General features: G+C 45.5%; 2 protein-coding genes, 1 long non-coding RNA gene and 1 pseudogene across 11 annotated transcripts in view; 1 reads left to right on the plus strand and 3 right to left on the minus strand.

Annotated features, from left to right (window-relative positions):
- Nucleotides 1-7109, minus strand: part of LOC114785923 (uncharacterized) — a 13162-nt gene extending 6053 nt beyond the window's left edge. Inside the window, exons 1-2 of the long non-coding RNA XR_003749124.1 lie at nucleotides 6602-7109; nucleotides 1474-1781 (exon numbers count right to left, since the gene is read on the minus strand). This is a non-coding gene — a long non-coding RNA (uncharacterized LOC114785923). The remainder of the gene's footprint in view (nucleotides 1-1473; nucleotides 1782-6601) is intronic.
- LOC114785606 (NACHT, LRR and PYD domains-containing protein 12-like) overlaps nucleotides 1-25707 on the minus strand; it is a 438381-nt gene extending 412674 nt beyond the window's left edge. For 4 of the 9 annotated variants that reach the window (XR_003749083.1, XM_028972003.1, XM_028972010.1 and 1 more), the window contains exons 1-2: nucleotides 22807-24580; nucleotides 22385-22498 (exon numbers count right to left, since the gene is read on the minus strand). Coding sequence is in view for 8 of the 9 variants with exons in the window: in XM_028972003.1 (XP_028827836.1) it covers nucleotides 22385-22498; nucleotides 22807-22868 (176 nt within the window). In the remaining variant the exon portion in view is untranslated. Of the gene's footprint in view, nucleotides 1-12853; nucleotides 13786-14469; nucleotides 14517-16332; nucleotides 16507-16778; nucleotides 16953-17047; nucleotides 17222-17367; nucleotides 19172-21940; nucleotides 22168-22384; nucleotides 22499-22806; nucleotides 24581-24824; nucleotides 24902-25347; nucleotides 25429-25648 lie in introns of those variants that run through there. The other 5 variants (XM_028972011.1, XM_028972006.1, XM_028972007.1 and 2 more) reach the window with 5 other exon arrangements.
- On the plus strand, nucleotides 8794-10925 carry junba (JunB proto-oncogene, AP-1 transcription factor subunit a). The gene has a single exon (XM_028972471.1). The coding sequence runs from the start codon at nucleotides 8929-8931 to the stop codon at nucleotides 9736-9738; it is 810 nt and encodes a 269-aa protein (XP_028828304.1). The 5' UTR covers nucleotides 8794-8928; the 3' UTR covers nucleotides 9739-10925.
- A 5820-nt stretch (nucleotides 25708-31527) lies between the features above and the next one.
- On the minus strand, nucleotides 31528-56713 carry LOC114785620 (NACHT, LRR and PYD domains-containing protein 12-like; annotated as a pseudogene).
- Nucleotides 56714-62171: the final 5458 nt, after the last annotated feature.

The following is a 62171-nucleotide window of genomic DNA, read 5'->3' on the forward strand; positions in this document are numbered from 1 at the left end:
CACACAGACAGACACACAGAACACGACCACACACACACACAACACACACACACACATCAACACTACACACACACACACATACACACATCAACACTACACACACACACGTACACACACACACATACACACATCAACACTACACACACACCTACACACATACACACTACACACACATCAACACTACACACACATACACACATCAACACTACATACACACACACACATACACACATCAACACTACACACACACACACACACATAAACACATCAACACTACACACACACTCATACACACATCAACACTACACACACACACACACATACACACTACACACACACTTACACACACACACACGCATACATACATACACACATACACAAATACACACGCACACACATACACACACATACACACATGCACACATAAACACTAGTATGCACACACTTCAACGCTTCAGGAGTGAAATGGCCGAGGTTGCATGTGTACACACACACACACACACACACACAGAGGAAATTCAGTGTGTTTACAAGGGAAATGCAGATTTGTGCAGGAAACGGTAAGTGTGCGATCTGTACATGCAAAACACACCAAAACACGAGAGGTGCAGCCCACAAACAGCTTTATGAAACAAACTGTACTGTTTGTGTGTGTGTGTGTGTGTGTGTGTGTGTGCGTGTGTGTGTGGTCAAGCACACACACACAGATGTGGACGTTGTGTGCATGACCAGCACACACCCAAAACCTCCAACCCTTCTTCACTTCTGCTAAACGGTCGCCAAAAGAGGAAACGCGCCCCGAAATAACACCCTGCCCGGAGCCCCGCCCACCGCGGCGAGGACCCGCGTCCTGCAGAACTCAGCAAAACGAAATAAACCGTCCAGAGAACGTGCACCCCACGTCAAATAAAGGGGACACAGTGTCTGTAGAGCCTGCAGATCGATATGGGGACCCCGTCTACGACACTGCTGGTGGGTGTTCCATCCTTCGCCAGGAATTCTGTTGACCCCTGAGCATGACCCCTGACCTTGCTCAACGCCATAAAATCCTGAATCCGTGGTTGGTGGTACATGCGGTGTGTGTGTGTGTGTGTCCCCCCATACGGAGTCCGTGTCCCCCGGAGGAACCTTCATCGGGGCGGCGGCCTTTTCGTGCCGCTCATCGGTCGCCGCGGTAACGCCTTGTGTTAAAGGTCTGCGGTGGCTCGGAGGTTCGTTTCAGCGTCGTTAGCGCAGCGATTAGGGGGCCGTGCTCATTAAAGCGATTACCCCGCCTCCAAGACGAGCCCGCCCCTCCCTCGCCATGCGGTGGAGCTGGAGGGCGAGTGGAGAAGATGACAGAAGTCAGTAAATGTCACTAACACACAGAAGACAGAATATGAAATGGTGTTCACGTCCTCGTGTGTGTGTGTGTGCGCGTGTGTGTGTGTCTGTGTGTGTGTGTGTGTGTGTGTGTGTGTTCGTGACGGTTACCTGACTCACTGCACCTACAGGGCCACTTTCGGTTCAGTGGACATCTCCTGAGACCTTGCCGGATGAGAGGACCTTGCTGGATTGTCCTCGCCGTGTTTGGCGGAGCTGCCCAACGTTAAGTGGCGGTTGGGGGCGTCGCCCGCAGAGGAGGACGGATGGACGTATGGACGGACGGACCGGGGGATGAGTGTACGGTTTGGGGGAAGCTGGCCAGATGCCTGCCAGGTCTGTCCTTGAGTTCAGAAGGTCCTCACTGGAATAACGAGGGACGTTCCCCCGATGAAGCCGATTTTATCTCATCGGCCGAGCTGAAACACAAGAACAGGTGACACAGGTGAAGTGAAGTGATTGTCACATGTGATACACAGCAGCACAGCACACGGTGCACACAGTGAAATTTGTCCTCTGCATTTAACCATCACCCTGAGTGAGCAGTGGGCGGCCATGACAGGCGCCCGGGGACCAGTGTGTGGGGACGGTGCTTTGCTCCGGCAACCTTCTGATTTCGGGGGCCGGTTCCTTAACCGCTAGGCCACCACCGGCCAGGAGACAGTTGTCCAACAGAGCGGAAAGACAGAAGCGAGATTCGGGGGTCTGATTATGACTACGTGTATGTGGAGGCGACGGTTCCGTTATTTTACGCCCGTTTTGTGGGAAGACGGATGAGAGGAGTCGGAAAGCGGAATGAGCAGCGACGGGCGGCGGGGGGGTCAGGCCGGGGGTCCTGCCAGCGGCCCCGTGTTCAGCGGCATGACTGATGACCCCGGCGGCCCTCGACCCCGCCCCCGGCCCTGCACCCGCTTTCTTACTCTTTTCGCCATATTTCTTCTGTCAGACCTGATCACCGTTTTACTAAAGTCCCCCTCAGGCGAAATACGGACAAAAAACACACGAACACCAGAATTCTACACAGAGTCAGGCAGAGGTGACAAACGTAGAGAACGTAGAAACGTAGAGGACGTAGAAACACAGAAAACGGCGGCGTGGAGCAGAACTTCCTGCAGGTTCCAGCACCAGATATCAGAGACTTATTCTCCCATCAGGACACGTTTACTGCTCCATCCCACACACACACACACACACACACACACTTAAACACACAGTTTGGTTTTGTGTGTCCTGGGTTATTGTCAGGATCAGCGTGACGCGACATGACGACAGCGACACCTTCGCACGACTTTGTGGGTTTTACTCGTGTAATAATGTGTATTAGAGGACAAGCTGCTGGTACATACAAACATATGAGTTGCCGTAGACACGGTGGGGTATCCTTCATACACACACGTCAGGGGTACACAACCAGGAAATCAAGATCACGAAATTAACATTAAGAGGACACTGAATCCTGAGTGTCTCCAGGGGGGGGGACTGTCCCTGTATCAGACAGACTGCGAGGAGCTCAACGCTTTACTACAATACGGCACCAAATAGAACCGCGTCCAGTCCAGCTCGGCCCAGGTCCTGTCACAGAATGTCCTCACCCAGGGACGAAAAAGTCACAGGTTCCACCACTTTATCATTGAGGCTAAGTTTAGGTTTCGGATAAAGCGTGACAGAACGTTTGTGTTTACACGTCCCTACTTTTAAAAGTGAGTCCCACCAAGAGTCAGAACCGTGACACTTATACGTTACGTATGCATTGCTGAACGTTGAGGACACTTTAATCAGGGCTCGGCCTTTCTGGTTACTTCTGCTTTCTTGTGATCTTCTCGGAACACCACAGTCAGAAGGGGTATGTCTGTGAAAGTTTCTTATCAGATGTAAAGCGGTCCGGTTCCTGTAAACCACTTGCTGGGTGGACGGCAAGACAACAGATGAACTCTGACTCACTCGCTCAACTTTCTTTGTTTAAGTCGAACAGAGTTAGGTTGATGTGAACGTCCCCGCGTGTCCTTCAGGCGGGTCAGCGGACGACTAGCTGGTTAGTCACGGTGGGAAAATGTGCTGAGCAAGTGAAATTATGGCCACCGCTCATCAACAGAGCTGTCATCTACTACTACACTCCTATTCCAACACCGATCATCAGCAGAGCCGTCATACAGCAGCGCTCCCTCATACCTCACATCTCATCTACATCACACTACTCCAACACTACTCCAACACACCTACAATATTACAACAACACTACTACTACACTCCTATTCCAACACCGCTCATCAACAGAGCTGTCATCTACTACTACACTCCTATTCCAACACCGATCATCAGCAGAGCCGTCATACAGCAGCGCTCCCTCATAACTCACATCTCATCTACATCACACTACTCCAACACTACTCCAACACACCTACAATATTACAACACTACTACAACACTCCTGTTCCAACACCGATCATCAGCAGAGCCGTCATACAGCAGCGCTCCCTCATACCTCACATCTCATCTACATCACACTACTCCAACACTACTCCAACACACCTACAATATTACAACAACACTACTACTACACTCCTATTCCAACACCGCTCATCAACAGAGCTGTCATCTACTACTACACTCCTATTCCAACACCGATCATCAGCAGAGCCGTCATACAGCAGAGCTCCCTCATAACTCACATCTCATCTACATCACACTACTCCAACACTACTCCAACACACCTACAATATTACAACAACACTACTACTACACTCCTATTCCAACACCGATCATCAGCAGAGCCGTCATACAGCAGCGCTCCCTCATAACTCACATCTCATCTACATCACACTACTCCAACACTACTCCAACACACCTACAATATTACAACAACACTACTACTACACTCCTATTCCAACACCGCTCATCAACAGAGCTGTCATCTACTACTACACTCCTATTCCAACACCGATCATCAGCAGAGCCGTCATACAGCAGAGCTCCCTCATACCTCACATCTCATCTACATCACACTACTCCAACACTACTCCAACACACCTACAATATTACAACAACACTACTACAACACTCCTGTTCCAACACCGATCATCAGCAGAGCCGTCATACAGCAGCGCTCCCTCATAACTCACATCTCATCTACATCACACTACTCCAACACTACTCCAACACACCTACAATATTACAACAACACTACTACAACACTCCTGTTCCAACACCGATCATCAGCAGAGCCGTCATACAGCAGCGCTCCCTCATAACTCACATCTCATCTACATCACACTACTCCAACACTACTCCAACACACCTACAATATTACAACAACACTACTACAACACTCCTGTTCCAACACCGATCATCAGCAGAGCCGTCATACAGCAGCGCTCCCTCATAACTCACATCTCATCTACATCACACTACTCCAACACTACTCCAACACACCTACAATATTACAACAACACTACTACAACACTCCTGTTCCAACACCGATCATCAGCAGAGCCGTCATACAGCAGCGCTCCCTCATAACTCACATCTCATCTACATCACACTACTCCAACACTACTCCAACACACCTACAATATTACAACAACACTACTACTACACTCCTATTCCAACACCGCTCATCAACAGAGCTGTCATCTACTACTACACTCCTATTCCAACACCGATCATCAGCAGAGCCGTCATACAGCAGAGCTCCCTCATACCTCACATCTCATCTACATCACACTACTCCAACACTACTCCAACACACCTACAATATTACAACAACACTACTACAACACTCCTGTTCCAACACCGATCATCAGCAGAGCCGTCATACAGCAGCGCTCCCTCATAACTCACATCTCATCTACATCACACTACTCCAACACTACTCCAACACACCTACAATATTACAACAACACTACTACAACACTCCTGTTCCAACACCGATCATCAGCAGAGCCGTCATACAGCAGCGCTCCCTCATAACTCACATCTCATCTACATCACACTACTCCAACACTACTCCAACACACCTACAATATTACAACAACACTACTACAACACTCCTGTTCCAACACCGATCATCAGCAGAGCCGTCATACAGCAGCGCTCCCTCATAACTCACATCTCATCTACATCACACTACTCCAACACTACTCCAACACACCTACAATATTACAACAACACTACTACAACACTCCTGTTCCAACACCGATCATCAGCAGAGCCGTCATACAGCAGCGCTCCCTCATACCTCACATCTCATCTACATCACACTACTCCAACACTACTCCAACACACCTACAATATTACAACAACACTACTACAACACTCCTGTTCCAACACCGATCATCAGCAGAGCCGTCATACAGCAGCGCTCCCTCATAACTCACATCTCATCTACATCACACTACTCCAACACTACTCCAACACACCTACAATATTACAACAACACTCCTACAACACTCCTGTTCCAACACCGATCATCAGCAGAGCCGTCATACAGCAGCGCTCCCTCATAACTCACATCTCATCTACATCACACTACTCCAACACTACTCCAACACACCTACAATATTACAACAACACTACTACAACACTCCTGTTCCAACACCGATCATCAGCAGAGCCGTCATACAGCAGCGCTCCCTCATAACTCACATCTCATCTACTTCACACTACTCCAACACTACTACAATTCTATAACCTCTCATCAGCAGGTGAGTAATATTGGAGTAATGCTGGCAAGACTTGACATGTTACTCAAGAAGAAGATGTACAAGACTTGAAGAATTGACGTGTTTACAATTATTTTGCTCTGACTTCCTGGTATCCAGATATCATGTGTATTCAAGTTATTATTCACTCGACTCCTTTACTGCAACTACACTGAAGCACATTGTTTGTTCTTTTCTTCTACACCTTTTACACCTTACTACAGCAATGTATTCCCACCACTATATAGAACTCTGAGTAAAGCTGTTTTGATGTAAGGCGGTAGTAGATCTGCACACTCTCAGTTTTACTCCAACCCACTTTTACTCAAGCAACATGCAACACAGGGCCAGACCTGTGCAGATCCATCCAATTACAGAAAAATGCTCTAAATCCGGCCCCCATCCACAGAAACATCTGCATCAGCAGATCAGAGTTTGAGGACACGACTGTGGTCACCAGTTCCTGTCGAGTAGGTCAGACAGGAATGCGGAATGGCAGGTAGATTAGACAGCACACAAGCCTGCGTGCAGGTTCCACACACCTGAAGAAGTGAGCGAGAGGTCGGCTTGATCTCTCCTGTGGGCCGCGTGGGCGTCGCTCTGTGGGTGTGTTGGCCCGGCTGACTCAGGCAGAATTAGCATATTCCGGAGACACTGCTGTCTTTCTTCCCCGCGGCAGGGAACAGGTGTTCACCGACCAAACCTGAGCGCAGTCTGAAATACGCCTGAAGCACCGCGATCCTTGGAAGGAGGCCATGCTGGAGTAGAATTCCCGGCCGCCCCTCCCATCCAGCGCTGGCATTCCCATAAACCGGTGACTCACCGCACTTTCACCACGATCCTGGATCGATACTCGACCAAAGCTCCACAGAAGGGGTCATTCTTCCATAATTCATCTTGTACAGAATAAAGCCAGGGATGAATGTAACATTTGAAAAGTGGCCCTGTTGACCTGATATGAGGCAGAAACAGAGGAGGCAACAAACATCAGCTTCCATGTGCAGAAATATTCTTTTAAAAAGTGACAGGGAGGAAATTCAACCACCACAATGCTCCTACTACTACTACTAACAACAACAATATTACTACTAATAACATCAACAGCCACAATAATACTACTAATAACAACCACAATCCTACTACTAACAACAACAATACTACTACTAATAACATCAACAGCCACAATAATACTACTAATAACAACCACAATCCTCCTACTACTACTAATAACAACAACAACAATACTACTAATAACAACCACAATCCTACTGCTACTACTAACAACAACAATACTACTACTAATAACATCAACAGCCACAATAATACTACTAATAACAACCACAATCCTCCTACTACTACTAACAACAACAACACTACTACTACTAATAACATCAACAGCCACAATAATACTACTAATAACAACCACAATCCTACTGCTAACAACAACAACAACAATACTACTACTAATAACATCAACAGCCACAATAATACTACTAATAACAACCACAATCCTACTGCTACTACTAACAACAACAATACTACTACTAATAACATCAACAGCCACAATAATACTACTAATAACAACCACAATCCTCCTACTACTACTAACAACAACAACACTACTACTACTAATAACATCAACAGCCACAATAATACTACTAATAACAACCACAATCCTACTGCTAACAACAACAATACTACTACTAATAACATCAACAGCCACAATAATACTACTAATAACAACCACAATCCTACTACTACTATCAACAACATCAACAACAATACTACTACTAATAACATCAACAGCCACAATAATACTACTAATAACAACCACAATCCTACTGCTACTACTAACAACAACAACAACAACAATACTACTACTAATAACATCAACAGCCACAATAATACTACTAATAACAACCACAATCCTACTACTAACAACAACAATATTACTACTAATAACATCAACAGCCACAATAATACTACTAATAACAACCACAATCCTACTACTAACAACAACAATATTACTACTAATAACATCAACAGCCACAATAATACTACTAATAACAACCACAATCCTACTGCTACTACTAACAACAACAATAATATTACTACTAATAACATCAACAGCCACAATAATACTACTAATAACAACCACAATTCTACTGCTACTAAAAAACAACAACAATACTACTACTACTAACAATAACAACAACACTACTAATAATAGTTGTACTAACAACCACAATAATAACAAAAACACAATAATTCTACTAATAACAACAACAATAAAAGCAAGAACAACAACAATAATATTACTAATAATAATAATAACAAGAACAACAACCACACTACAACAATCACTACTACTAATAATAACAGTAACAAAAACCCCAACCACAATAATACTACTAATAACAACAACAATAACAAAAAAAACAATAATTCTACTAATAACAAAAATAATAACAACAACCACAATAATAATAATAATAATAAGAAATAGAAGTAGAATAATAATGAAAGTGAAGCGTGCTTCTGACGTTCGTACGTCAGGCCTGTTTTGTTCCACGTACAGAATATATTTGTGGGCGCCGCTCCAGGCGCGTTTCGGTCTCGGCGTTTACCGGCATCCACGTCAGGCCGAGGGTTACAGGGGCGTGTGAAGTGGGCGGGGCGATGCGGGGCGGGGCGGGGCGGGGCGGGGCGAGGCGGCCGGGTATAAAGCGGCGCGTCCCCGGCGCGGCGGGCCACAGCGTTACGCCGAGGTCGGCCGGAGTGCGGAGGAGCGCAGCGGACCGTCGGCGCGGTACAGTAGCGTTCCCCTCTTTTACCGCGTAACGCTGGACGCGCCCGTACGTCCGCCAGCATGGAGCAGCCGTTTTATCATGACGACTCGTTTCTCTCTGCTTATGGCCACTCAGACCTCAAGCTCCTGAAGCAGAACATGAGCGTGGGCTTCGCCGAGCCCTACCGGACCTACAAGAGCCAGCTGCGCGGCGCCGAGCCGGACTTCTACCCGGAGGGCGCGTCGCTGAAGCTCGCCTCGCCGGAGCTGGAGCGGCTGATCATCCAGGGCGGCGGCGGGGTCCTCACGTCACCCGCGCCGGGACACTTCCTGCCCTACGGGCGGCCCATCACGGAGGAGCAGGAGGGCTTCGCGGACGGCTTCGTCAAGGCGCTGGACGAGCTGCACAAGATGAACCAGGTGCCGCCGCCCAACGTGTCCCTCGGACCCGGCGCCGGAGCCGACGGCCCGGTCTACACCACGCTCGGCCCCTGCGCGCCCAACACTACCGGCTACCCCAGCGCCACCATCAGCTACCTGCCGCACCCGCACTACCAGCAGCCCTTCCCGCCGCTCAAGGAGGAGCCGCAGACGGTGCCCGACCTCCAGAGCAGCGACGGCTCCCCGCCCGCGTCCCCCGTGGACATGGAGAACCAGGAGCGCATGAAGGCGGAGCGCAAGCGCCTGCGCAACCGCCTGGCGGCCACCAAGTGCCGCAAGCGCAAGCTGGAGCGCATCTCGCGTCTGGAGGACAAGGTGAAGGCGCTGAAGACGGACAACGCGGGCCTGAGCGGCGCGGCGGCGCGGCTGCGGGAGCAGGTGGCGCAGCTGCAGCAGAAGGTGCTGCGCCATGTGGGCAGCGGCTGCCAGCTGCACGTCAAGTCCTGCTGACGTCGGCGTCAGGTAGAAGAAAAGGAGAAGAAAAGAAGAAGAAAAAAACAAAAAAAAAGTTGCCCGGCGGGGTTGTCCATATAAGGGCAAGTTTGGGCCCGTGACGTCACGGCTGCCGGGAATCCCCGCCCACCTTACCGGCCACGTGGGTTCTGCGATCGTGGGAGGGCGGCGCGGGATTTTCCCCCACGACGCGCCGCTTTCGTACTTCCCAAAACAGACATAAAAGGAGCACTTTCCAGGGAGGCATGAAAACAGGGCCCACGCCTTTCCACTCGATGATGATGATGGTGATGATGATGGTGATTTCCACACGAGCAACTCGCATCATGATCTGTACATAACGTTTAATAAATATAAATATATATATATATACGCAAAAGGCCTTTTTATTTCAAGTATTTCCTAGGAAGGAGGCTTTTATCTGGTGTTTGAAGGTGGGCCTTCCTGGTGGAGCAGGTGATGGAGTGACGAGGGGGAGGATCTGAGGGGAACGTGGAGTGACACGCGTCCTCTGTATTTAACCATCGCCCTTGGGGTGGCACCTCGGCGGATTCGAACCCACAACCTTCCGGTTACGACTCCACTTACTCGCCCGCTAGGCCACCGTTGCCCCAAAAATGTCACCAAAACTGAAACTGAGCTGATGGATTCTGCCGTATTTCTCCACGGTCCTGACTCAGCAGATACCACACCGTTACCCGGGGTAACGATGCCTCTGTAGGGGATGGGACATTGGACATGGCAGAGCGGTAAAAGTGTCCTCCGTTTCCCAGACCGGGGTCGCTGTTAGAATTACAATATCCTTACGGTCATTGTACAATTTACGTCAAAATTAGAAGACCCGGGTTCAAACCCCACTTACTACCATGGTGTCCCTGGGTGTCTCCAGGGGGGGACTGTCCCTGTCACTACTGATTGTAAGTCGCTCTGTATAAATGCTGTAAATGGAATCTGCTGAATCTGTATTTTTGATGCCTGTAACTGTATGTGAATAAGGGCGGTCGGTGTAAGTGGGCGTGTTCGGATTCATCATTAACATATAAATATGATGGCAGTGACGCCATCTGGTGGTGGAGCATGGAACAGAGCATGAAAAACCTGGAACGTAACAAGTTAGATTTACTCGCGTCATTGTAATTACTGAGTAGCTTTTTAGAAATAGGTTTTAAACTATTTAAACTGTACTTGAGTGTCTTTTTCATGCCGATTCTGTTTAAATGACATTTAAAATAAATAACAGCCTAACAGAGGAGCTGCAGTGGAAGACGGGCCGGAGAGACACGAATGGGACAAGAATAAAGGGACCAACACCACAGGGCACGAATCCCGGGCGAACTCTGCTGAAGTTGCGCCCGTTTACATGACAGCAGCTGCAGGTATAAAACCCGGGTGGCCCAGCGGGTAAAGAAACAGACCCGCAATCAGCAGGTTGGTGGTTCGAAGGTGACACTCAGGTGCCACTGAGTCAAGTCCCCCCGGTGTCAAGCACCATCTTTATTATCAAAGGTGGGAAAAGCACTGAAAAAAAGGAATTAAACAAAATTATCTTTACTTCTACTCAATTCTACTCATATAAAAAAAATGTCTTGTTTACTTCAAGTACTTGAATCCAATTAAACACTAGTGGTTTTTATTCAAGTTTTAGTTAGAATTATGTACAAACTATGTTTAGAACACCCATATAAAACATGTTGTAGTTGTATGGTCCAACTCAAACATTACAATAAAAAAAAGAGAAGATAAAGTATCCAGAAATGTGAAAAAGTTCAACAATTTCAACATTCTGCGCTTTTTATTCTTTCTATAACAGAACATAAATATATCAGTCGTCTTTACTGAAAAAAAAAAAAAATAATGCGTCCTATCCCACAGAATACTACAGTATTGGAGTGCACTTGTGGCTAAAACAGCTGATTGGACCTGATTTGGAAAGACATCCTGCTCCAGAGCGCTCTTCAACTCAGACTGGGGCGATGGACCATCTTTCAGCAGGACAACAACCCAAAGCACACAGCCAACATACCAAAGGAGTGGCTTCAGGACAACTCTGTGAATGTCCTTGAGTAGCCCAGCCAGAGCACAGATTTGAATCTGGTGAGGTCTTAAAATGTCTGTGGACCAAAGCTTCCCATCCAACATGATGGAGCTTGAGAGGTGCTGCAAAGATGAATAAGTGAAACTGGTCAAGGATACGTGTACCAAGCTTGTGGCATCATATTCAAAAAGACTTGAGGCTGTAATTGTGCCAAAGGTGAATCAACAAAGTATTGAGCAAAATTTGAGAAAACTAATATACATGCAATTCCTCAGTTTCTGTAGAATTGTGACGAAAAAATGCATTTAATCAATTTTGGAATAAGGCTGTAACATAACAAAATGTGTAAAAACTGATGCACTATGAATAGTTTCTGGGTGCACTGTACAGGATATTCTACTTACTACCACATGCTTTCAAGCTGAAGGCTGTAAAAGTTCAGGCTGCAAAAACTGATGCTAATTTCTGTAACAGCAGTCAAGTTGTCATTTTTGTCGAACTACTTGTGAATTTGTTAAAACAAATACTCGGAGCATCATAGTTTTCATCACAAGTAGCAGAATAACGTGAAGAATTCCACGATACCTTTTCATTGGTGGTTGGATTTTTCCTGCATTTAATTTTAATCAGCAATGAGGGGGTTTCCAATGTAGCCAAGAAAAATACAGGGTGGCCCATTTAAATGGAGACACCTTAATAAAATGGGAATGGTTGGTGACATTGAACACATTTTATAAGTGGTCAGAACTCATGAAAGAATAAAGTTATGTTAAAACCAATTGTTTTGCACACCATTGTTTTTCTTGTGAAATTACCAATAAATTTGATGTGTCACATGACCCTCTTCCTATTGAAAAAAACAAAAGTTGGATCCAAGATGACCGACTTCCACTATGGTCACCACCCGTCTTGAAAAGTTTGCCCCCTCACATATACTAATGTGCCACAAACAGGACGTTAATATCACCAACCATTCCCATTTTATTAAGGTGGATCCATATAAATGGCCCAGCCTGTACTTGGGTGAAAATGTACTTGAATAAAAAATTAATTACTCCAAAAACAACTCAATTACAGTAACGTGATTAAATGTAATTTATTATTTTCCATCTCTGTTTAGTATCGATATTGAGTCTGAAATTTCAGTATCTTGACGAGCCTACATTGTGCCACCAGGCGGTTAAAGAATTTTAACTCCCGAGATATTCCAACATGTACAAGGCATCTCCTTCTACCCTCATTTATCTACCAATGGTTACATGTTACATTCCTGAGTCTAGTGAAGGTTTATTTCTCATGTCTGCTGCAGGAGACTCCAGTGAACATGAAGGAAACATCAAGAGAATCAGAAACACAGTAGAACATTGACCAGGTTCCTCTCTGTTACAGCTGTTTTCAAGGTAACAGTGTGTGTGTGTTGGAGGTGGTGATCAGTGTGACTGCTGAAGATGATCCTGCAGGTACAGGACGTTATTATATCTCACACAGGGTCACTGAGGAGCTATATCTTAAAACCCCAAACCCTGGGTAGAGGGGTTCAGTGAATGTGGAGTGGAACGTGTGCAGGTGGGTCAGTTTATCAGAGGAGATGCTGTAGAAGGTCAGATACCCGGCCGACCAGTCCAGATACACACCTACTCTGTTGGAGCTGGAGGGCGTGGCAGGTATTTTAGTGCTGATACTATTGTGTCTGACAGAGTAACTGTTTTTATAGCAGATCAGAATCCAGGACTTGTTATTGTCTCCAAGACGACAGGCACTCCTGAGTCCTGTCCTGCTGATTCCTTTATACGTCACTCCTATATTAACACGGTCTCCACTCCTCTCCACCTCCCAGTAACAGCGTCCAGACACGCCCTCTCTACACAGAACCTGCAGCCAGACATCAAATCTCTCTGGATGATCAGGATACGGCTGCTTCTCTTTCAGACTCGTCACCTTCCTGTTCCCCTCAGACAGGAGAAGTTCTCTGTTTGCTGTGTTGGGGTCCAGTGTGAACTTACAGGCATCTGCAGATAAGAACAGAACATTAACATCAGAACAAGCTGTGTGTGTGTGTGTGTGTGTTTCCTGTTTCTAGTTGATATCTTGACACTTTCACTCTGGAGTGACCTCATCATTTACACAACCAGTAGGTTGGAGGAGGAGGAGGAGAATCTTCATCTGTCTGCTACTGGACCATCTGGATTTTTGACCTGTGACCTTTGACCTCCATGCTGCAGTGATGCTGCTGCTCCTTCACTTCTTAACTACAGAGTCAGTAAACCTTCATCAGGAGAAGTCAGTAGGTGGGTGATGGTGATCAGGAGCTTTTATTCATTTCCCATGATGGGAACGCTGGATCCAGTCTGTGCTGTGGACTAAGGTGGGTAACGTCTGTATATTTTTATCTGCTGTAATAAAGATCAGGACGATTGAGGAGAATCAGGAGCGTCTCCAGCTGAAGAGTTCAGATCATGTCTTCATGTTGGTTCTGGTCATGAACATGTGACTTTTCTCCAGTATCTCCAGTCCAGCAGCGTCACCTCTCAACCAATCACACTTCTTACAACTACCAGCTACAGAGACACACACATCACCTCTCATGCTGCTGAGCTGAAGAACATTTCAATCATCAGAACCAGAAAAGTAGTTCTGACACAAACACATCTTCAAAATCCACTGTGACTTTACCAGAAGACAGAAGAACTTACATTTCTGAAGACCAGACTTCAACCAGCATTCATCATCATGGTCAACACTTACTAAATAAACTCAGACATGCAGCAGAACCAGTCAGATCCATTCTAGCAGAGCTGAAGAACCCCATCAGCAGCTGTTCAGCTCCTGCAGGATGTGACTGTAGTGAGTGTAGAGCTGCTAATAATGACTGTAGATTGTATGCTGATCCCCCAGAAACTCGGCTAATATGATTCTAACTTGGTCTTTTCTTGCTTGAAGGCCATTTTCTCTGCACTTTGTGAACATCCATCTATAACCAGGCATTTTCCCCGGACCTTGTAACTGGTCCTGGATGAAGTCTGTGTCGTCCTTCCGTCAGAAGATGAGTCCGGCTGATTAGAATCCCGTGTCTATGTGCAAGAGCAGCAATAATTTCACTGTATTACATTCCAAAATGAAAATTAAACTTGATTAGCTGAGTCCTCTCTGACTCCATCTTGAAGTGCATCTTGAGATTTTACAGATTAAAATGAATTTAGAATAAATTATTTTAATTAACAGCGCAGTTCATGGTATTTAGGGTCTCTGTACTCTACCCTTTATTAAGTAACTAACTGTAGATCAGTGAACCAGCACCGTCTTACTAATGTTAATTTGACTAATTTGTTAGAAGAAAAGGGATGATTACATATCCATATTCATATCTTACTGGAGACCTCTGTACCTGGAATAAGAGACTTAATATGAACATGTTCCTGGTACATCCCATCTCTTTCAGACAAGGTCTGATAAAATGGTTCAGGAGATGATTGCTGAGAATATTATTTTCCATCAGGCCTTGTAACTATGACAAATCTGGGACATTTTAAACAAGAGACACATGGACAATATCATTAAAAAGATGAATTTGATTGAACGAGTAAAGATACTTTACAGCAGCGCCTTTCTTCTCTAATGTTGATGTGAGTAATGTGATGTGGATTCTAACCCTAGTCTGTTATCTCCACCAGCCTTGGTCTTGGTCTTGGTCAGGGACGGAATTGGACTCATTTTCAGCCCTGGAATTAAATGTCTCAGACCGGCCCACTTTACATCACGACCTGTTATTAATAAAATCATGTAATTATAACTATATATGTTACGTCTACAATAGCGCCCTGTTTTGTAAAACCGTGTAATTCAGTGTTTTTTTATAAAATATTTCATGTTCAGTGCAAGTAAGGGTCACTTCACCATGTAACTATTTCAACGTGAGATACATCTCCAACATAATTCTATTCAACAATATCAGAATATTTATTCTGTTCAAATAAGTATTCACAGATATCCAACTTAATAAATAAAAATAGGAAATAAAAATGTAATTAATAAAAAGTGCACCTCTGCTAGGAAACAGTTCCATCACAACTCAGAATTCACAAATATGAGAAGATGAGTTAAAGGGCAAATCTCCACCAACCTCTTTACAATATCAGAACGTATCAAGTAGCAAGAAAATTAGTGTTAGAATTGTAAAAAATTGCTCTGTTCTTTGCAGGTTTGTTATTGACAGTATAACATAACTTTCTCATAACTTTCCATCGTCCTCGCCCCTAAAACATGAATAACCGCCTGAGCAGCGCACTGGTCTCTGCGACTTGGTTTATTACAGGATCATTGTCCAAAGACATGAGACTTTCTGTCTCAGTGCACAGTACAAGACAACATATGTGGCGTCGCATCATACTATTGTTTAAATGATAGAACGTTGTTATATGCCACACGCCACACGATTCACCCACTTGATAATGAACTAACACACACACACACACACTCACACACACACACACACATACATACACACACATTCACACACACACACAAACACACACACACACACACACACACACTCTTACTTGAGCTTCTCCAGCTTGCAGTGTGGATCCTGCAGTCTGGCTGTAAGCAGCTTCACTCCTGCTTCTCCTGGATGGTTGTAGCTCAGATCCAGCTCTCTCAGGTAGGAGGGGTTTGAACTCAGAGCAGAAGACAGAAACCCACAGCCACGTTCAGAGATGCAGCAGCCTGACAAGCTGGAGGATAATAAACTCACACAATCATGCATTGTTCATGTAAAGAAGTCTTATATTTGCATGTTTGTGTCTAGTGTTGTTTGTGGTGAAGGGAGGAACAGAGCTGAGTTACTCCACTTCTCCAGTAAAGATTCACTAAAGCAAAGTTTTACTTGTAAATGAGGGTAGAAAGATTATCAAGAAGGTCCAGAAGGTGCAACACGTCCTAACATGACACAGTCTGCTCTGGTGAGAGTTTACTGGTCCATATGACTGACTGTCCCATAACTGACCCCAATATCTCCAGTTTACAGTGTGGACTCCCCACTCCAGTAGAAAGTGTCTCCACTCCTGAATCCTGCAGGTCGCTCTCACTCAGGTCCAGGTGTCTCAGGTGGGAGGAGCCTGAGCTCAGAACTGAGGCCAGAACTTCACAGTGTTGGACTGTGAGAAAGCAGAACCTCATCCTGTAAAGAAAGACCTGAAGTCAGAACTAGAAAATAAAATGTTCAGATTATTATTCAGATCTTCATCAGCATGAAGTAACTGCAGTGAAATTTACCTCAGTGTCTCCAGTTTACAGTGAGGACTCTTCAGTCCAGATAAGATCAACTTCACTCCTGACTCCTGCAGGTCACTGTTACTCAGGTCCAGATCTATCAGGGTGGAGTTTACTGACTGGAGGACTGAAGCTACAACTTCACAGGACGAATCTGTGAGTTTACAGCCAGAGAGTCTGAAAAGCAAACAGAAGGTTTCATTTTAAAGAAGCTTCTTATTAATCAACCAGCCAATAATCAATTAATAATGAATATTGATATAATCTATAAATGATGTTCCTGAATATGAAACATCCAGGATATTCAGCTGATTCTCACTCACACAGCCTTTCTGCAGCACCTCACAGCTGGGATCAGCCTCCTCCGACCCTCATCTGATGTTCTGTAGCTCTTCAGGTCCAACACATCCAGCACCTGTCCTGATATCTGCAGCATGTAGGCCAGAGCTGAGCAGTGTACAGGAGAGAGATGTTCCTTCTGTCTCTCACCCTGATCTTTCTTCAGGAAAGCCTGGATGTAATCCTGAACTGAGCTGTCCTTCATTTCTATCAGGCAGTGGATCAAGTTGATGCATCTATCAGGTGAGATGTTCTTCGTCTGCATCACTTTAAGATTTTGGATGGTTCTCTTGATGCTCTCTGAGCTGCTCTCGGTGTGGCTCAGCAGGCCTTGCAGGAGTTTCTGGTTGGACTCCAGTGAGATGCCATGGAGGAAGCGGACAAAAAGGTCTAAGTGTCCATTTCTACTCTGCAGGGCTTCATTCACTGCAGCCTTCAGCAGGTCAGTCAGAGATAAAGCTGCAGGTTCTGATCTGCCCTTTCTTCTGAGGAACAGTTTCAGTACCTTCATGTTCTTCATCATAAATGAGTAAAAGATAAAGAAGGCAGCGAGAAACTCTTGGATGCTCAGATGCACAAAGCAGTAGACCTTCTTCTGAGAAAACAAAGCCTCTTCCTTAAAGATCTCAGTGCACATGCCAGAGTAGACAGAAGCTTCATCCAGATCAATGCCGCACTCTTTCAGGTCCTCCTCATAGAACAGGAGGTTGCCCTTCTGCAGGTGTTCATATGCCAGTGCAGATAATTTGATGATCACATCTTTATGTGACTCCAGGAGTCTCCTTCTGTCCATCTCACTCCTCTCATCATACTTCTGGTTCTTCATGTTGGTCTGGATGATCAGGAAGTGGATGAACATCTCAGTCAGCGTTCTGGGGATTTCTTGACTCTCGTCCTGGAGCAAAAGATCCTGAAGAACAGTGGCTGAGATCCAGCAGAAGACGGGGATGTGACACATGATGTAGAGGCTCCTTGATGTCTTGATGTGGGAGATGATTCTGTCGGCTTGAGTCTCATCACTGATCCTCTTCCTGAAGTACTCCTCCTTCTGAGGGTCATTAAAGCCTCGTACTTCTGTTATCTGGCTGACATACTGAGCAGGGATCTGATGGGCTGCTGCTGGGCGTGAGGTGATCCATATGAGAGCAGAGGGGAGGAGATTCCCCTCAATCAGGTTTGTTAGCAGAGAGTCCAGTGATGCTGTCTGTGTGACGAGGCTCAACTTCTCATTCTTCTGGAAATTCAGAGGAAGTCGACTTTCATCCAAGCCATCAAAGATGAACACCACCTTCCAGGAAACGTACTCCCTTTTCTCCACGCCTTTCAGCTCAGGGTGGAAGTCCAGCAGAAGATGATCAAGACTGTACTGGGAGTCTAGAAGTAAATTCAGCTCTCGGAACGGAAGAACAAACATGAAATCTACGTCCTGGTTGGCATTTCCCTCTGTCCAGTCAAGAAGGAACTTCTGCACAGAGACGGTTTTTCCCATGCCAGCGATGCCCTTGGTCAGCACACTTCTGATGGGTCTCTCTCTCCCAGGTAAAGCTTTGAAGATGTTGTTGCAGTTGATGGCCGTGTCTTCTGCTGTTGGGGTCCTGGACATCGTCTCTATCTGCCAAACCTCATGTTCACTGTTCACCCCTTCACTCTCTCCCTCTGTGAGGTAGAGCTCTGTGTAGATCCTGTTCAGGAGGGTCTGGGCTCCTGGCTTCACGATGCCCTCACATATGCACTCCACCTTCTTCTTCAGACTGGCTTTATGACCCAGGAGAACATGGTGCAGGACAGCTGCAGGTTCAGAGAAAGAGTTTAAATAGTTAAAATAAAGCTACATGACGTCTTTTAGTACAGGTCTTGTTTCAGTTCTTAATATCACTCTATATATCACTCTCATATCATATCTATATCGCTTCTATATATCACTTTATCTCTCTCACTCTCTATATGTTACACATTTTATGTTATATGTTTGCAATATTTGCACATTAGTTCCACTTGAATACTTGCAATATTTGCAATATTAAGGTCTATAGTCTATTGTCGCAAAAGCATTTCACTGCATATAATATTGTGTATGACTGTGTATGTGACAAATAAAAGCACTCTCAGGCGTCGCTGGCTCCACCCCGCCCCTCCATGTTAAACATGAGGCCACCCCGTCCTCAAAACCGGGGATTCAAGTGTGACTTCAGGTCACGGGGAGGGTAGCTGAGACCCAAACTCAAAACCTGGCCACCAGCTTCAGACAGGGGACAAAGCAGTCATAAAAAGCACTGCCCGGCTCCCCCTTCATGCAAAGCACTGCGTGTTTTTATTCTCGCTCCATCCTATTCTGGACCTCAGACGGTTCAGATTCAGAAGGCTCACTCACAAGGGCCTTTTTTGCTCGGTCCGTCCCCTGCGACTGGTTCACTACAGTGGACCTGCAGGATGTGTAATTTCACAGGAATCTATCCTGACCATGACAGGCGCCCGGGGAGCAGTGTGTGGGGACGGTGCTTTGCTCAGTGGCACCTCAGTGGTACCTCGGGATTCGAACCGGCAACCTTCTGATAATGGGGCCGCTTCCTTAACCGCTAGGCCACCACTGCTTAAAGGCACCGCCTCCCTGTGCCTGCTGGGACTCATGGCCTCTACTATAGCGGTGGTTCCGCTGGGTCTGTTAAACATGAGGGATGTTCAGTGCTGGGTCTTGTCCCTGCCGGCACCTCGTCCGTTCTGTCACGGTCTCGCTGGTGGCGGAGGGCGGGCAATTATTTGTTGCAGCGCTGAAGCAGCACGACTGATCTTCAACCTTCCCAAGTTCTCCACACCGCCCCTCTGCTACGTTCCTCCACTGGCTCCCAGTAGCTGCACGCATCAGGTTCAAAATACTGATGCTGGCCTACAAAGCCAAACATGGAGTAGCACCATCCTACCTCACAGCCCTTATTACACCTCGCACTGCACCTCGTATACTCCGAGCCTCCAGTACTGCTCGCCTGGTCCCTCCATCTCTGAAGGTAAAAGGAAGACGCTCATCTAGACTCTTCTCCGTCTTGGCCCCTCGGTGGTGGAATGAACTTCCAGCTCAGTCACTGAGCACCTTCACACGGCAGCTCAAGACCTTCCTCTTTAGAGAAGATTTAGATGAACTTGTAACCTTCTTCTCGTCTGACTTCTGTATAGAAACTAGAACAGAGTGAATAAAAAGATTGTATTCATAGTTGGGGGTCCTAGTGAACCAGAACTGACCACTTCATCCATGGTGACATGGAAGAACGTTCTGGATAAGGGCGTCCAAATGGCACAAATGTAAAAGTAAGTGCAAGAAACGGCTGCCATGCCGAGGTGTAAAGAAGAGGATGACGCTCGCTGAGGCACATGATGTCTGTTCCTGACAGGTTGTTCCGGGTGGTTTTCTGCATGCCAAAAATACCTCCCTTTATTAAACTACAAACATCATGAATCTATAGAACCAAAGTCACTAGTAGAGCTAGACAGCTAGTTATATCTGTCTATCATCTACACAGTTATTACACGGCACATTATTCTCTTTAAAATGTGACCCAGAGGGAACGTATACAGATTAAAGAAGGCGGGTCCCAGAATGGATCCAGTGTTGCTGATCACCCTTCACATGCGGGGAAATCAGCGGGTTGGATGGAAATAGGGGAATGTTGCATGTTGGGATGTGTTACATGGGGGTTAAACATAGTTTAGTGTAGGAGGATGATTAGGTACTGACTCCATCAGTCAGTCAGAGTAAATTAAAAAGTGGGCGTGTTGTACTGTTGACTCCGCCTACCATCGTGTACAAATAGAGATTCCGAGATTGACTGCCGAGTCTTTCTTATTCCCAGTTCACTGAAGGCTCACCACATTATTCAAATGTGCACACACACGCAGCTTTTCTACCTTCTACTTCGCGCGAAGATCTTCAGCTCTATCTGCAGCTAATGTGCCACCTGGTGGGACAACCAGACATTACAGGATGAAGGGCAAATGAAAGCAAATGAAATTTGGGAACTTCTGTACCAAACGTCAGCGAGCTGGATTAAAAAGACCAACGGGCCAGAAGTGGTCTGCAGGCCGTAGTTTTCCCACCGCTGAGCTAAACCAACTCAGCACCATTCCTGAGAGCCCAACCCAATTTTCTAGCCTACTAACCATGGCAAAAATGTCCCTGTTTACAATATTAGAGAAATACGCTTTTCTCACTGAGCCTAATCTGATGTTATAACGGTGAAGACACTCTTTGAAAACGTCGTATTCAACCTGAATCTTAGTTTTCCACCAACGGCGCTCAGCTTTCCCGCATTCTCTCTTCTGATTGGCTTCCGCTCAGGCATTTCTCCACTTCTGATTACTGGTAACAGCCTCATTTATTAAGGCTTTCATCTACATTTGGAGACCTGGAGACGGCCTCCATAAACACAGAACTTTATTTTCATTCATGTAAATAGTATAAAATATACAATAGAAATCTACATTTTATTTGATTACTTTAATCTCCATTAACCAGTATGGCTGAAATGTGTCCTGTGGTCCTGAAAGAACATAAAATCTACATCTTACCATCTTCTGCTCTACTGTCTGGAGGACATGAGGCTGTGGTTGGGTGTGGAACCAGTTCTGTTCTGCATCTCTTTCCACACTGGGGACACCCATAATCTCCTGGTGTTCCAGACTGGTCCCAGTTACTGCTGATACATGGTCTACAGAACCTGTGTCCACAGCTGATAGAGACTGGGTCCCTCAGTACCTCCTCACACAGTCCACACCTGGACTGGTCCTGGGTCAGGCTGTACAGAGACAGGAATCCAGATCAACCAGGTCAGACAAGAAAAGCAGCTACAGATCTACAGTCATCATATTTATACTAGAAATGAAGTACAAATTACTCCTCAGATCTGGACTCACTGGATCAAAACATCCTGACTTCAGATCATTTTAGAACAGATTTATCTCAACCTGAGACACTTTACATTTAAATCTTACTTCTAAATAAATTCAGCTCACCTGGGGTCAAAGTTCTCTGGTTCCATGCTAAAAACAGGAGGGATAACCATGGAGTTGTTGCTCTTCGTGGACACACAGCTGAACGGTGGAGATGGTGATCTGTGTCTCTGTAGACTGGAAACATGAAAAGAGACGTAAAGATCTGATCATCTCAGTACAGCAGCAGGTCTACAGGTCTGCAGCACGACTCTAGTAAAATCTAAACTGGTGCACTGTTCACATGTATAATTAATGACATGATCAGCTTCTACTGGATCTATTCATGCTTCATCTTCTTCTATAATTCACCACAATTACAAGTGAGAGAATCACACAAGAAAATCTGACAGTGACAAAAACCATATTATAAACTTGTGGGTAAACTTTTCAGCTTTAAAAGTCTTTTAAGCAGCAAATCTGAGGTCTTCTGGGAACCTCCTGACCTGGGCTGCAGTGACCCATCACTGATATCAGCCTGGTGGCTGCTGGAGCCAGATCTCTTCATGGTCCCACAGCTGGGGACCTGTGTCTGTTGAGGCCCTTTTCATTTACATTTACATTTACAGTAGCTACCAGACGTCCTTATCCAGAGCTTACAATCAGTAGTTACAAGGACAGTCCCAACCTGGAGACACTCAGGTTTAAGTGTCTTGCTCAGGGACACGCTGGTAGTAAGTGGGGTTTGAACCTGGGTCTTCTGGCTCATAAAGGGTAGTGATGGGCAGTTGGTTACTTTCACCATCCACAGACGTGCCAACAAGATGGTGTGTTATGGGGTGGGTGGCGCTCCTCCAGTTTTGGGAGAGGCTTCTGCTAGGTTGGGTGGTGTGTTTATTTCAGTTATTTATTCTCCTTTTTTGCTTTATTATGTTTTTTTATTTTATTTTTCACTGAGTTTACTTCACTTCCCAATTTATTGCAGAGTTATAGATGACTTTCCTCTTTTTTAAATTTATGACCAGGGCTAATTCTGTACTGATGCCAGGTGGGGCCAACATTTTATTTACTAGTCTCAATTTTAGGGGCTTAACAATCCTATAAAACGTAGTAAGATTTTTCATTATCTTCATCATGTAGGTGCCCATGTAATATTTTTACAAGAAACACATCTCAAACCCTCAGACCATATCAGACTTAAGAAGGGCTGGATCAATCAAACCTACCACTCTTCATTCTCAGGGAAAGCAAGAGGAGTAGCCATACTACTGCATAAATCTGTCCCTTTTGTACATACAAGTGTAGTATCTAACCCTAATGGGAGATTCGTGATTGTTACGGGCCAAATTCATAATACTTCTGTGGCTCTAATTAATATATATGCCCCCAATTACAATGATGAGGGTTTCTTCAAACGTCTCTTTTCATTGATTCCTGATTTGTCTATACATTATCTAATATTAGGGGGTGACTTCAATTGCTGGCTTAATCCCCACTTGGACCGCTCTTCTTCTGCAGTTTGTGCTCCTTCTAGGTCGGCTAAGGTTATTTTATCTTTTATGAAGAATTTGGTATTTTTGATGTCTGGTGCTTCTTTAATCCTACTAAATGGAAATACTCCTTTTATTCTCAAGTTCACCGTACTTTTACATGTATTGATCTTTTCTTGGTGGATAATAGATTACTCGCATCTATATCAGACTGTAAATATGATGCCTTTGCATCAATCTCAATTAATATATTTTTCAAGAAATTTTGAACGAAGAGATTAGAAAGTTCATTACTCGACAGATAGACATTTGTTAGCTTGAATAAAACCCCAGATATATCAGTGTTTCAGTTGCGGGAAACCTTGAAGGCTTTATATAAGGGGGGGGGATTATCTCTTACTTAGGCTATGAATAGAAACGTAGAAAACACAAAAAGACTGAGTGTAAGTGGTGGTAATCACAAAGACAACTAGTGAGGAGATGAAGGGAAGAAATGTAAAGTATGGAGTACAAAGAAGAAACAATCATTAAATAAAATGTTTGTTGGGTTGAATTGATGGTACAGTGTATGATGTTGGATGATCTTTATTTGAGGAATAAGAGATGGAATGATGTGATGTTCATGTGTTCTACCACTAGATGGAGGGATGATGTTAGATTAGAACAAGTTAGACAACCAACTCTCCTTCTCAACTCACATCAGCAATCTTTCCCGCTCATGTAGATTCCTTCTCTACAATATCAGACGAATCCGCCCTTATCTGTCAACACAGGCCACCCAACTACTGGTTCAGTCCTTAGCAACCTCACGACTGGACTACTGCAACTACCTTCTAGCTGGTCTACCACTATGTACCATCCAACCTCTACAACTCATACAAAATGCAGCAGCACGACTGATCTTCAACCTTCCCAGGTTCTCCCACACCGCCCCTCTGCTACGTTCCCTCCACCGGCTCCCAGTAGCTGCACGCATCAGGTTCTAAATACTGATGCTGGCCTACAAAGCCAAACATGGAGTAGCACCATCCTACCTCACAGCCCTTATTACACCTCGCACTGCACCTCGTATACTCCGAGCCTCCAGTACTGCTCGCCTGGTCCCTCCATCTCTGAAGGTAAAAGGAAGACGCTCATCTAGACTCTTCTCCATCTTGGCCCCTCGGTGGTGGAATGAACTTCCAGCTCAGTCACTGAGCACCTTCACACGGCAGCTCAAGACCTTCCTCTTTAGAGAAGATTTAGATTAAATTGTAATTTTCTTGTTGTCGAACTTTGTGTACAGAATCTACAACAGAGTGAATAAAATAGATGTATTCATAGTTGGGGTCCTAGTGAACCGGAATTGATCTCTTCATCGATGGTAACTTGAAAGCACGTTGTAAGTCGCTCTGGATAAGGGCGTCTGCCAAATGCCATAAATGTAAATGTAAACAAGTTGTAGCAGGATGAAGGAGGTAAAAAAAAAGCACAACGTTAAAGCGGAATGTTGTCAATAGTCTTTAGTTTCAGGCATTAAAGTACAGTTTCTGGGATCCAGAACCCAGTCCATCTTACTTTTGTGGACCTTGATGTCCATAAAATGTCTCCCAATGGAAAGAAACAGGAAGTGAGAAGACCGGTTTCTTTTCTTCTCTTCTGTTTAAATATGATCGTAACAAAATTTATGTATAAATCAAACGTTTAAAAAATGTACAAAAAAAAATTAAAACCCGCGACACAAGGACATTATTTTCCACTCATAATCCGTGCTGTACATTTATTAATTAGTTTATTATAATTCACTTTACTCGACTGTACACTGTAGTGTGTAATAAATGTGAAGTAAACTGTATTTAAACAGTAAAAATGAACTTACTTTGTCCAGTTTTGTCCTCCTGGTCCTGCGCAGCTCTTTACTTTCACTTTTGATGACCGATCTGAGATCAGTTCCTGGACTTCCTGGTCTTGTTATTTTCAGGCTGAGGGGTGGAGCAGCAGAGCTGGAGTTCCACCAAGATCCTTATTAGAATGGTCCATTTCTCCTTAAATGCTGCAATACTCGTATTACGCCTGTAAATAGTCGAAATCTCTTTCATAAATTAACGTAAATCTGTATATGGTTATGATCCATCTATCCACTCAAAATTCTGAACTATTAGAAATACAGGATTCTTACACCTTTTCCAACCTCAAATTCCAACACTTTCCAAGCACTTTCAAGGTGCATTTTATTTCAAATATTACCACTACGTGACTGGGCCAACATCGTTTTTACTGTACAATATGTACATATGGTTAAGTATTCATATGTACATTATTGTCCAGGTGACTAGTTTGCAAGACCCCCTTCCCGATGGTGTTATATTAGTAAGGTCGTCCATAAAAACTACACAGCTGAGATTTCAGTGGCCCAAAGCTGATAAATCTCAGTATTCCTGCCAAGACGTGAACATTCATAATAAACCGGTGTGCTTATAAGCAAAGTTTAAAGGTGAATTGTACAGTAAAAACAGTGATGTGCTGGACAGGTAACACTTCATACTATTTGTACATGTCCTGTTTTACCCTGAACAGGTGAGTTTTCATTGGGCCAAACCTTTTAAATCTTATTTATCTCATCTGGAAATGCCCATATTCCTCATAAACCTACATGCATATGAGCAAAGTTCCCAGGTGAATTCTACAGTAAAAACGATGTCAGATAATGAGTAGTACTATTTCGAATAGTTCCAAATTTTGAGTGGATACATGGATCATCACCATAAACAGATTTTCTGACTTTATTTCTCGCAATTTAAGGTGGAACAGACAATTAGCAGCTGAGAATAACCGGGTAACTTCAGCGTCGGAGATGCATTCATGTCAATTAAATTATGCACATTAAGAAATTGTACTTAAATCTCACAACGACACGGATATGTTACGAAACTCAAATCTACAGATTCACAATCGTGTCTGTCGTATCTTTTCCCATCTCAAACGAGAGAAACTTTCCACCAGATGCCTACAAGCACGTCTTCTGCAACGATGGACAACTGTTGCTCAGACTGCACAGGAAGCTGTAACGGTGGGCAGCAATGGACGAATAAAACTTTATTTTATACAACAGGTCATGTTGAAGGTACCATTTCCCAGCACTTGTGACCATGTAGGCGGTGTGACCGTTGCTGTTTAAGGCTGAAGACCGTGAGGATGATTTACACAGGACCGTACACAGGACTGTAAAACCTGGACACTTTACATTTTATCACAGTGTCACATCTTCAGTTTCACCCCAAGGAAAAATACAATAAAATACTCACCAAAACGTGAACAGTGTACTCACTTTTTGAGGCCCATACATTTTCCCCTCCACACTTCCCCCCTTTTGATCATTATCATGATCACCACAATAGGGACAAAAATGTATATGACCCAAATGTAAGGTGAAGAGTACATAGTTACATAATAACAAAAATAACAAGAATAATAATGATAATCATAAGGCAAAATAATGAAAACAATTAAAAACAAAGCAATCAAGATATAGAATTATATGTTTGCATTGTTCTCATCTGAGGAGAAGTCAGATTCAAAGCAGGATGGATCAGTATATATTTCCCAAACATATTTTAGTGTTCTTTCAATGTAGTACTGAGAGTTCTGAGGTCATGATCAAATTCCACTTTTCTCTGGTAATAACATATCAACAGCGATGCAGTTCTGGAAGGCCTGAAGTTAGGTGACTTCAAGTTGTTCATGTACAGCTTTCTGTTCTGCATCTCTTTCCACACTGGGGACACCCATAATCTCCTGGAGTTCCAGACTGGTCCCAGTTACTGCTGATACATGATCTACAGAACCTGTGTCCACAGCTGATAGAGACTGGGTCCCTCAGTACCTCCTCACACAGTCCACACCTGGACTGGTCCTGGGTCAGGCTGTACAGAGACAGGAATCCAGATCAACCAGGTCAGTGTATTAACAAGAATTTCTGTGATCAAATCAAAATAGTTGTCAGCGTTTAGGCTAGAGACAACACTAACACCAAGGGAGACATATGTGGGGCTCTGAGTGGGCTTGCTAGTGACATTCACAGGTTCCTGGCATAAAATAATAGAAAACAGGACATCAGTACAGCAAAAATAAGTCAATTAGTAAAACAACCAACATTCATTGTGAAGGGCGTCAGTTGATGGGACATATCGGACGGGAACAGGAAGTGTGCAGTTGATCGTTAGTCGTGTACCAAGGGTAGCCTGCAAAGTCAAATGGTGGATAAAGAGTTCATGGGAAAACACACTTGTATGAGAGACCTGTAAGCATGATTAATATGGCATCAGGAAGCACTAGTTGGCACTTCGGAAGTTCTCTTCCTTCGTGAGAGGACGGGAAACAGAAGAGGTTATAGAGCTTGAGGAGGGGGTAGAGTTGGTGGGGACAGAGGTGGGGGTTGTACTGGCTGTCGACTGGTTGAAGTGTTCATGCCACGGAAGGATGGGGAGTATAATGATGATGCTGATGAGGAGCCTCTCAGGAACCAGCCATATATATGCGAAAAGGGTACCAGGGGCGAGGTTGATCCATGATGAGCTGGGTTGGTAGCTTGGCACGCTACGTGTTGCAGTAAGGACACAAGTTTCCTTACTGATCTTGCTTGGGTTTGCTATCTGCTCGGGTTGGAGGGCTTTCTGGTGCCACTGGAATCCTCTTACTGTGGGACGTGTGGATCCACGTGGCTCAGTCTGAGATCTTGACTGCTGTGTGGGCTGTCAGAAGGATCTGGAAGAGTCCCATTCAGCGTTTATGGTTGGGGCGAAGTCTCCTGGCTGGAAGTGATGGAGTTGGATCTCAGATTGTGGTGGAAGGCCAGCCACAACCTGGGAATGAATATCTGACACAATATCACACAATAATATGACACAATATCACACAATAATTTAACATGTTATTTTCACACAGGGCAGAGCACAACGAGGAAGTCCTTCTGGAGGGAGAGAGACCTGTGTTAGGTGGCATTGCAAACAAGATTTCATATGGACTCGAGCCAATACCGCTGCTTTTTCTCATTCTTATGTACATCAGGACAAGTGGTAGATCTTTAACACAATTTAGACCCGTATCTGCGCTACATTTAGCCAGTTTATTTTTAGTGTTCCATTTTCACTCAGCAGGGCTCGTGCCACTGCAAGGTGTCAACTTTAGATGTGGGGAATGCCTCCAACCACTATGGCCACATATGGAAGGAAAATTTAGTAGGCCTGGACACTCCACGTGTTTGGTCATGGAACAGCCAGAAGACAACTGTGAATCTTAGGTCTGACCTTGTTGATGCAAAAGCTTGACGCAAAAGCTGGACATAATCTGATAAAGGAAATGTTCTGTGACGCTGATGGATGCCACTGTCCAAAGTGGTGCGAGCTTGCTTTTCGACCTTGTATACCCCAGATGTATAAAGGCTTGTGAACTGTAATCAAGCGGGGGGAAGTTCTCTTGTGGGTTCCCCCGTGCGCTGTAAAATAAACTTGGATAATCAATTCAATTGACTTCCTAATGATCCTAGCAGCTATGTTGTCTGGGGCTCCCTGGTAGGGTCTCCCATGACAAATTGATCTTAGGCAAAGGTCGAGACAAAGAAAGGTTCAGAAGACCTTTTATAGAAAAATCAATAAAGAGTCGGTGAACCAGGCCTGGAGGATTACTGAGGTCCCACCCTGGAGCCAGGCCTGGGGTTGGGGCCCGTGAGCTTTCCCCCATGGGGCCCGGCCAGGCCCAGCCCGAACTGGATACATGGACTTATCCAACTGTGGACCCACCACCCACAGGAGGAACATGAAGGGTTCAGTGCAACATGAATCGGGTGGCAGCCGAGGCAGGAGTCTTGGTGGTCCGATCCCCGGACAAGGAAACTGGCTATTGGGACATGGAAAGTCACCTCTCTGGATGGGGAAGGAGCTGGAGCTTATAGAAGACGTTTAGCGGTACCAGCTAGATATAGTCGGACTCACCTCGACACATAGCATTGGCTCTGGAACCCAAGTCCTTGAGAGAGGTTGGACACTCTTTGCAGGAGTTGCTCTGGGTGAGAGGCGGAGGGCTGGGGTTGGCTTTTGTTGGCCCCAAGACTCTAAGCCTCTTTGTTGGGGTTTACCGCGGGGGAAGAGAGGGTAGGTTCCCGGTAGCTTCGGGTGGGGGAATGGGTCCTGACTGTTGTTTGCGCTTATGCGCCGAATACTCAGCTCAGACTACCCACCCTTTTTGGAGTCCCTGGGACGAGTGCTAGATAGTAATCCGACTGGGGGCTCCATTGTCCTGCTAGGACAATGACAGCATGACCTGGAGGGGCGTGACTAGTAGGAACGTTATTGGACTTTTGTGCAAGCCACAGTTTGGCCATAACGAACACCATGTTCGAACATAAGGATGCCCATCAGTACACTTGGTACCAGGGCAGCGTAGGTAGCAGGTCGATGATTGACTTTGTAGTCATATTTTCTGCGCACAGAAGTGGCACAAATTTACCTCCATATATACCTTTTTTGGGTGGCGCAGAGTGATGCCAGGGGTGGGGGCGCGTGTGACTCCCTACTCCCTATGCAGAGAACAAGAGCACTGGTGGGAAAAAACAGTAAAGGAGCGTCCTCTCGGGAGACACAATCTAAAATGCGGCAACACCTCAGTGACAATTTGAACTGCTACACCACAGACTGGCCGACCCTTTCGTATGGAAGGTTCCTGCCGCACGTCTACCTGCTGGTTATGTTCCATCAGACCACAACCTTGTTAATGTCTGTATGTGCAGGTTGACCAGGTTCAATGGTAGTTAACATAAGCATGTCCTGATCAAACACAAGCAGCAAGTCTGTACAAATCGCCGCAGAGGTGCTGCCATGTTTTAGATCATGTCTCAAGTGGACACTCGTTTACACCAGTTGCTGCGTAACACCAGCTGGCACGTGCATTTCCTGCAGGAAGTTTATATTGAGGAGCAGCTACAGGTCTCGTCGCTACGCCGAAACTGCGGTAATGGGCCAGAGCAGATTACTTTATCAGACATCGTTTTAGCCAGTTCAAGCATCTCTATAAAATTATCTTTAGTTATTTCCAACTGGCGTAGCCGGACATGAATGACTTATTTCAAAAACAACTTTAAAAATGACAAATTACTCCAAAAACGACTCAATTACAGTAATGTGAGTAAATGTAATTTATTATTTTCCATCTCTGTTTAGTATCGGTATTGAGTATCATTGTGCCACCAGGCGGTTAAAGCATTTTAACTCCCGATATATTCCAACCTGTACAAGGCTTCTCCTTCTACCCTCATTTATCTACCAATATGGTTAAATGTCACATTCCTGAGTCTAGTGAAGGTTTATTTCTCACGTCTGGTGCAGGAGACTCCAGTGAACATGAAGGAAACATCAAGAGAATCAGGAAACAATGAGAATCCAGAACCACAGTAGAACATTGACCAGGTTCTTCTCTGTTACAGCTGTTTTCATGGTAACAGTGTGTGTGTGTGTGTGTGTTGGAGCTCATTTTGCACATTCCTGCACATCTTGCACATGTTTGTCTTGTCTTGTGTGTCCTGTTTGAAATATCCAACATATCCACTTACAAGCGTCCTACATGATGCTGTCCAATTATGTCCTGTTCAATGTACAGAAAATGTTTACTTTCTCTTATAGAGATAACCTGCATGGTATTTAAGTTCTAGTTTTAGTTAGTATAGTTTAGTTTAGTGTGTATATACATATAGATTTTTCTTTTATGATTGTACTATGGGGGGGGGGGGGGGGGGGGGGTCTATGTGAAACATTATTTCAATACACGGTATACTGTGTGTACTGTAGTACTGACAATAAACCAAACTTGAATCTTGAAGTGGTGATCAGTGTGACTGCTGAAGATGATCCTGCAGGACGTTATTTTATCTCACACAGGGTCAATGAGGACTTATATTTAAGCCTAAACCCTGGGTAGAGGGGTTCAGTGAATGTGGAGTGGAACGTGTGCAGGTGGGTCAGTTTATCTGAGGAGATGCTGTAGAAGGTCAGAGTCCCAGCCGACCAGTCCAGATACACACCTACTCTTTTGGGACTGGAGGGCCGGGCAGGTATGGCAGTGTTGATTTTATTGTGTCTGACAGAGTAACTGTTTTTATAGCAGGTCAGAACCCAGGACTTGTTATTGTCTCCAAGACGACAGTCACTAACCAATCCTCTCCTGCTGATTCCTTTATACGTCACTCCTATATAAACCAGAATTCCACTGACCTCCACCTCCCAGTAACAGCGTCTAGACACGCCCTCTCTACACAGAACCTGCTCACAGTACTGGAATCTCTCTGGATGATCAGGATATGGTGGCTTCTCTTCCACATGCATCACCTTCCTGTTCCCCTCAGACAGGAGGAGTTTTCTGTGTGCTGTGTTGGGGTCCAGTGTGAACTTACAGGCATCTGCAGATAAGAACAGAACATTTACATCAGAACAAGCTGTGTGTGTGTGTGTGTGTGTGTGTGTGTTTCCTGTTTCTAGTTGATATCTTGACACTTTTACTCTGGAGTGACCTCTTCATTTACACAGGTGTAGCTCCACCAGCAGCTCTTCAGCTCCACACAACCAGTAGGTTGGAGGAGAAGGAGAATCTTCATCTGTCTGCTACTGGACCATCTGGATTTATATGTTGTGACCTGTGACCTTGACCTCCATGCTGCAGAGATGCTGCTGCTCCTTCACTTCTTAACTACAGAGTCAGTAAACCTTCATCAGGAGAAGTCAGTAGGTGGGTGATGGTGATCAGGAGCTTTTATTCATTTCCCATGATGGGAACGCTGGATCCAGTCTGTGCTGTGGACTAAGGTGGGTAACGTCTGTATATTTTTATCTGCTGTAATAAAGATCAGGACGATTGAGGAGAATCAGGAGCATCTTCAGTTTTACTATTCGCTGAAGAGTTCAGATCATGTCTTCATGTTGGTTCTGGACATGAACATGTGACTTTTCTCCAGTATCTCCAGTCCAGCAGCGTCACCCCTCAACCAATCACACTTCTTACAACTACCAGCTACAGAGACACACACATCACCTCTCATGCTGCTGAGCTGAAGAACATTTCAATCATCAGAACCAGAAAAGTAGTTCTGACACAAACACATCTTCAAAATCCACTGTGACTTTACCAGAAGACAGAAGAACTTACATTTCTGAAGACCAGACTTCAACCAGCATTCATCATCATGGTCAACACTGTAGGAAAAGAGGAGATTTTACTAAATAAACTCAGACATGCAGCAGAACCAGTCAGATCCATTCAAGCAGAGCTGAAGAACCCCATCAGCAGCTGTTCAGCTCCTGCAGGATGTGACTGTAGTGAGTGTAGAGCTGCTAATAATGACTCTAGATTGTATGCTGATCCCTCAGAAACTCGGCTAATATGATTCTAACTTGGTCTTTTCTTGCTTGAAGGCCATTTTCTCTGCACTTTGTGAACATCCATCTATAACCAGGCATTTTCCCCGGACCTTGTAACTGGTCCTGGATGAAGTCTGTGTCGTCCTTCCGTCAGAAGATGAGTCCGGCTGATTAGAATCCCGTGTCTATGTGCAAGAGCAGCAATAATTTCACTGTATTACATTCCAAAATGAAAATTAAACTTGATTAGCTGAGTCCTCTCTGACTCCATCTTGAAGTGCATCTGAGATTTTACAGATGAAAATTAATTTAGAGTAAATTATTTTAATTAACAGCGCAGTTCATGGTATTTAGGGTCTCTGTACTCTACCCTTTATTAAGTAACTAACTGTAGATCAGTGAACCAGCACCATCTTAATAATGTTAATTTGACACATTTGTTAGAAGAAAATGTATTTAAGAGTGTCAGTGAACATCAGTGAACTTTATCTTCAATTAAAAACAAGGGATGATTACACATCCATATTCATATCTTACTGGAGACCTCTGTCCCTGGAATAAGAGACTTAATATGAACATGTTCCTGGTACATCCCATCTCTTTCAGACAAGGTCTAATAAAAGGGTTCAGGAGAGGATTGCTGAGAATATTATTTTCCATCAGGCCTTGTAACTATGACAAATCTGGGACATTTTAAACAAGAGAAATATGAACAATATCATTAAAAAGATGAATTTGATTGAACGAGTAATGATACTTTACAGCAGCGCCTTTCTTCTCTAATGTTGATGTGAGTAATGTGATGTGGATTCTAACCCTAGTCTGTTATCTCCACCAGCCTTGGTCTTGGTCTTGGTCAGGGACAGAGTTGGACTCATTTTCAGCCCTGGAATTAAATGTCTCAGACCGGCCCACTTTACATCACGACCTGTTATTAATAAAATCATGTAATTATAACTGTATATGTTACGTCTACAATAGCGCCCTGTTTTGTAAAACCGTGTAATTCAGTGTATTTTTTTTTATTTTAGTGTTAGAATTGTAAAAAATTGCTCTGTTCTTTGCAAGTTTGTTATTGACAGTATAACATAACTTTCCATCGTCCTCCCCCCTAAAACATGAATAACCGCCTGAGCAGCGCACTGGTCTCTGCGACTTGGTTTATTACAGGATCATTGTCCAAAGACATGAGAATTTCTGTCTCAGTGCACAGTACAAGACAACATATGTGGCGTCGCATCATACTATTGTTTAAATGATAGAACGTTGTTATATGCCACACGCCACACGATTCACCGATAATGAACTAACACACACACACACACACACACACACACACACACACACACACACACACACACAGTGTAAACGTCAGTCCCAGATCTTACTTGAGCTTCTCCAGCTTGCAGTGTGGATCCTGCAGTCTGGCAGTAAGCAGCTTCACTCCTGCTTCTCCTGGATGGTTGTAGCTCAGATCCAGCTCTCTCAGGTAGGAGGGGTTTGAACTCAGAGCAGAAGACAGAAACTCACAGCCACGTTCAGAGATGCAGCAGCGTGACAAGCTGGAGAATAAACTCACACAATCATGCATTGTTCATGTAAAGAAGTCTTATATTTGCATGTTTCAGCCTAGTGTTGTTTTTCATCAATGAAATTTAAGATTAAATATCTTTGTCAATTATCCTTTTTTACATGATTATAATGAGACGAGACGTAAATGCTGGTCATGTGACAATAACTATAATTTAAAAAATCGAATTCAATTTTCATTGACTAAAACTAGACAAAAATATTAATGGATAATTTATGGACTAAAATATGCCTTAGTTGACAAACATGACTAGACTAAAATGATTATGAACATGACTAAGACTAATAAAAACTAAAATGAGTATATTTGTACCCATCTTGGTCCAGAATAGGTCATTGTAGTTGTTGTCAGTGTCAAGCGTGTAAATTAAAACCATAAAACTAATACACAACATTCTTCTTCTCTCACCTCAGTGTCTCCAGTGTACAGTGTGGACTCCCCACTCCAGTAGAAAGTGTCTCCACTCCTGAATCCTGCAGGTCGTTGTCACTCAGGTCCAGGTGTCTCAGGTGGGAGGAGCCTGAGCTCAGAACTGAGGCCAGAACTTCACAGTGTTGGAAAGAACACTGCTTTAAACTGAAGATGGATTAATAAATTTATTATGTGTCACTGCATTTAAGAACATGTTTTATTCATGCTGCAGAATTCCAAATCATTGGGTTTACACAGTCCTCTGGACAAACAAACACGACTTCAAAATGAAGCCAAAAACACTGGATGAAGAGTTTTTAACTATCCACCCCAAGATCTCTCATTTCAGCAGCAATGACAAGAAAATGGAAAATGTATAAGATGCTGTTGGATAGTTGTAGGACAAGTTTACACCAGAGACTGTAGGATACTGACCTCATTTGCTCCAGTTTGCAGTCTGGACTGGATAATGCAGAACACAACATCTGCACTTCAGAATCCTGCAGGTGATTGTAACTGAGGTCCAGTTCTCTTAGGTTGGAATTTGATAACTCCAGTGCTGATGATAGATTCTTGAAAGACTCCTCAGTGAAGTTGTAGCCAATCAGTCTATTAAAACAATAAGTCATTTTGAGCTTACAGGGAGTGCAGAATTATTAGGCAAATGAGTATTTTGTCCACATCATCCTCTTCATGCATGTTGTCTTACTCCAAGCTGTATAGGCTCGAAAGCCTACTACCAATTAAGCATATTAGGTGATGTGCATCTCTGTAATGAGAAGGGGTGTGGTCTAATGATCAACACCCTATATCAGGTGTGCATAATTATTAGGCAACTTCCTTTTCATTTGGCAAAATGGGTCAAAAGAAGGACTTGACAGGCTCAGAAAAGCCAAAAATAGTGAGATATCTTGCAGAGGGATGCAGCACTCTTAAAATTGCAAAGCTTCTGAAGCGTGATCATCGAACAATCAAGCGTTTCATTCAAAATAGTCAACAGGGTCGCAAGAAGCGTGTGGAAAAACCAAGGCGCAAAATAACTGCCCATGAACTGAGAAAAGTCAAGCGTGCAGCTGCCAAGATGCCACTTGCCACCAGTTTGGCCATATTTCAGAGCTGCAACCTCACTTGGAGTGCCCAAAAGCACAAGGTGTGCAATACTCAGAGACATGGCCAAGGTAAGAAAGGCTGAAAGACGACCACCACTGAACAAGACACACAAGCTGAAACGTCAAGACTGGGCCAAGAAATATCTCAAGACTGATTTTTCTAAGGTTTTATGGACTGATGAAATGAGAGTGAGTCTTGATGGGCCAGATGGATGGGCATCTTTACTTTACTTTATTTAGCAGACGCTTTTATCCAAAGCGACTTACAAGAGGAAGACACCAGCAATTCTCGTTCGATTTCTATAGAATATTGAGTTTACAAACTAAGGGCCCTGATAAGGCTCAGACTTGTCAGTGAAGAGCATGGTCAGAGATTGTTAGGTGCTAGACTAAGAAAAATTATAATGTATTTATACATTTTTGTATTGTTTGTGCAATGTGTACGCATTTGCGTGTGTAAGTGTTTTGTCTGTAATATTTTTTGAACAAGAGGGTTTTCACCTGCTTCTTAAAAGTGGTGATAGTCTCGGCTAGTCGTGTGGAGGAGGGCAGGTTGTTCCACCAGCCAGGGACAACAACGGAGGACAGAGATGATTGGAATCGGAGACCCCGTGAAGAAGGAATTTTTAGTCTCCTTTCGTTTGCAGATCTGAGAGAGCGTGCAGGAGTGTATCTAGGTAGTAGTGTGTTGATGTAGGAGGGCGCAGTTCCATTTACAGCCCTGTAGGGGAGCATCAAGGATTTGAACTCAATGCGAGCAGCTACCGGGAGCCAGTGGAGGGAGGTAAGAAGAGGTGTAACATGGGTGTATTTTGGCTGCCATATTTTGGATCATCTGGAGTGGTTTTATGGTGACTGCAGAGGCTCCAGCCAGGTGAGAGTTACAATAGTCGAGTTTGGAGATGACCATCACCTGAACAAGGAGCTGCGTAGCCTGTAGTGAGAGAAAAGGCCGAATCTTGCGAATGTTGTAGAGAGTGAACCTGCAGGATCTGGAGATCGCAGCAACATGATGGTTCAAACTCAGTTTGTCATCTATCCAAACTCCAAGGCTTTTTGCAGATGCCGTGGGTGTTAACAGTAGCAATCCAATTTGAATTGAAAGGTTTTGCTGAGGGGAATTGTTTCCCGGAAAGATCAGAATCTCGGTTTTGGAAAGGTTGAGTTGGAGGTGTCGCTCAGACATCCATGACGATATGTCTGAGAGGCAGGCCGAAATTTTTTGTTGCTATAGTAGCATCTTCTGGTGGGAATGACAGATAGAGCTGGGTGTCATCAGCATAAGAGTGATAGGAGAAGCCATGTGATTAGATGATGTGACCAAGTGAGCGAGTGTATATTGAGAATAGAAGGGGGCCAAGGACAGAGCCTTGTGGGACCCCTGTGGTTACCCTAGAGAGGACAGATGTCTCACCTCCCCATGATACCTTAAAGGACCTGTCGTAAAGATAAGAGGTGAACCAATCTAGTACGGTTCCTGTAACTCCTAAATCAGAGAGTGTGGTGAGAAGAATTTCGTGGTTAACTGTATCGAAGGCAGCAGATAGATCAAGTAGGACAAGGACAGATGATCTGCGGGCAGCTCTTGCAGCACGAAGGTCGTCCATCATTGCCAGGAGGGAGGTTTCAGTTGAATGCCCTTTCCTGAAACCAGACTGAAAAGGGTCGAGAAGATCATGCTCATGGAGAAATGAGGAAAGTTGAGCCAGGAAGGTTGGAGACTGGGCAGTAGCTATCCAATAGAGACGGGTTTAATGTGGGTTTTTTCAGCAGGGGAGCAATGACAGCCTGTTTGAAAGCAGTGGGGAATGTTCCTGTTGTGAGTGAGGAGTTTAAGACGTGTGTCAGAGCAGATAATATGGTGGGCTGTATGGACTGAAGGAGGTGTGAGGGGATTGGATCCAGGGAGCAGGTGGTGGGGCGACTAGACTGGAGAAATTTAGACATGTCTGATTCAGAGAGGGGAGTAAAGGAAGACAGATTCCTGGTTTCAGAGGTAACAGCAGGACGGGGTCTGGGGTTAGGCGGTGAGAATTGTTTGCTAATGTCAGCCACCTTCTCTGTGAAGAAGGTGGCGAAGTCTTCAGATGAGAGAGAAGTGGAGGGGGGAGGGGGTGGAGGATTCAGGAGACGGTTGAAAGTCGAGAAAAGTTTTCGAGAGTCATTGCAGTTGCTTACTTTGTCCAGGAAGTATCTGGTCTTTGCTGTAGTGACAGCAGCAGAGAAGGATTTCAGGAGAGATTGATACTTATTAAGTTGAAGCGGGCACTTGGATTTCCTCCACTGCCTTTCAGCTGCTCTAAGATGGGTCCTGTCAGAGATCCACGGCGAGGGTGGAGTCGCACGTGTTGGTTTTGAGGTTAGAGGGCAGAGTCTCTTGAGGCAAGATGTTAGTGTGGAGCAGAGGAAGTCTGTAGCACAGTTACGGTCCTGAATAGAGAGGATGTCTAGGGGGGAGAGCTCAGAGGAAACAGTGGAAGACAGTTGAGTAGGGCAGAGGGTGCGGAGATTACGGCGAAATTGTGTTAAGTGTGAGGTGGGTGTGGTGCGTGCCAGGGGGGATAGTCTGAAGTGAATAAAAGAGTGATCGGATAGATGTAGAGAAATGACAGAAGTGTTGGCTGTGGAGCATTTGCGTGTGAGTACGAGATCTAGTTGTTTTCCAGCTCTGTGCGTTGCGGGCGTGCAGAGAAGTATGAAGTTGGAAGCAGAGATGAAGTGTTGGAAGTCAGTTGTTTGTGGCTTGAGGAGATCGAGGTTGAAGTCTCCTAGTAGCACAAGGGGCAGTTCATCATCTATAATTGAGGAGAGAGTTGTGTCTAGTAGACACAACTCTCTCCTCAACATCATCAAATGTGAGATTTACAAGGAGGGAAAACAGTACACCTCTCTGAACAGTGTTTGGGAGGCTGTGGTTGCTGCTGCACGCAATGTTGATGGTGAACAGATCAAAACACTGACAGAATCCATGGATGGCAGGCTTTTGAGTGTCCTTGCAAAGAAAGGTGGCTATATTGGTCGCTGGTTTGTTTTTGAATGTCAGAAATGTATATTTGTGAATGTGGAGATGTTATATTGGTTTCACTGGTAAAAATAAATAATTGAAATGGGTATATATTTGTTTTTTGTTAAGTTGCCTAATAATTATGCACAGTAATAGTCACCTGCACACACAGATATCCCCCTAAAATAGCTAAAAATAAAAACAAACTAAAAACTACTTCCAAAAACATTCAGCTTTGATATTAATGAGGTTTTTGGGTTCATTAAGAACATGGTTGTTGTTCAATAATAAAATTATTCCTCAAAAATACAACTTGCCTAATAATGCCTAATAACACAACGACCTTGAACGGCTAGTCATGAAGCACATCAAGTCTGCCCTCCCCCCCTCACTGGACCCCTTCCAGTTTGCATATCGGCCCAACCGCTCAACCGATGATGCCATCTCCACTGCACTCCACTCAGCACTCACACATCTGGACAAAAAAGACTCATATGTTCGAATGCTGTTCATAGACTTCAGTTCAGCATTTAACACAATAATCCCACAACAGCTCACACAAAAACTGATCCAGCTGGGGCTCAACACCTCACTGTGTAACTGGCTGTTGGACTTCCTCACAGGAAGACCACAAGCAGTACGGGTTGGCAGTAGCACATCCAGCACCATCGTTCTAAACAAGGGGGCTCCTCAGGGATGTGTGCTGAGCCCCCTTCTCTTCACTCTGCTGACCCACGACTGCACTCCGTCACACTGCTCCAACCTCTTCATCAAGTTTGCGGATGACACGACTGTGGTGGGACTCATCAATAACAGGGATGAGTCCAACTACAGAAGCGAGGTGAGCCGCCTGGCCAAGTGGTGCGGAGACAACAATCTCTCCCTGAATGTGGAGAAGACGAAAGAGATTGTTGTTGACTTCAGGAGAGGAAACACTCAGCATGTTCCTCTGACCATCAACGGTGCATCTGTGGAGAGAGTGAGCAGCACCAAGTTCCTGTGTGTGCACATCACTGAGGATCTCTCCTGGACAAAAAACACCACTGCATTGGCCAAGAAAGCACAGCAGTGTCTCTACTTCCTCTGCAAACTTAGAAGAGCAAGAGCACCAGCCCCCATCATGTACACATTCTACCGAGGAACCATCGAGAGCATCCTATCTAGCTGCATCACTGTGTGGTTTGGAGCCTGCAATGCGTCCTGCCAAAAAACTCTCCAACGCACAGTAAGAGCAGCTGAGAGAATCATCGGTGTCCCTCTCCCCTCCCTCCAAGACATCTACAGTACACGCCTCACCAAGAAAGCCCTCGGCATAGCAGCTGATCCCACCCACCCAATGCAAACCTTCTTCAGCCTGCTGCCATCAGGGAGGAGACTGCGGAGTCTCCAGGCCAGGACCAGCAGACTGAAGGACAGCTTCACCCATCAGGCGGTCAGGAAACTCAACTCCCTCCCGGCTCTGCCCCCACTCCCCTCACTCCCCTCTTCTGCTCCACAAACTTTCTGAACTCTAAATCACACAAACTGACCATGCACCAGTCACTCTGTGCAGCTCTGGTCTGCCATCTACCTCACTTTCACTTCGTCACTTTAAACTTAAAACTCTGTTGCACTATTGGTTTTTGCACTCTCCTGATGTTGCACTCTCCACCATGTGCCCTTATTTGTATATGGTGTTTTTAAAATTGTATATTGTGCCTTTCTTTTTAAATTGTATTTATACTCTGTATTCGTTACTGTTACTGTTTTTGTATTTAATGTTATTTTTATGGGTCAGAGAGTAACGTAATTTCAATTCTCTGCATGTCCTGTACATGTGGCAGAATTGACAATAAAGTTGAATTGACTTGACTTGACTTGACTTGATCTTTTCCAGAAGCATTTACATTTACAGTGTTTATCAGAGTACCTTACAATCAGTAGTAAAGTTATCTAATATTTCACTGTCCCATTTTGCACTACTTCATTATTCATGTCACTAGTTTACCTCTGTCTGTCTGTCTGTCTTCTTGTTGTCTACATGTTTTGTTCGCCTCTAATGTTACACTTTCACTGCCTGTTTCCTGTTTGTACTTCATGTAGCCCAGTTGTCTGTTGACACGTGCACTTTAGATCAGTACGTAACTTTCTTTAAATGTTACGTGTAGCACCAGGTGTGGAGGGGGAAAAATGTATAGGCCATGTGTTTCACTTTTGGTCATGGAATAGTCAGAAGACAGCTGACGCACAAGGCTAAAATGTTTTCCAAACTTAGTGTGTTATGCTGCGCACAAGCTGATAAAAGAAAGATTTTGTGACCTCGTTTGGTGCCGTAGTTCTAACCGGTGAAAGGCTGTTTTCATATCTTGCGCCACCTAGAGTGGTATAAATGCTTGTGAACTGTATTCAGGATTTGGGAGTTCTTCTTGCGAGTCCTCCCATGCGCATGGTAAATTAAACTTGGCTATCAAATCAGTTCACACTCTTTTCATTGCAGTTCCTCAGACAGAAAAGTTCCCACCACACAGGTTCCAGAGAAATGTGGTTTTGTCTCACTATGTACCATCTACCATCTTATGAAATTACAGGGACTGTCCCTGGCAGTCCACTTGGCACAGATTCTCTATCCAGTCACGTGTTACGTCCTTTAGGGGTGCTCTGTGTTGTGCATGTTTCCCTTTTAGGTTGTCTGCTGGGTGGAGATTTGGATTATGGTTCCGCCCACCAATTCCCTCGTCAACTGGCAGCCAATCAACGCACAGGATGGGGACTACTTAAGGACCATTCCAACCACCAGTCAGGGCTCATTGTTGTGGAACCAGGGGAGGAGGAAGCGAGAGTCTCTCTTTTCATGGTGTGTTGTCCTTCTGTGGGTTGTTGTGTTGTTGTTGTATGTAGCACTTTGGTTGGTTGCTCACCACTCACTGTAAATAAAATCACAATATTTCACTTGGGCCTGGTATCTGTGTATTCCCACCACATACATTCTCCTCGTTTGTTGTCATGTTTCCTGACCCCTAGACAGGGACGTGACACCACGTTTCATCTTCAGTGCTCTTACTGATGGAAGGAGGGTTTTGCACAATGGACAGGGGCCTAGCGGTTAAGGAAGTGGCCCCATAATCAGAAGGTTGCCGGTTCGAATTCCGATCCGCCAAGGTGCCACTGAACAAAGCAGCGGCCCCACAAACTGCTCCCCAGGCGCCTGTCATGGTGCCCAATGCTCAATAAGGGTCATTGATTAAATACAGAGGACACATTTCACCGTGTCACTGTGTGCTGTGCTGCTGTGTATCACAATGACAATCACTTCACTTTCACAACACATGTGCCCAGGTCCTTAATACGGATCAGTCAGTCTGTTCCCATGCGAGTCTGATCTTGCACGGAGCCCCAAGCTGCTTGCCTATTGTAGATTGCACAAGACTGGGAGGAGCCAATCTCGTTCCTGTTGTCCTTAGACAGCTCTCTGCTCACAGCCATGGTGGAAATTGGAGTCTGACTGTTTGAAGGTGTCGACAACATGTTCAAACAGGCGCCATTAATACAGGAAACAAGTGAAGGATAGAAGAGCTTCTTAAACAAGAAGCAACAGGTCTGTGAAGGACAGAATTCTTGGTTGTTTGCAGGTGTTAAATACTTATTTTCTTCACCATTATACAAATAAATTCATTAAAAATCATACAATGTGATTTCCTGGATTTTTTACATTCTGTCTCTCACAGCTTAAAAGTCGAAGATGAGCTTTACTGTCATTTCAGCTATATACATGTTAGACAGTATATAGTGAAATGAAATAACGTTTCTCTGGAACCTGGTGCTACCTGGAACATTTGAGCGATTAGACAAAGTTACACACTGATATAAAGTACACGTGTGCGACACCGACAAACTGGGATACATGAAGTGCAAACGGGACACAGACAGTTCAAGAGTAACAAAAAACATGTAGACAACAATGAGACAGACAGAACTAAACAGGTAAAATGAATAATAAATGTGCAAGTAAAATAGTGAAAATACTGCTGTGCAAAATGGAAAAGCGCCTTAATAGATGATATTACAGATAGATAATCATACAATATAACAGATGTAGTGTGTGTGTGTGTGTGTGTGTGTGTGTTTGTGTGTCAGTCCAGAGTGGAAAGTCCCTGAGTGTTCAGGTGTCTGATGGTCTGTAGGATAAAGCTGTTGCAGAGTCTGGCAGTGAGGGCCCGAACGCTTCGGTACCTTTTCCCGGATGGTAGCAGGGTGAAGAGTGCATGTGAAGGATGTGTAGAGTCCTTCACAAAGATGGTGTGTGGTAAATGTTCGTTATGGAGGGTAGAAAGACTCAGATGATCTTCTCAGCTGTCCTCATTATCTTCTGTAGGGTCTTGTGGTCCGATATGGTTCAGTTCCCAAACCAGGCAGTGATGCAGCTGGTCAGAATATTCTCAATAGTTCCTCCATAGAAGATGGTGAAAATGGGTGGTGGGAGACGGGCTTTGCAGGAAGCCTCTGCAGGAAGGTTGGGCTTTCTTGGCTGTTGAGCTGGTTTTGAGATTCCAGGAGAGGTGGTTATAGCTGTGCATCGCTACACAGTCGTGGGTCAGCAGGCTGAACAGCATTGGACTGAGCGCACGGCCCTGAGGAGCTCCAGTGGTCATTGTGTTGGTGCTAAAGATGCTGTCATCGATCTGGACACATTGAGGTCTCTTAGTCACGAAGTCCAAGATCCAGTTGCAGAGGGAGGAGTTCAGGCCCAATAGGCTCAGCTTCTCGACCAGGTGCTGAGGAATGATGGTGTTGAATGCTGCGTATGTGTCTTTATGGTAGTCCTAGGCAGTGGTGGCCTAGCGGTTAAGGAAGTGGCCCCGTAATAAGAAGGTTGCAGAAGGTTTGAATCCCAATCTGCCAATTTGCCAATGAGGTGCCACTGAGCAAACCACTGTCCCCACACACTGCTCCCTGTCATGGCTGCCCACTGCTCACCAAGGGTGATGGTTAAAAGCAGAGAATGCTGTGACGTTGTGTCAGCATGTGCTGTGCTGCAGTGTTTCACATTGACAGTCACTTCACTTTCACTTTCTTTCTTATTGTCCAGGTGGGTGAGGGTCAGATTATGCGTACATATGTTGAAAATTACAGACCTCACTCAAACCTTCTGTTTTGTCACTCTGTTCAGCCTTGCCATGGTGTTTGGTCTATCATGAAACTGTATTCCACAACCTCACCTTGGTAGCAGAGTATGGCTGTTCCTGACCAAGGTTTTAGCCTCGTACAAAACTGTTTCTGTGTCTGTAAATGGCTGTGTTTCAACATATATGTGTGATGATCACAAATACCTGTTTGAGTCCATGACTGATTGATATATAATCCTACAAGTGTCCCATTTGAAGGCCCTCCCCACTGTATTTTATCAAGGAGTTTGAGAAGACCATGGTCAACCATGACTGGTTGCTTACATTAAATGAATGAATTCAGCTTGCCAATTACCTGGTTTGCGACACCTCATCACCCCCCCAAGGAGCGCCCAAACCCCATGCAAGAACCACATTCAACTGATATGAGCCCAGATTGAAGCTACAACTACCGGGAATGTCCTAAGATGCTTGACCCCAGTGGCCAGCAGGAAATGATGGTCATCAGGGTCCCCTTGGTAAGCACACCTCCACACCATAGCTCTGCCACCCGTAGTGTGTCATCAGGTTATCAGGCTCCACACATGGTTACCAGGGGCAAACACTCATCGACTCAATCTGATGGGCGTTCAAGCCTTAGATGTATGCCTGCTAGGCTCGGGCCATCTTGAGTTTAAAAGGACCCCCTGCCATGGCTGCCAAAACTAAACTGGACGGAGGGCCCTGACTACACTGACTGCTGCACCCAGACCACATCTTCCCCTCTCCCCGTCCACTGCTGCCCTGCCACCTGAACTCACAGACCTAGTACCAGCAGTACATCACAAATTAATCTAGTTTTTTCACAACTGTGCAAAACCTCTGCATTGTACCATATATTTACCAGTCTGGTACTCACCGAGCCTTTCTGCTGTTCCTCACAGCAATGATCAGTCTCTCACGGCCCTCGTCATCAGTGTTGTATTTCTTCAAGTCAAACTCATCCAGAACATCCTCTGATACCAGGATCATGTAGGCCAGGGCTGAGCACTGGGCAGGTGAGAGTTTATCACCTGATTTCACGTACGAATCAATCTCATTGTGCAGTGAAGTGTCTTTCATTTCAAGGAGACACAGCAGAAGATTCATGGCTCTTTCGGTGGAGATTTGGATTTTTTTGGTTTTGATGTAGCGCCTTCTAAAAAGTCTTATGACAAAGACAGTCTCCTCATTGCTAATCATCTTCTTGATGTGCTGGCTTGTTTTTTGGAGACTCTCTGAGCTATTCTCTGTTTTGGGCAGGAGACCTTGTAAAAGACTCTGGTTGGACTCCAGTGAGATTCCAAGAAGGAAACGGAGGAAAAGATCCAGATGTCCATTTTGACTCTTTACAGATTGGTCCACAGCAGCCTTCAGCAAGTTGGCTAATGAGAATCTCCATGTACGACTGATGAAAGACTTTAGCGCCTTCATGTTCCTGCTCACATAGCAGTAAAACACGTACAAAGCAGCAAGGAACTCCTGAACACTCAGATGGACAAAACAGTAGAGTTTGGATTTGAAGAACTTGGCATCTTCCTTGAAGATTTCAGTGCACATCCCACAATGCACTGCAGCATCTGTGACATCAATGCCGCACTGCTTCAAGTCTTTTTCTGTAAACAGGATTTTGCCTTCCTGAAGTTGCTCAAACGATAATTTAGCCAACTTTAAAATCATTGCTTTGTTGGACTCCAGGACTTTTTTTCTCTGTCTGCTTCATTCCTCCCTTCATATTTATTTTCCTTGCTTTTTGACTGAATGAGCAGGAAGTAGATGAACACTTCAGTCAGAGTTTTGGGCTTCTCCTCTAAGTCATCATGGACCAACATGTCCTCAAGTACGGTCACCAAAATGGAGCAGAAGACAGGAATGTGGCACATAATGTACAGACTTCGTGATGTCTTGATGTGTGAGATGATGTTCTCTGCTTGATCCTCACGGATCCTCTTCTTGAAATATTCTTCTTTCTGTTTGTCAGTGAACCCTCGTATTTCAGTTCTCTGGCTGATGTAATCTTCAGGAACCTGTTTGGCCGCTGCTGGTCGGGTGGTTATCCAGATGAATGCAGATGGCAGCAGATTCCCTTGAATGAGGTTTGATAGCAGGATTTCCACACGGGATTCCTGTAGTGCATCACACAGCTTCTCTTTAGATGGCAAATGCAACAGAAGTCTGCTTTCATCCAGACCATCAAGGATAATGACAATCCTGGACTTCTTATACATCACGTCTTGTATCTCTGGAGCTTGCAGATGTTTAAGTTCAGGGTAGCAGTAGATCAGGAGAGTGTGGAAACTGTACCGATCATCTTTTATTAAATTGAGTTCCCTGAAAGGAAGAACAAACATGAAGTCTTTGTCTTGGTTTGCTTCCCCTTCTGCCCAGTCAAGAACAAACTTCTGAACAGACACAGTTTTTCCAATCCCAGCAACACCTTTGGTCATGACAAGTCTGATCGTTTTCCTTTGTCCAGGTAAGGGCTTGAAGATGTCGTTGGACTTGATGACTGTGCTTTGTGTTGGTCTCCTGTCTGTGTTTTCAATCTGCCAAATCTCATGTTCTTTATTCACTCCTTCACTCTCTCCCTCTGTGATGTGCAGTTCTGTATAAATGCTGTCCAGGTGGATCTGAGTTCCTCCCTTCATGGTGACTTCAGAAACGTGTTCAAATTTCCTCTTCATTATTTCTTTATTGGTCATTGTGACATCCTGGAGGATGCCTGTGTCATCTTTCAAAAGAGGAATATGGTTTAATAAAGACCAGTTTTTATTAGTGCACATACTGGTGGATTTAGGAATAGAGCATGTTTATGGGCTAATATTTGTGCCAGTAGAAATTGAAATTGAAACTGGGTTTTTACTATTTAACATGTTATTGTTTGTTTTTTAATTAGTAATCTAGTGATTATTATTACAATGTGTCTATTACATTTATTTACATTTTTGAGTTTATTGAGAAGATCGCTGCACATGCAGCAGGATGTTCTGAAGAAAATTTCCCCTCTGTTCTCTTGTTAATACAGCCAAAAGGGCGTGGAGCTCTCATTTACATTTTCAGCATTTATCAGACACCCTTATCCAGAGTGACTTACAATCAGTAGTTACAGGGACAGTCCCCCTGGAGCAACTTAGGGTTAAGTGTCTTGCTCAAGTACACAATGGTAGTAAGTGAGATCTGAACCTGGGTCTTCTGGTTCATGGGCGAATGTGTTACCCACTAGGCTCCTCCTTGAACAGCCACCTTATTGTGGTGGAGGAGTTTGATGGCCCTAATGGTCCTAGGAGCTATGTTGTCTGGGTCACCCTGGTAGGGTCTTCCATGACAAAATGATCTTAGGTAAAGGGTGAGACAAACAAAGGTTCAGAAGACCTTTCATAGAAAAAACAACAAAGAGCCAGTGTACCTGGAGGGTTACCGGGATCCCACCCTGGAGCCAGGCCTGGGGTTGGGGCCCGTGAACTTTCGCCCATGGGGCCCGGCCAGGCCCAGCCCGAATGGGCTTATCCAACTGTGGACCCACCACCCGTAGGAGAAACATGAAGGGTCCGGTGCAACGTGGATCGGGTGGCAGCCGAGGCGGGAGTCCCTGGGACGAGTGCTAGATAGTGCTCCGACTGGGGACTCCATTGTCCTGCTGGGGGACATCAATGCTCACGCGGGGAATGACAGCATGACCTGGAGGGGCGTGATTGGGAGGAACAGCCCGCCAGATCTAAACTCAAGTGGTGTTTCGTTATTTGACTTCTGTGCGAGCCGCAGTTTGGCCATAACGAACGCCTTGTTTGAACATAAGGATGCCCATCAGTACAGTTGGTACCAGGGCAGCTTAGGTCGCAGGTCGACTCTGTTGTCGTATTTTCTGCGCACAGAATGTTTCTTCAAAGTGGCACAAATTTACCTCCATATATACCTTTTTTTGGGCGGTGCAGAGTGATGCCAGGGGTGGGGGCACATGTAAAGGAGCGTCCAATCAGGAGACACAATCTAAAATGTGGCAGCACCTCATTGACAATTTGTACTGCTACACCACAGATTGGCCGACCCTTTCGTATGGAAGGTTCGTGTCGCACGTCTACATGCTGGTTATGTTCCATCAGACCACAACCTTGTTAATGTCTGTCTGTGCAGGTTGACCAGGTTCAATGGTAGTTAACATAAGCATGTCCTGATCAAACACAAGCAGCAAGTCTGTACAAATCGCCACAGAGGTGCTGCTACGTTTTAGATCATGTCTCAAGTGGACACTCATTTACACCAGTTGATGCGTAACACCGGCTGGCACGTGCATTTCCTGCAGGAAGTTCCACTTCACTGCAAGCCGCAGAGATGTCGTAAAACATGGAAATGAGCTCGCTTGGGAATCTGTGTCCATTGCTTTTCCATAAGGACCCAGATTGTTAATTATGAAAACTGAAACTAGAATTGGAAAATCAAATTTGCATAACATTGTAGGGATGTAAAAATGCAGTTTTAATGTCATTGGATTCAGATTCCAAGGAATACATTCCAAACAAAGGAAATTCAGTTTCTACTGGAACAAATATCAGCCCAAATTAGCACCTGCCTTGAGCAGCATCTAATACTTTACATTTCTGCAGATATAATGTGTTTATTGGGACTCACCCAGTTTATGCTTTCCAAGGTTATAAGACATCTCCTGGAGGGATTTTTCAAGGGTGTCCGCAGGTCCATTGCAATTCATTAATTTTAGAATGTGCAATGTAAATGTAAGCGATCTTTCAATGCCGTAGGCTTCCCTCATCTGATATACAACGTTATTTACGTCATAGTTTTCTAGTTTTCCTCTAGGAATTGGTTTGAAGCTTGTCAGTGTGCTTTCGCTCAAATAGAGGCAAAACTTCTTTATTTCAGAGGTTCTCAAGTCCTCCAGAACCCTGAAAAGAAGATTTAGATGTTCGCCACTGGTGAATGCCATCATTTCAATATCAGTTGCTCTGTGGAAAGAAATCAAAATTTTAGTTTATCTAGTTTACCTAGTTTAACAGGGAGCAATGGTGGCCTAGTGGGTAAGGAAGCAGGCTCGTAATTGGAAGGTCACAGGTTCGAATCTTGATCCGCCAATGGGCTACTGAGCAAAGCACCTTCCCCACACACTGCTCACCGGGTGCCTGTCATGGTGCCCACTGCTCACCAAGGTTGACGGTTAAATACAGAGGACACATTTCACTGAATGCATTTAATGCTGGTTTTTATCTTGTCCAGTGTACGGCAAGGTAATAAATGAATAAAACCTCTCCAGAAAAATCTCCAGAACATAAGGCCTTTCTGTCTGTTTACTACACACAGAAAAATCGCCTGCAGCTTGCAGTTTCCTGTCCAGTGTTGATGAGAAAGTTGGGATGGTTCAACATGTTCATGCTTTGATGCAGATGAAAGGCAAGGTGTGATGTGTCCTTCCTCAGAATGTAGTCCATTTACATTTCCTTGCTTATCATACTGAATCTTTTTCCTGCCTGACTTTCGTCTCGTCAAAGCTAAAGACACCAAAATTGTGGCAGCACAGCTTTGCTTTAAACAGATGAGTTTTATAGTTTTGGGTCTAAGAAGTCTCTTATGGCACACAAATCGCCACACGCTTACGGGTTCGTTTCTATTCTTCTTGTTTTTCTGTCATTAATAAATGTATGTTTATGACTTCCCTTTTCTGCACCTCATTCCCGAATCAACATGACACCAACATACAGTTAATCTGAAAAGTATCCACAAAGCATCACCTATTATGTTACAGTTATATTCCAAAATGGATTAAATTCTACACACAAAACTCCATAATAACAATGTGAAAAATGTTTGAGGTTTTTGCAAATGTATTAAAATATATATATATATCAAATGTATATAAGTATTCTTAGCCTTTGTTTAATACTTTGTTGATGCACCTTTGGCAGCAATTACAGCCTCAAATCTTTTTGAATATGATGCCACAAGCTTGGTACACCTATCCTTGGCCAGTTTGACTCTTTCCTCTTTGGAGATCCTCTCAAGCTGCGTCAGGTTGGTTGGAAAGTGTTGGTGCACAGACATTTTAAGATCTCACCAGAGATGTTCAATCAGATTCAAGTCTGTGCTCTGGCTGGTGTTACGTCCTGGTTTTTGTGGTATGTTTCTGTTCCTTGTTTGTGTTGTGTTTGCAGGATGGCCGGTGATTGCAAATTGAGCCCACATGTTCCTGCTGTGGACAGCCAGAATAAAAGGGACCTCATGTCCCTTTTTCGGCGCAGCACTTGCCGTACCATCCACTTTTTCTTTTGTTATGGGCTGTACCCCTAGACTGTCTCGTAAAAAAAAATTGGGGGCTCGTCCGGGATTTGTTCTGTTTTTCTCTCCAGGATATTTTGTTTCTCTCCAGGACATCAGTTTTTATCTTGGGAAGACACACGTTCGGCATTCGTTGGAAACTCTGGTAAATTAGGCGTCTCTGGATGGATTTTCCTAATTCCTCCATCGGAGCGCATTTGTTGTTTTGTTGCTTTGTGTTTGGGGATTTTATTTGGGTGGTGTTTTGAAGAGCAAACCCAGGGGGAGCTTCGCTTTTGTCTTCTGACTGACCGCAAACCTTCAGTTGGTAACACTCTTTGAAGAAGAGAAGGTTTCGTGTTAGGCAGGCTTAGGGATCAGAGTTCCCATACGTTGTTGCGGAGACAGGTGGTGGAAAAAGAGCATGTTTCCCTCCGTTTGCAGCCCTATTTCTTTTTGGGCCGCAATCACGAAATACTTATGTACATGTGAGCTCTCAGTGTTTTTATTTTTAATAAATTGGCCAAAATCTCAAGTAAATTTTTTTTCTACATTGTCATTATAGGGTGTTGTGTGTGGAATTTTGAGCAAAAGATTAACTGAATCCATTTTGGAATAAGGCTGCAACATAGGACTTGCTCTGGTTAATTTGGATTCTAATAAAACCTGTCTATAATATAGAAGACTGCAGTGTTAATTCAACACTGGCTTACTTGCCATACATTTCTGTGGGCGCCTCCAGCCCACCAGAGAGCACCAGACCAGCCAGAAAGATGGCGACCCGGAAGCAGAAACGAGAGCGGGCAGTGCAGAGTATAAAAGTCAGGTAACCCCGAGGAGACACTGCCAACTCTTTGAGTTGAATTCATTCCCAGAGACGCTAGCCTTTTTTATCCACGCCCAGATGATTAGAATTCACGACCACGAGCCTTGGTCCACGCTGGACAGTATAATCACACTGGCCACGTCCATAGAGAGATGTCACGCTGAGCGCGGCCAAGAACGACGTAGCCACACCCCTTTCCACTGTGCCCCCCGCCGCGCGCCTGCATGACGCCCCTAGGGCTCCGCCCCCCGTGTATCTGACAAAACCCATGCAAAAAAGCGACGAGAAGAGCAGAGACGCTGCTATTACTGTGGAGAACCGAACCACCTCAGCGCCTTCTGTCCCAACCGTCGAATCAAACCACACCCATCTAGAAAAACCCCTGAGGTCCGGAGCCCCCTGACGAGCACCAAGGCCCTTCCCAGAGGCACCACCCGCTGCTCACTTCCCGTCACCATCTGCTGGAAGGAACCCAGACCCGGCCAACATCGGGGGCGAGCGCTGGTGGACTCCGGGGCGGCCATGAACTTGATCGACGTTGATCTGGCCACCCGACTCCAGCTCCCCGTCTCCCTGTGCGATCCTCCCTGTGCGGTTATGGAACTGGATGGCAACCTGTTGGGCTCAGGAAGAGTCCTCTTCCAATCCAAACCCCTACTAAACTGCCCCACATTGACTGGACCACAGGCACCATCAAACCGTGTGGGAAGCCAATGCATCCACCACCAACCCCGACAGGCCACGACCAATCCACGCCCATTAGCTGAAACCACGCACCTTAGAGACGATGTGACCCAGAAGCTGCCAGAGACCACGTCTCGATCTCCACATGATGCCACCTCCTCCTTACTGGGGGTCCCTGACTGTTACCATGACCTTGCTGTGGTCTTTGACAAGGACAAGGCAGCAGAGCTGCCCCCCCATAGGCCTTATGACCTGCCGATTGACCTGATCCCCGGCGCCTTACCACCACGAGGCCGGCTGTACTCGCTCTCGCTTCCGGAGCGAAAGGCGATGGACGAGTACATCACGGCATCCCTAGCTAGCAGCATAATCTGACCTTCCGCCTCTCCAGCCGCTGCCCCGTTCTTTTTTGTGGTACCCCCTCCCATTTCTGAACACCGCCTTTGAACTCCTGGCAGGGGCCACCGTCTTTATCAAGCTGGACCTCTGAAATGCATACCACCTCATTCGGATCCGGGAAGGGGACGAGTGGAAGACTGGTTTTTTCACACCATCCAGACACTATGAGTATTTGGTAATGCCCTTTGGTCTCTCGAATAGCCCAGCCGCCTTCCAGGCGCTCATCAATGACGTGCTCAGAGACATGTTGGACCAATTTGTCTACCTAGATGACATTCTAATCTACTCACCCAACCTCTCGACCCACATCTCCCACGTCAGAAAGGTCCTTCAGCGCCTTCGACAAAACCGTCTCTTTGTTAAATTGGAAATGAGTACTTTCCACACAGCTGAAATCTCCTTCCTGGGGTTTCACATCAGCCCCCAAGGAATTGCCATGGATCCCATCAAGACAACCACAGTCACGGACTGGCCTGTACCCACCACCATTCATCAGCTACAGCAGTTCGTCAACTTTTACCGTCACTTCATCCGCAACTTCAGCAAGGTGGCACAACCCATGACTTCCCTCCTTAAAGACCAACAAACCCGACTCCACTGGAACCACCAAGCTCAACAGGCATTCAGCAAACTCAAACAGCTATTCACCACGGCCCCCATCTTATTCCACCCAGACCCCCAACTTCCATTTGTCGTTGAAGTCGGCGCGTCTAGTCTAGGCGTGGCAGCAGTACTTTCGCAACGCAACCCCCTGGACCACAAATTGCACCCATGTGCCTTCTTCTCCCGAAGACTAAACCCGGGGGAGCGGAACTATGATGTCGGGAACAGGGAACTCCTGGCCATCAAATTGGCCCTGGAGGAGTGGCGCCATTGGCTGGAAGAGGCAATCCGCCCATTTTTGGTACTGACGGACCACAAGTATCTGGCGTACCTCCAAAACGGCCAACGCCTTAACCCACATCAAGCATGGTGGGCCTTGTTCTTCACGCGGTTCGAATTCACCGTATGCTACATCCCCGGCACCAAAAATGCGAAGGCTGATGCCCTGTCCCGCCAATACATCCCAGAGGCTGAGGACAATCCGTCCTCCCCTATCCTCTCCCACTGTTCCTACTGGCCCCCGTACGCTGGACCCTCATGCAAGAGGTGATTGCGGATCACACACACCACCCCCCACCTCGGACCATGCCTCCCATCCCATTCAGCAGACGTTCTGGTGGCCAGGCCTGGCCTCAGATGTACAGGCATACGTTGCCGCTTGTAACACCTGCGCCTCACACAAGGCCGACACGCAACGACCCCAAGGCCTTCTCCTTCCCCTGCCTCGCCCCCATTGGCCATGGTCCCATGTCTCCATGGATTTCATCACGGGACTGCCACAATCGAGAGGGATGACCACCATTATGGTACTAGTGGACCGTTTTTCCAAGATGGCCCAGTTCTTTGCCCTTCCAGGACTCCCTACAGCTGCGCGAACCACCGACGTCTTCCTCCAAGAAGTTTGGACCCCCAGTAGACCTCCTTTCTGACCGCGGCCCCCAGTTCATCGCCAGGTTCTGGCGTCACTTCTGGGGACAACTGGGGGTATCGGTCAGTCTGTCGTCAGGGTACCACCCCCAGTCCAATGGCCAGACCGAGAGGGTCAACCAGGAGACCTACCTTCGCTGCTACTGCTCCTGCCCTGCTCTTGGCGGAGCTCGCATGGAACCAGCACAGTTCCTCAGCCACAGAGTGTTCCCCCTTTGAGGTGGTCACTGGCCTCAGACCCAAATGGTTCCCCACACCCATGGGCGAGGGACCGGTGCTGGCGGTCAACAACCGACTCCGCCAGCTCCACGCGGTCTGGTCCGAAGTTCACCGGGTCCTCAACCACACCGCGGAGCGCATGAAACAACAGGTGGACCGACGCCGTCAGCCGGCCATCGTGTACCATCCCGGAGACAGAGTTTGGGACTCCACCCGAGGCCTGCCTATGCCGTCCAGTCCCCGAAAACTAGGACCCCGCTTCATTGGACCCTTCAGAGTGACTCGCCGCATCAACCCGGTTGCATATCAGGTGGCCATTCCATGCAGTCTGCGCGTCAGCCCAGTCTTCCACGTCTCCCACCTTCGTAAGTCTCACTCATCCCCTCTGCAACCCCCCCTGTCTCTGCCACCGTCTCCGCGGCGCATTGACGGCTCTCTGTACGTCCGGAGGCGGGGCCGCGGCCTACAATATTTCGTGGACTGGGAGGGCTATGGACCGGCGGACCGGTCCTGGGTTCCCCGGCGGGATTTCCATGACCGCCACCCTGATCTGCCGGGCCCTTCAGGAGCCGGGCCTAGGAGGGGGGGCTCTGTCACAACCAATACACCTCCAGCCCACAAGAGAGTACCGGACCAGCCAGAGACGGCGGCCCGGAAGCGGAAACGAGAGCTCTTTGAGTTGAATTCATTCCCAGAGACACTAGCCTTATTTACCCATGCCCAGCTGATTAGAATCCACAACCATGACCTTTGCCTGTCCCCGACCTCAAGCCTTGCCAGCCCCCTTTGTTACGACGATCTCCTGACGAATTCTACATCGAGACCACGACCTTCGCCTGCCATTGACATTGAGTTTGCCTTCCCCTTTTGCCAAGACAATCTCCCCGCTACCACCACGAAGCCCGAGTTCCCTCCACGCCGCGCTGCGGTGCGTCCACGACTACACTCCCGTCCCAACTCACCTCCGGCCTCCCTCTCCCCGACCAAACGCCTCCGGTCCTCCTCCCCAGCGCGTCCTATGTCTACTCCCCGTGCGACGACTTGTCCCCTTGCTCCAAGTATGCCTGCAAATGCGTCCCCGAACTCCAGCAGTGACAGTTTCTAAAAATGAGGAAGTTTCTATAAAATAACTGTGTTTCTCGGTTGATATTTTAGTGCTAGGTATATAGTATATATGTTTGATTGATACACTTTATACACTTTTATCAATGTATTCAATTATTTGCATGTTTTTTTTACCTTTTTTCTTACAATGAATAGCCTACATAGTTATTACAATAAATAAATATTGTATATAAATATTCTATATGTACTGCAAACACATAATTTCATTTTTTTTTTTTTGTTTACTATAAAAGGTCAGGTGTACACTGATTGAATTAACCATCATACATTACAAGTCTCAGGCAAACGTCAGAAAAAAAGTATTTACCAGAAGTATAAAATTACTTTAAAAACGTATGAAAAGTACCAGATTATGAAACAGACATACGACTTTGATTATTATTATCTGATTATTAACAGCAGCGCCCTCTAAAGGTGCTCCAGCTGCGAGCTTTTCAACGAAAGTGGAAGAGTAGAAGGGAAAATAGCAGAAGTAAAGTTCAAATATCGTGTAACTCTACTCTTTAACATCAAAACCATTCAGCATTTCAACTGGAGAAAGAAAAGAAATTCTAATTACCATCAGCATGACGACCCGGTTCTGAAAGATCCAGGAACTCCGATCTTCTGCCCACCCTGCACCACTGAGCTTCTCCTCCAGCGCGGCCAGGACAAGTTGTGTCTCATACCCACGTCGTTCCGAAAAGAGTTCACATTCTTCTTCAAGGAAGGAGGGGGTCCCAGGAGAGACACGCCCCTTATCACAGGAGCGCGCATAGTTCACAGCAGCAAGATTCATGCAAACCATCCTCTGATGTCGGAATGATTCCTTATTTCCTGCCATTCAGCATCAATGTTAACATCATAGAGCCATTTGGCCATCAGAATTTACAATTAAAGCCTGAGTGAAATCTCAGGAGGTTCAATATGGTGCTCACCTGGGCCCAGTTGTCCAGACAATTTAATCTGGATAAAATGATCTGGATTTTGAAATCCAGGATCTGGCACTTCAGTATAATTGTATGATGGTCTTTCAAACACTCGACTGGATCCCTGTTCTCCAAGTACAGAAACTTCAGGACCAGCAAATCCGGTTTACTGCTACATCACCTACTCTGCCCTGTCCAGCACCTCCAAACATGGACTGATGCTCTATACTACACTGGGACTTGTCCACCTCTATAACTGTAGGACTTTTTCTCTTCTTGGACAAATCATCACCAACCCTGCACTGACACCATTTGCAGGCTCACTCTACCCTGCAAGGGCGTCCCTCTCTCTATCACTCCTTCCCAAGGTTTCTACCTTTCTTTTTTGTGGAGTTTTCATTGTTTGCAGAAGGGTCAAGTGTCGCGGTGTCAACTGTAGGACCTGTTAAAGCCCATTGAGACGTATGTATGTGATTTTGGGCTTTATAATAAATAAATGTTGGTGTGTAAATAGAACCCACAGTGTCGCCTACCGGCCATGAACAACAGGCAGACCAGTAATATCCCAGTAAATAATATATCCATCATGGGGAAGGAACAGAAAGCATCACATTTTTATACAGACACATTCTCACATTGAGACAGAATCCTGGGAGGCTTCAGGTCTAATTTCCTACTTGATTTCTCTGCCACTGTCCAACTTCAACAACTGTACAAAACAGAAATAAATTATATATCAGCAAACATGCTTGGATTACTTATGAACAAATGGGCCCTGTTCCCTTCTCCAGATTTGTGCCTCGAGACAATCTTTGTTTTTTCCACATCTGGACTCCAATTAAACTGCAGAAACATCTCAAGAATGATCATGGGAAACAGGAGGCACCTGAGATCAATTTTGAGCTTCATGGCAAAGGCTGAGAATACTTATATATAGCGTGTCTATAAAGTATAGAAAACTGCAGTGTTCATTCAACACTGGCTTATTTGCCAATACGTTTAGAAAAATAAGGAAGTTTCGTGTTTCTCGGTTGATATTTTAGTGCTGTGTATATAGTATATATGTTTGATTAATAGACTTATTACACTTTTATCAATGTGTTCAATTATTGCATGTTATTTTTTTTAACTTTTTTTCTTACATTTTATAGCCTACATAGTTACTACACTAAAAAAATATTCTACATGTACTACATCACATGTCAAATATTGTGTTACACTCTACTCTTTAACGTCAGAACCATTCAGCATTTCAACTGGAGAAAGAAAAGAAATTCTAATTACCATCAACATGACGACCCGGTTCTGAAAGATCCAGGAACTCCGATCTTCTAAAAACACATTTCTGCCCACCCTGCACCACTGAGCATCTCCTCCAGCGCGGCCAGGACAAGTCGTGTCTCGTACCCACGTCGTTCCGAAAAGATTTCACATTCTTCTTCAAGGAAGGAGGGGGTCCCAGGAGAGACACGCCCCTTATCACAGGAGTACGCATAGTTCACAGCTGCAAGATTCATGCAAACCATCCTCTGATGTCGGAATGATTCCTTATTTCCTGCCATTCAGCGTCAATGTTAACATCATAGAGCCATTTGGCCGTCAGAATTTACAATTAAAGCCTGAGTGAAATCTCAGTAGGTTCAATATGGTGCTCACCTGGGCCCAGTTGTCCAGACAATTTAATCTGGATAAAATGATCTGGATTTTGAAATCCATGATCTGGCACTTCAGTAAAATTTTTCACATTGTCATTATAGGGTGTTTCGTGTAGAATTTTGAGCAAAAAATTAATTTAAACCATTCTGCAACTTGCTCTGGTTAATTTGGATTCTAATAAAGCGTGTCTATAAAGTATAGAAGACTGCAGTGTTTACTATTGTCACGTCAGTGAGCTGATGGGGGAGGGAAGTACAGAGGCGGGACATTATGGGAAAGGGGTTTTATTATAAAATAAACCTAAATGAACATCAGCATAAGGGCTGTAAACAGGGAAATCAAAGTCAAAGTAAACTTTATTGTCATCTCTTCTATATATTGTACAGATATACAGAGACGAGAAGACGTGGCTCCAGTTTACACAGTGCAACAGAAAAGTAGACAACAAAAAACAGATGCGGCACATGGAATACAATACAAAATATACATTTTAGCTAAAAATGAAGTGTTAAAAAGTGACCAGTGATATATACATGTTTAGGCTGTGCAAATAAATAACAGTAGTGATAGTACAGTTATTGGTTTCAGTGCAACATGAAGAGGTAGTCTGTATAGCAGCATGTGCATATTTGCAGCAATGAGTGCAGAGGTGCAACAGAGTTAGTCCACAGTGCGAGTGTGTGTGGGGGGAACTAAAAGGGGGACAACGTAAACAAACTCGCAGGCGTGTGGCGATTGCCAGAATTCAAAAATACACGTTTAACAAAAACAGGTCCACGAAAATGTCGGAGCCCCAGAAGGGGCGGAGTTCCAGTCTTTTATCGGCTGTCCAGAATGGGCACAGGTGATGAGCCTCCAAGGGCTACGTCCTCGAAGCCCCAGCAGTACCATCAGTGGAGGCGGCGGGGCGGACGGCGGCAACCACAGGGCTCCTGCCCTGCTGTATCCTCCCCTTGGAGGACCCGGTCCCTCGGGCTCGCTCCCCGGCAAGGTCAGGTGTGGTGGCCCCGATCCCTCCGGCTGGCTCCCTGCACCGCACAGGGAGGAGGTCCAGGAGCCTCTGTCGACCGTTCCAGGCACCCCAGGCTGGTGCCTTCTAGGCACATGCAGTCCCTCTCACTGCACGCCCCTGGTGCCAAGGGGGGGGGCCATTGCCAGACCATCCGGCTAGCCCCTTCTGCGTCCGTTGGGACAAGCAGGCCCTTTTCCTGCCTGTCCCAGCTGGGCCCTCATGCCTACCAGGGGGCTCTATGTCCCTCCACCCCACTCACCCTACCCTCAGGAGGAGCCCCCAACCCGAACTGCAACCCCCCAAAAAATTCTTTGGGGGAGCCCCCCCTTGTCCACCTCACCTTGGACCAGCACATTCGGGTCAGGAACCTCCTCCCTGGTGTTCGGCTCCGCGGCTGGATCGCCATCTGGTGGACAAAAAGAGGGGAAGTGGGGGCAACATACAGACACAAATGCCACACACACACACACACACACATAGACAGACAGAGACAGACAGAAGATAGGGTCATCTGACTCCCTCTCTGGGCTCTCTGGGACCTCCTCAGATGATACAGCCAGGATCTCGGGAGGCGCGACCTTCTCACCGCCCGCCAGTGCAGGGTCTTCTTGCCCCGGATCCTGACTGGCGCTGGATGTGGTGGAGGGGCAGAGTTCGATCCCTGGCTCAGGCTCTGGCCGATCAAACTCCACCCTCAGTCTCTGCAGGAAGTCCTGAAAACCCATTTCGGTCTATCTCTCCCTGCTGCCATAGGGCTGCGCCCCAGTCCCATGCTGACCCAGTCAGACACGCGATGATGGTGGTGATCTTCTCCGTGTCTGAGAGGGAGGGAAGAGCAGCAAAGTACACGCCACAGGATTTTAGAAAAGACTGGCATGTACCTGCTGCCCCACTGAAGGGACATAACGTTGGTCGGTCCCACTCGGAGCTGGGCGTGCAGGTGGAGATGGTGGTGGGTGTGTGGCGTGGAGGGTGGTGGACGTCTTCTCCAGCAGGCGGGGATGCTGGTGCTGCGCTGCCATTCAGCTGGGGAACATCTGGGCAGAGGGAAGGCAGTTTGGCGACCGGAGGTGGGAAGGCATATTCCCCGTGAGGCAGCTCCCATAGGCAGTACTCTGGCCATTCGGGCTGGAGCCTGCCCACCTCCTCGCTTGTAGAACGCCGCCGTTGTCACTTCTCACACCCCTGGAAGTGACGTGGGTCCCCACGGACCTCGCAATGATCGTGGACGTGCGCTATGGGCGGAGCCATCCCGGCCCGACCGCCCAACTTGCTTCTCCCGTGCTCTCATCATCTTCGTCTGTGTCGTCCCAGTCCACGGGGAGCCTGGCCAGCAGAACGCAGAGTTCCTGGCTCGACATGGCGAAGATCGTGGGGGTCGCATCCTCTTCGCTCGCTGCCCACGTCACTTCCTCGCTGCTGCCGATGCCAACGTCTTTGCTCCGCCCACTCACCCGTCGATGTTGCCGCTTCCGGGTTTCACGGATTCTCCCGGGGGTGACGTCATCACGTGACGTCATCATGGCTCCTCGGGGAGAAAACGCTCCACTCTCCCCTGGTGTCCGCTTTCCGCGTGCCGGGCTGCATCGTTCATGCCGCTTCTTCTCCTCTGCTTTCTGCTTTCTGCCTCTGCGCTTTTGGGTAGCGCCGGCATTCTGTCACGACCGCAAGCTGAGGGGGGAGGGAAGCGCAGAGGCGGGACATTATGGGAAAGGGGTTTTATTATAAAATAAACAATAAACACAAATGAATATCAGCACGAGGGCTGTAAACAGGGAAATAAAAGGGGGACAACGTAAACAAACCTGCAGGCGTGTAGCGATTGCCAGAACTCAAAAATACACGTTTAACAAACACAGGTCAAGTTTGTGCACAGATTCCACGAAAATGTCAGAGCTCCAGAAGGGGCGGAGATCCAGTCTTTTATCGGCTGTCCGGATTGGGCACAGGTGATGAGCCCAGGTGCAGTCAATCCTGACAACTATAAAATGTCAGGTGTATAGGGAAAATAGCAACGGACCTAGGACAGAACCTTGTGGAACACCAAACTCTACTATGTGAAGACGAATCACCATTGGTGTCCACAAACTGATACCGATCTGTCAAACATGATCTGAACTATATGAGGACTGTTCCCTTAATCCCTTAAACAACATTGTGCCACCTCTTTTAAAGAATTTTTTACTACCACCTTTAAGAAGCAGTTGAAAACACACTTGTTCAAAAAGTATTTCAGACAAGTCTAACACTAACACACATGCACACACACTGCACAAAATAATAATTTTTTTTTTCATCTAGCACTTAACAATTTCCGAGCATGTTCTATTCCTGACAAGTTAGGCCTTATCAGGGCTCTTAGAAACCGAATGAGAATTACTGGTGTCCTCCTCTTGTAAGTCATGTTGGATAAAAGCATCTGCTAAGTAAAGTAAAGTAAAGTAAACCTGTACAAGGCATCTCCTTCTACCCTCATTTATTTACCAATATGGTTACATGTCACATTCCTGCACTTACAGTACATACGATGCCCTATCGCCTTTAATGTTCAAACAGTGGATTCTAAAAATATGATAATATGGTATATATGGTGACAGTACAGCAGGCATCCAGAAATATTTAAACCATTTAAATTATTCTATAAAGTGTGACTTAATTCACCTTCATCTACATATTTCAGACTTCAGTATTTCATACGTATCTTTTAAAATGAGGGTGTAAAACCAGCACCTGTGATCTCCAGCATTTCCAGCATAAAACATACAGACAGACCAAGTATTCAGTAAGATCTACACACACCTAACATACACTAATACTCACTAGAACAATGGGAAACCAGTCTGAACTGGTTTGAACATAAGTGAACTTTATCTTCAATTAAAAACAATCCATATTCATATCTTACTCGAGACATCTGTCCCTGGTATAAGAGAATTAATATGAACATGTTCCTGGTACATCCTGAGCTGAGAATATTATTTTCCATCAGGCCTTGTACCTATGACAAATCTGGGACATTTTAAACAAGAGACATATGGACAATATAATTAAAAAGATGAATTTGATTTAACGAGTAATGATACTTTACAGCAGCGCCTTTCTTCTCTAATGTTGATGTGAGTAATGTGATGTGGATTCTAACCCTA

The sequence above is a fragment of the Denticeps clupeoides genome, chromosome 3 (genome assembly GCF_900700375.1).
Source record: "Denticeps clupeoides chromosome 3, fDenClu1.1, whole genome shotgun sequence".
In the NCBI taxonomy this organism is placed as follows: domain Eukaryota; kingdom Metazoa; phylum Chordata; class Actinopteri; order Clupeiformes; family Denticipitidae; genus Denticeps; species Denticeps clupeoides.

Bases quoted from the DNA above. Each gene is read 5' to 3' on its own strand.
- junba (XM_028972471.1), top strand. From the start codon at position 8,929: ATGGAGCAGCCGTTTTATCATGACGACTCGTTTCTCTCTGCTTATGGC.